Below are 71,686 nucleotides of genomic sequence, written 5' to 3'. Positions count from 1 at the left end.
TGTACAAAAGAGCTGCATATGACAGGGCTTATGAGAGTTATATATCTCCAATGCCTAGTCAAGAATACTGGAGAAAAACAGGTCATAGACCCATCCACCCACCTCTTTACCGCAGACAACCAGGGAGGCCTAGAACAAGTAGACAAAAGGAACCTGATGAGATACCAAAAAATGCAACAAAGTTGAGGAGATATGGGATTGTCATTAGTTGTAAAACTTGTGGAGGTGAAGGTCACAATTCTGCAACTTGTGGCAACAATGGACAAAGAGGCGAAAGACAAGTATGAAGATTGTGATTATTTTTGTTGAAGGTATAATTTTGGTCCTTTATTTTATATGAACTTGTTTTTTTAATTTTTTGTTCAAGGAACAAGCTACAGGCAGGGGAAGGGCAATAAGAGTTCAAGGCAGGGGAAGAGGAACAAGTATGCCAAGTGTTCCTGTCAGACAACCAGATCAAGGCAGGGGAAGGGGAACAAGTATGCCAAGTGTTCCTGTCACACAACCAGATCAAGCTGAGACTTCAATCCAAGCTAGACCTTTTAGAAGAACAAAGCTTGGGGTAAATACCATATGTACTGATTCCTTTAACTGCATCAATTAAATGTTTAAACCAAATTTTGACTTATTTGCTGATTTTGGTGATTCAAATAGGCAAGAAGAGGGGGGCAAGTGTCTGAACTAACAAGGCAGCTTGCTCAAACTGTTGCTACCTTACAGGGAAATCAAATTGGGCATGCTTCTCAACCAAACTCAGAATATGCACCTCTACCAAAAAGAACAAGGCCATGGAGAGTGTAGTTGAGATTTGCAGCTTGGTCATACGTGGTCATCGGGCTGATTTTGGTTTTTTGGAACACCAAAACATTAGGACTGCTTAATGTATTGTAATGGATGCGTTTTGGAACATTTTATTTTGTTGAATTTGTAGCTGATATGGTCCTAGGATTCTCAGACTTATTCCAATAGATTACTATTGGAACACAAATGTTTTTGTTGGATTACTGCTAGAACACATATGTTTTCCTTGGATTAGTGTTGGAACATATGTTTTGTAATGGATATATTTGCCTTCAATGGATATGTAATGGACATCTTTGTTGGATTACTGCTAGAATATGAAGTCAAAACACAACACATGCCATTACTTTCAACAAAAAGACCAAAAGTCCATCTATTACACCTCTGCCACACAACTAATACAGGGCATTTCATTTTTCTTTCATTGTCTTTGCCTTTCCTACTCCCCTTGATTTCTACTTCATATTACATCGGCAACTTCAAATATCCTTCATGTCTTTGCCTTTCCCATATATCAACCACAAAACTATCACAAACAATAAACAAGACACCCAAAACCAAGGGTTTTTTTTCAGATTCTCTGGCCGAGACTTTTTTGCATCTTCCATCATGTTTATTTTCCGTAGCAGCCCAGGTATAATTTGCTTTGACCTCTCACACATTTGTGGGTCACCCCATTCCCAAAATCTACATCTATTCTGCACATTTGTCACAACAAATTGATACATAAAAAACAGAAGAAAAAAAAACGTTGTGCATCAGTCCAAATTTCTAATCGGCAACCCAAATTTCAAATGTGCAAACCAAATTTCAACAACAAACTTACCCTCCCACAGATGGAAAACCTCCTCCCCGGATGTGCAGCAGTCCAAGATGTTTGGATTTTCGCAGTCTTCCCACAGTAGCAGACGACTGAAGGCACCATCCATGAACTACCCTCTTCACCTTGTGAATTCCACCTCTGTGACCCATGACCTCCATGACCTCTGCCAGGTAAGGACCTCCTCATCTCTTAATATTGGGTTTTCTCCTAAACCCTAAATCCCCCTTTGGTTTAGGGTACGAAAATGGAGGTTGGAAAAAATGGAGGGAAATGCATTTGGGTAAAAATCGTGCCAAAACGAAGGAATTAATAGCTGAAGCATTGGTTCAGTTCAATGGAGACGCGAAATGACACAACTAACCTCCATCTTAACGGCACAATGGATGGGAAGTGCTAGATTCTAACGTCGAGGGGAACATTGGCGGAAAAAAATAGATCGGGTCCTTACATTTCTAAAAAAAAAGGATAGGGAGCTAATTGAAACTAAGGTACAAGTTTAGGGGGTATTTCACCAGTATACCCTAAAAACCATCAAGGAAAGGCCCACTATACTTGACACTTCTAAAAAACCCAAAAGAAAATAGAGGGGTTAAAGTGGTACCATGCACCTCCCGCACCTGATTGGACTCCAAACGGTTGAAGACTCATCCAAAACCAACTCAGGGACCCCAACTCTCTCTCTCACAATTCTCTCAGCCTCTCTGTTTCTTTTGTTTCCTAACCCTAGCCGCAACATTCCTCCCTCTCATCATCTGTCTTTCTGCTCCATCTCTCGTCATCTGTGTGTCTCTCTCTGCTCTACCTATTACTTTCTTCATCTATTAGTCTCTAACTCTCGTTTTCATATCTCTGCAATTTTTTATTATAGAGAAATCTCTGTGAAAATTAGAAGAATTAACTCGACACAAAGATGGTGAACCCTGAAGCAGATCGAAACGTCGTCGGCATCATTGGTACGTGGTGCCTTCAATTTGTTCTCTTTCTCTCTGCAACAAATTCAAATACTATTGATTTGTGTTTTTTGTTCTTTGTGAATTCTTCTGACCGTAGTGGAATTTTCTATGTATAAAGGAAAGAGATAATGATTTGAATGTTTCGATTTTGGGTTTGTTTAGTTAATTTAATTTTGTGAAGGCAATGTCATCTCGTTTGGCCTTTTCCTCTCCCTAGTGTAATCGCTCTCTCTCTGTGGATCTAATGGTTTTGTTGTTCAAGTTTCTGATTGTTGAGAATTTTCTAGCACATGTGATGTTCTAAGTTTCTGAATATATTTTCTAGCACGTGAGCATTTTCTAGCAAGAAATGTAAAATCTTGCTGAAATTGGAAGCGGCTAGTATAAACCCATTTGGGGGTTTTAATGAAAGCTTTTTAGGATTAAAAAAAGGAAAAAAAGAAATACTTGTTTAGGTTCATATGTTCAGTAAAAACGATCTTAGATGTGCCATCAATATTGATTTGGGTTAGGCATGTTTAAAGGTACTAGTGGGTTTGTTATGTAACCTTTCGTCATAATGGCATTATACATGTTGCTTGTAACTCGTGAAGATGGGTCGAATATCCCTTACAGATTTTTAGAACTTTTAGCATTGTGATCCAATCTTCAGTAGATTGTTTTTACTAGCTATTTTGGTTTTGAGTTTTATGATTATCTTTTGAGTTTTAGGTTTCATTCTTGGTCTTTAATTTGGGCAAGTTTTCACTTTCTAATTTCTATTTAGATGCATTTGCAGACGAGGTGAGGATTCTATACATTAGTTTTGGACTTGGTTGCTGATGTGGTTTGAATTTGTGATTGTCTTGCTGAAGAGCTGCATTGTACTCTGCAGTCAAACACTCAGAAGCATTTCTTTGGTTTACTTCTTCTATGAGTTGGGAATGTTCGGCATCAGCTCTGTATTACTGGTATCTTTCCCCTTAAACTTAATGAAGCCATCACTTATAATCCTAATTACTACAGTCTTGCTAAAGATGGATGTAATTAGTCATGCTTTTTCCTTGGAATGAAACAAATTTCATGGTCGTTATATGACAAAATCTATAAAGCCACTGAGTAAAACAGGGTTTGCCCTTGCTTTTTATCTATTTGATAATACTTTGTGCTGACTCTAAGCTATATAAGTGACACAGAACTGCAAATTTGTAAGAGCAACAATATAAAAATTCAGATCATGAATTGGAGTTTACTTATGCATGTAATAATACTTTTTAAAAAAAATGTATCACTACTTGTTATCTGAAGGCAGCTTTTGGTTTCAACAAGAATCAATTCTCAGAGATCCTGATGATGGTGGGAATAGGTTCAATTTTCTCCTAGGTATATTCTTTTCTAGAACTTATGTTTGTCCAAATTCTTGTTACTTGCTCCCAGTTTCTTTTCGTATTTCCAAAAATGCAGACCGAGATTTTTCTCTTATCAAGTTCATTCTAGAGATAATTGAGGGCTGCATATAAGCATACATTATCTAAACTTATCTTGCTGATCTTTTTTCATTTTGAGTACATTTGAATAGATGCACACATATGTACAGAAAATTTAACAGCATAGTTAGCTTTAGTTGGTTGTAAAATTAACGAATATCCCTTGCCTAAATACACAACAAGATGTGAAGCATGCACTTAGGGAGTTTATTGTTACTAGCTTGTTATAAATTGTGGTAGATTCTCACTCTGTCTCTCTTTCTCTCTGTCTCTCTGTCTCTAAGATGCATATGCTCTTGTTTGACAGATTTATGCGATCGATAAGGTCACAAAGGCAGAATAGGCTCATCAAGGAGGCTTCGAATCCATTGATGCTGAATACGTTCAGTTTTAGATTTAAGTTTTTTGTGTATTCAGTTATTGTATATAATCATCATATTAATTGGACATGCAATTTAATTTTTTATTTAATCTATATTATATTATGGTATCAAAGAAATATTTTTAATGTGTTTTCAATATTGTCTCTTTTTAATTTGTAACAATTACTGTATATTAAATTAGTCCATCTAATTATATTATAGTGGTACAATTTCCTCTTTTTAATTTTTTTTTTAATATTGCCATTTTGTTTCTTGACGGCTAAAATCCGTCAAGAAAAGAGCTAATAAGTGTCAACAAAAAGGTACGTTGACAGTTTAAAAGCGTCAAGGTTCACTATAAGTTGACAATTTTTACAAAAACATGATGCTTTTAAGCCGTCAAAAGAATCCTTTCCTTGACGGTTAAAAGGCGTAAAGTATGTGGGTACCCCTTTCCTGACACTGGCATTCCTGATGCTTTTTGAGCCGTCAGCTAATTTCTTTAGTGACACCTTTTAGCCGTCAATAAAGGCTGTTTTTCTTGTAGTGCAAAAGAACGAAAAATCTGAGAAGAAGCCAACTCTTTGTAAAACGGAATAGACACTTACCGAGCGGAACACGATACCGCTAGGGCGACGGGGGGCGACCAAAGGCGGCTCGATTGGGGCCATGGCGGCCAACGGCGATTCTGCAAACGACGGAGGCCCAGCCAAGGCCGTCGATGGCGATTCGGCGGCAGCCACTTCAGCATGTGGCACCTCTGCGACTGCTATTTCGGTGCTCAGCACCTTTGCAGTCGCCGCCTCGATTTCTGGCGCCCCGGCCACAGCCGCCTCGTCGTCCGACGTTTCCATGGCAACAACTCCGGCATCCACCACCGTGCCCTGAAAAGAGAACCAAATCATTAGTACAGAGATACGGCATAAAGTGGGCGAAGAAGGAACAAGGGGATTCACTTACGGTCGTAGGAGGGACTTCCTCCTCGTCCTCGTCCTCCGAAAGGACAAATAGGAGCCTTTTCCTCGGTGGCTCCACGACCGCCGCCTCGGTCGTCTCCTCTACGGCCTCCGCTACCCCGCTTTCTGCTACCTCCGCCTCACGAGGAGCCTCAGTGGCCGTAATTCCTCGGCTCCTTTTGCGGCTTGAAGCTATAAAAATAAACAAAATTAAGCGTAGCTCAGAGAGGTCGAAGAAAGAGCATGGGAAGAAGAATACTTACCGACAGCAGCGCTCGGTCGAACCGGCGGAGGGGATGGCACGGTCCTGTGCGCCAAAGTCTTTCATGCCCCCACCACAGCCGTCACCCTGGAGGATAGGGTCGCGGTTGAAGTCATGCCGTTACTCCGGCCGTAGGAAGGGCCGTCATTCTGGACACGGCCGCAACCGGGGCACTCGGTCGAGAAAGCACGGCTGAGGCCTTCTTCCCTTTACCAGTCTTAGGAGGGAGGAGGTCCCTATCTGCATTCTTCAGAGCCCCCCTCACGGCCTCTTGGACGGGCCGAATAAATCTGCTGAAATAAAGTCCTCGTACCAGACCCTTCCATCTTCGTCGAACGCATTGCGATGCATCCACGGCCTCAGGGTGAGGAAGGTCATCCCCTTTTGAAGCTGGAAGGAGATCCTAGCCACGCCATGGCTCTGGGGGACATCGGCCCTCCAAGACGAGAGCCGGTTGGTGGACAGAGGGAAGAGCGGGACCGTATGAATCAGACCGAATTGCCGTGCCACGCAATGCGGCAAATAAACTTCAGCCCAGGCCTTGGACAGGCCGCAGTGAAGGTCGCGCGTGACCAGGAAGGAGCCTGAGATCTCCCTAAGATCATTCTCCGTTTCACCATCAGGAATCACGGAGAGGTCGTGCGCCAGGAACAGGGGAAACGGCCGAGCAAGGCACACACGGAACTGCGACGCAGTCCTCTCGGTCAGCCCATAGAAAAACTTGAAGCAGAAGGCCGTTGCATTGTGCTTCCTAGGGGCCCTGGCGAGGGCGTTGGCCAGCGGCTCAGTATCAGTGACCGTGGCTGCACCCCTCAGCTCTGGGAAGTAGGCCTGGAGCCAGAACTGGAAAGCCCAGAGTGGGCCACCGTGCTTCGGCTTCATCCCATCAGTAATGACGTCGTGAAGCGTACGGTAGATATGGCTGAGAAGGAATGGGCCGAGCGCTAGCCTCCCGCCCTGCGCAAGATAATCGGCTAGATGGGTGAACTCCAAGATAACTTTGTTCATCTGGGTGCAAAACCCAAACTTGCACAACCAGTACAGCAAGAATGCGGCGTGCTCAACTTCGCCGAGGGGGACGATGGCGTCATCTTCAGCGTTGTCTTCTACACCGAAGTTATTATAAAAGCTGGAGTAGTTGAGCATGTTTTTCGCCTTGCTCCTAGCTAGCCTCGCGATCGTAGGCCACGCGGCTTTGAAACTCCCTACGGCCTCAGAAGCAACTAGCGCGGCACTCACCTCCACGCCGAGAGGAGAAAGGCCGAATAGAGCGGCCATATCAAGCACGGTCGGCGTCATCATGCGGCCATATCATTGTGTTTGTGGCCGATGACCAAAAGCTGAGAGCCGCGGCCAGAAGTGACCGATCCATGACAATCGGCCGGTCGAAGAGCTTGATCAAGTGGTAGATCCCCTAAGCCCTCCATTGCTGGCCAAAGAAGTGCTCCATCCTCGGCAGCCACTTCTCTCAGTCTGGAGTCGAGGTCGGCCATTGCTGCTGCGGCCGTATGACATTCCAGTCTTGGTAATCTCCCTGATCAAAGGCGGAAAGATCCACCAAGTTGTCCTTCAAGTGGACTGCCAGCCTCTCTAGCATGGGCCCTTCCAAAGAGGGGCCGAGGAGACAAGAGTCATTGGCAGCACCGTCATCATCGGGCCAAGGCGCGATGATGTCAGGAAGAACCGAGCCTTGGATTTCTCGGAAGATGTCTTTGAAGCCAGTCTGGAAGACCTGGGACCGAGCTTCAACAGATGCAGAGGTGCTGGAGGCCATTAAGACAGATTGAAGTAGGGTGTGTTGAAGGAAAAAGTCGAAAAGAGGGTGATGAACACGAAGAACACCAGGGAGCCGAAAACTCAGAAAAAAGGGCAAAGAGTTCGTGAGTTTTCTGAGAAATGAAAAAGAAACGACTAAAGTCGTTGGTTACTAACAAGGAAATAACTGGGCAGAAAGAGATGGAGTGCTGAGATTTGGAATTCAAAAGGGTTGAAGGATTGAGAGAAGAGTTTGGCAGAGTTTGGGCGTCTAAAAATTCTGAAAGCGTAAGGAAGGAATGAAGAAGGATAGGCTTTTATATTGGCGCTCGAATACGAAACGAAAGGGCATGGCTCTCGAGAGAGACGTAACGGTCTGACAGCGCACTCTAGTGCGATGATGTGTCGAAACCCCAGAGGCCGTCGTTTCAATTGATGAGACAAAGTGACGACTCGCGTGAATCAAGGCAATAATGGCCTAAACGACGTGCTTGCGTCTTGAAGACGCCGACCGACTCGTGCATTTAAGGCACCAACTGTCAATCACTTCAAAAGGAATGCGAAGGGTCCATCCCCTAGAATCCATTCGGCCTCTACCCATGCCGCGACCGAAGAATCCGGGGATGTGGGGGCAATGTTTGTGCCTAATAAATCTCGGTTGTAAAACTGACCAAAAGGACTTCCTCTCGGCCCTCGCACCAGCCCATGAACTGAAACGTGGCAGTTCGTTAGGCATTTGCCCTCCTAAAAACAAAAGAAAAGCTGGGAAGGCAGGATCCTCTTGGCCTTGCGACCGCGGTATTATAGGCCGAGGCCGAAGGGCGTAAGAAACACGGCCGAAGATATTAAGGTTAAATCGCCACGTGGCAACAGGGTCTCACACTTCATTTAATGAAGTAACGCCTCTATTGCAGCAAACCCACTAGCCGCAAAAAAGCATTTAATGCACAGGGGTAGATGGGAAGTGACTAAAGTCAGGGTTTGGTGATGGAAATCAGAGTGGTTAGGCGCAAACATTCTCACAAATATTCTTACAACTTGAGAGGTCAGATCACCAACCACCAGACCAGGGCATTAAATGCGTTCCCACGGCCAAATGCGCAGAACCCACGATCAGGGCGGTGGCCAAGATTTACCGAGATTTATGGGGGTCACACCACCATGCTTCACGATCCCAAATGCCAATTGGACTACCCACTTGCTCTGATCAGGCTCCACCACGTAGATCTTTCAGCCTCGATTGTCCCTCCAGGACCTCTCCTATAAAAACCAAGTTCAAGCTACATTCAAAGGGTTCAAACACCAAACCAAAAGCCACCCACGGAGCAAATTATATTTTCTTGTCTTTCATTTCTTGTAATGCACTTTCAATACCCTTACTTGCTTTCCTAGGAGTAGTGATAGATTGTAAGGAAAATTCATTCATCAATATATCATACGACCCTTGATCTTCAAGGCGCCGGAGCACCATCTCTATTACTCTCTCATCCACCCCATATATCATACGACCGTCGCTTGTTGTGTAGATTTCAGCTGCACCAAAATGGATTAAGCTGCATCCTCAACTTGTGATACTCGCAAGTGCACGAGCCGTTCGGTAGTATAGCATATGTAAGTGCGAGGTCGATCCCACGAGGATTGGTGATTGAATGATTCAATTCATTTTCCCTACACAAAACAGAAATGAAAAAGAAAGGAAATAAATAAAACAAGGAAGAAATAACTCAAGCAAATAAGTTCCCAAGTTCAATTAGATTAACGGATTGATTCTAGCTAAAGTATGATTAAGCCATGGTGTTTGGTCATAACCTTGTGTTCCTAATTCCCTAATTTGATCATTTGTTGTCTAACCTAAAATTAAGCATTAGGAACCCATTAAGCATAGAAGAACAATTTAAACAACCAAGCATGTATCTAATCCCTGTTGTCGAATGTCCATACATACTCTTCCTATTCATAGTTCAATTCGAATTAAAGCATGGTGTCTACTCTTAATTCAAACCAAGATAGCTAACATGCAAGCCTAAATGGTGATCAATCATTCAAACTAGCATATTAACTTATAAGCATAATGAATAAGAACAAAAACCATAATTGAAACTTGGAAACTAATCAAACTTGAATACTTAAGAAAAAATGTACATTACAAGAAAAATAAATTACAACTAAGAAAACATTAAAGAAAGCTAGAATTGAGAACTAGAAAGCAAAACTAAGAGAATTTGAGGGAGAGAAGGGAAGGGAGCTCTAGAGAAGTGTTTGAGAGCTCCCCCCCTTGGGGTGTGTTTACAAGCTTAGAGAACTTCCCTATTTATAGGCCTAGGGGAAGTGAAAATCTGAATTCAATATGGCTAATGCATACAACACTTGTTTTATAAAATCTGAAATGGTTGATGCACTTGTATTAGAAAATCTAAATTGGGTGATGCACTTGTATTAGAAAATCTTGAATTGGTTGATGCACTTCACCAATAGATCCCACCAGCAGCCCTAGCTCATCTTCATGTCACCATGACCAAGCTTCCAACCAGAAATGATAGCTCATACCTAGCTCACCATGACCAAGCATCCAACCAGCACATGCTGAGGTCAGCATGACCAGCAACTTCAAGGGCTTACAACTTGGGCTTCTCTTAATCAAATTAGGACTTTAAGCACTCGAAATTGAAGTTCAGAATGTCTTCTTTCCAGCCATATGTTATTTGGGCCAATCCAAGGTCGGAGGAAGAAGTTAAGGCCGAAACAAATTGCTAACTCATTTTCCGCGCTGATAAGATCCATCCTGAGCATGGTTCTGTGTTTGCTAGGTAACGGACTCCAGATTTATCCAATGGGGTTTAATTTTGGATATGTTATAGTACACACCAATTGGAACAACTTTCATGAAGAATGTGGCCTCATTCAAGCTATGTAGGTTGTTGAAACAAAGCTTGCAATATGACCTACGGAACTGGACTGGCAGGGGGCTGTAGCCAAAATGAGTTTGTCTTTAAGCTCTTCATCCATTCATCCAAATTAGGCCTTAACATGCTTGAATTGCATGAATTATGCTCTCTAAACCCATCATTATTACCTAAAGCTCAATGAACTGAAAGATAAACACAAAAAGGATTAAAAGCACAAGTTTAACTCAAAAACATAACCAAATCATAAGCTAGAAGGGTACAAAATGATATACAATTATGAACCGATCATCGCTCTCTGAACAACACGCCGGAGCACCGCCTAAAACCCACCATCAACACTACCACTAAACGGCCTTGTAGCTCAGGCCGTGAACCTGACGGCCGAGATCAGTTCCTCTCTCGGCCACAATCGTTTGATTAGAAGTCGAACTCAAACAGGCGCACCACTTAACCATATACCCAAACACATCACTCTCTCAACGCACGGTAGATCGTGCTGGCACGCCCGCGCACAACCGCACCGCATCCAAAAGAAGGACGTCACGTGTCGACGCATATCCCCTCGGCCCGGAGAACCAGGCCATGAGATTTGCGAACGCCAACAATTTCTACTTCGTTATGGGTTTCTCCAAAGCAGTGCCGACTCCTCAATGTTCATTTTTCGGAACAACTCTCACATGATGGTCTTACTTCTTTATGTCAACGACATTGTTCTCACCGGCAGTAGTACTTCTTCCCTTCTGGATTTCATCCGCATCTTGGGTGCTGAATTTGATTTCAAAGATCTTGGGCAACTCAATTATTTCCTGGGTATGGAGGTGACTTATTTGTATGGTAGTGTTCATCTCACACAAAACAAATATACCATTGATTTACTCCAACGCAGCAACCTGTTGGAGTGCAAGCCGTGCTCCACCCCATGACCTCCAAAGGCTCCCTATCCCGTACCACATGTCATCCTCTCTCTAACCCCTCCATTTATAGGCAGCTGGTTGGCGCTCTGCAGTACTTAACTCTCACTCGTCCCGACATTGCCTATGCGGTTCAATTTGTGTCTCAATTTATGGGCTCTCCCACTGATCTTCACATGGAAGCTGTCAAACGCATTCTTCGATACCTCAAGGGCACTCTTGGTCATGGTTTACCTTTCCATCGGTCCCCCAATTCCACCATTCTTGTTGCCTATTCGGATGCTGACTGGGCAGGTTGCCCCGATACACGTCGCTCGACAACTAGCTATTACATGTTCTTATGGTCAAATTTAATTTCATGGAGTGCTAAGAAACAACGTACGGTCTCACGCTCTAGTGCCGAGGCAGAACACCGTGCCCTCGCCTATGCATGTGCTAACACCATTTGGATATAGTGTCTCCTTCAAGAACTACAATTCCCGCTCCGCCAGCCAGTTCTCCTCAATTGTGACAATCTTTCTGAGACATACATGGCTGCCAATCCTGTTTTCCATGCCCGCATGAAACATGTTGCTCTTGATTATCACTTTGTTCGAGAACGTGTTGCCTCCGGCAGCCACAAAGTTTCCTTCATCCCCTATGCTGCTCAACTCGCTGATGTCTTTACAAAAGGCCTTCCTACAAACCGCTTTGCCTGCCTGGTATTCAAACTTGTCTCCCCTCCGCCACCAAGTTTGCTGGAGAGTGTTAGAGACTCTTCATATTCATGACAGTTACTGCAAATTAAGGAGATTTCCGTTACAATTGTGAATACCCATAATTGCCTTGTTGTCTGTTACAGTTCGCCTATAACTCCCAAACCATTGCAGCTTGTATAAAATCCATGTAATAGTATTTATTCAGATATGAAAAGAATCTGTTTCTACAGATCAGTTTTGCATGTCTTGTTTGGCGAGAATGGAAATTAAGGAATGATGAGCTCTATGGAAAGAAGGGATGTAATTTTGTTGACCAGCTGGAGGGGACTTCAGATTACTTAGAACAATTCAAGTAACATTCAATGCGCGTCAAACCACCCCAGGTGGAGTGACACGTGCGCTGGATCAAACCATCACCACAATTCTTGCTAATGTATTGTGATGGCGCTACTGGCAAGGGAGGCAAAAGGCGAGGCCTAGGGGAGTTGGTGCGTGATTCTGAAGGAAACTTTAAATGGGGTTTTGTTTGTGGGGGGCCAGAAGGGCTTGAGGTGGTGGTGGTGGTGGCTACTGAATTGGCTGCTCTACGGATTGGTGATAAGTGTATTATTTCCTATATTTTTATACCTCTTTTATTTGGTTTTTGTAGGGAAAGTTAATTAAAAAGAGCATTATTACCTTACTTTCCATATTTTCAGCGATTTTGCGCTCTTGGAAGGATTTCCACTGAAATTGACTTTTCGAATGAATTTTAGCGCAAGGCCAATTGGAGAAGAAAGCTAAGACATTCAAGATCATTGTATCAAAGTTTCATAATTTTCTACCAAGCCAAATGCTCCAGACTTGCAAGTCAAGACAGCCTAAGTTGAAATCCCGTCAGAACTGCACTGCTGTGGAAGATTGAAGATTTGAAGACCTTTCCGATTTTTCCTAGTGGCGTGTAATATATGCTTGGAAAGCTTAGAGATAAAGCTACGTTTCTCATATTTTTCCAGATTTTTCTAGGATGTGAAACGACCCCAAAACGTGTGTGCAAGTTGGCTGACGTGTTTCCAAGTCAAAGAAGGATTCTTTCCTAATTTGTTTCCTTAATTGTTTGGAATTTTGTTTAGCTTTAGGAGAGTTTTTTTTTTCCAGACCTTTTAAGAGTAGGGTTTAGTTATTTTACAATATATAAGATCACCCTGAGGGGCTTGATACGATCATCCTCCCATATACCATACTTTTCCACCAACTTTCATACACCCAGAGAAACATCAGAGAGAGCCAAGGATTTGCTGATGCACTACTTGAGGAGCTTTCGAAGGTGTTCCTGTGGAGACTCCGAAGATCAAGTCCATCGACCAAATCGGTTTTATGACAATAATTCTCTTGTTTATATTTTCTTTTGTCATGAACTAATTTCCCTTGCTAGGGCTACGATGTAGCCTAACCATGAATACTTAATTTTTATAGTTATATTAATTCCTGATTATTATCCCATGTTGAGTATTTGTTACTGTTCTTAATGATTTAAATATCTAGCTAATATTTAATTGATGATCCAAGCGGAGACCGAGAGGAGATGTTTGGTGTTTGCTTCTTGTAACAAATACCATGACTTGAATGAGTGCCCGAGAGGGACTAACATGACTCATGCAGTTTTCTTGCAGGTTCTCATAGAACTTAATGGTCTTGATTTTCTAAATCTGTTGCTCGAGAGAGAATGAGTTGTTAATTAAGAATACTTTTGGTTGAGCCCGAGAGGGGATATCGAATGAATTAGGAGAAACCAACTGTCAACTTGGATAGTAATTAGGGTTAATTGGCTAAAAGAATTAAGTGGAATTGGTTATGGTGAAATCGGATGCTCTAGTGTCTAATCAAACTTGATTTTCCATCGTTAATTAAATTGTTATTCTTCATAATTGTTTTAGTTTACTTAAATCAATCAATCTTCTTAATCAATTGTTCAGATAAACTTTTGAATTAATCATAATTGGTAGTTAATAGGAAATTACAGTCTTCGTGGGAACGACACTCTACTTTCTATATTACTTGTGCGAATTGTGCGTTTGCAATAATTTCACAACAATTGGCTTGCGGTAGCAAGGAGGTCGACATGTCTTTTCATATCTACAGACTCACAAGAATTGGTGAATTTATTGAAGGGAGAAGGAGAGTTGTAGTGCAACTTGGGGAATCTAGTTGAGGACGTTAAATTTCTTTTGTCACAGTTGCATATTGTGGATGTTTTGTTCCAACCCCGAGTGGGCAATAAGGTGGCGCATTCTTTGGCCCAAGCAGGTATGCGGCTTCAACATCGGATGTTTTGGGAGGATATGCCACCTTTTGGGATTCTTCCATTGCTAGACAGAGATAGGGAGGGTGTGTAGTTTTGTTTTGTTTAGGGTGTGTAGTTTTGTTTTGTTTTGTTTAGGGGATGCGTTTTTTAAAGACGACGGAAAGTACATACCGGACGTCGTTTAATATGAGCCTACGACGATGTTTTATTAAATACAACAACGTTGTAAAACTTAACTACGTCGGTATATTGAAAAAAAGTGTCGTAGTAAATGATTTTCACATCACTTCTTGACAAAACCGACGTCTTAAATATTAAATAATTAGGTGGGCTTTGTGTTTCCTGGGATTCGGACATGCATAATTGACCAAAAACAGTGGAGAGAAAACCGGCGTCGTTTCAATATATCCTAAACCCTAAACCCTAAATTTTACAATAATTATAAATAAAAAAATACGCAAGTATGAGAAAAATAAACCGAAAATTGCTACATACTCCTTACAACAATGCCTTCCATATTAGTAGGCTAAAATTAGGAAATCATATATTTGTATTTATGGTTACCAATGGATCACATAAACCTTAGGGTTATATTATGAAAGTATAAACAATTTTGACTTTTGTTATCACTTGAAATTTTGAAAACTAAAATTACATTTTTCAAAGCTTGAGGGGGAAGACAATCTCTCAATGAGTGCATACTATCTGTCAGTTTATTTTTCAGATTTGTTTGGAATTTATTAAGAACATTAGGAATTAAATACAATAAACAAATCTTATTAATATTATATTTTTAAAAGCTTTAGGGAGAAGACAATCATTCAATGAGTGCATGGTAGTTGTCGGTTTATTTTTCAAATTTTTTTAAAAATTTATTATGAATATTAGTAATATAATATAATATAAAATTCATATTAATATAAAATGACACGTGTATATAAATGAAGTTGCATGCATTTACCACGACCTGGAACAAACATGAACGCTGTCCTAGTAAGTTTAGACGTCGAAAATTTAATCACGGACATTGGCGGAGCCAATTAAGGCCCACAAGGGTCACTTGACCCTTCTCAACATTTTGAAAATATTATATTTGTCTATGTTATCTAAGTTGTTTTATAGCTATACTTACTATTGACCTTTCGCACAAACGTAAATTGTCTACCATGAATATGAATATGATCCATATTTTTTTTCATGTCTTCATATGTCATTTATATGTGTGTGTCATGGATTTTATATGATTTTCTCATTCTATCTAAAATCAACTTTTGATACTCTTTCATTATTTTTGGGTTGGTAGAATTTGGGTTATACTTACTAAGATATTAAATTTGTGATATTGAAATTTAATCATTATAATGAATTCTTATATATATTTTCCTATAAAAACTAAGTTCATTGTAATTATAAAAATATTTAAAGTTGACCCTCCTTGACATAATTCTTCGCTTCGCCACTGAAAGTGATGTATCTTAATGTTGCATAATTATTTTGGATACAAGCAATATTGGAGGAGAGAGGTATGTGCTCTTAACCACTTAAGCTACAAGCTCTAAACATAAGTATTTTACTATGTAAAATAAAGTTTACTGAGAATGGTAACCATGGGAAAGGGATTCAAGAAATCCATCTAAGCTGGTGAGGTTCTTGCTCTTTAGAAATTGGGAGTACCAATGAGCAGAGAGTTTGGGTTGTCTTTTTAAATCAGGGTCGTCCAAATCCATGTAGTATAGGCCAAAGCTTGATTCATAGCCGCCCAATAGCTCAAGGGAGTCCAAGAAGGACCATATAAAATAGCCTCTGGTATTTGATCCATTCCTTCCAAAAGTAAAGATTTCAGATAGCATCCGTCAGTAATTAAGAACAAGTACTAGTTAGTTGTCAAACTATGGTACAAAACAAGAAAAAGCACTTAAGAAAAAAGCAAACAAAGATGATATCAGATAGTTAAAGACTACATAAGTGGTCAACGGTTATAGCCTAGTGAAAAAAGACCTTGACTAATGTGTGTGAGAAATCCTTCATTTCTTTGTAATTTAACCTTTCGCCTGTATAAAAATAAAATAAAATAAAATAAAGACTTCACAAGTGAAACATATCTTGCCAATTCTCACTTTGCCTATTTAAACAACAATTTGGGTCTTGACCTAATTAATTTCAATTTTGTTCATGTAATTAAAGCAAAGTAGTCTTTTCATATCGAAGGTGGCAATTAAATTTCCCTTGTATGAACACTTTCTTGGGACTCGGATAGCTAGACTTCAAATGGAGAGAATAAGATAAATCTTATGACCCTTGGGTTAAATTATAACTGGCAGAAAATAGGTATACCTTACAGCTTCAAGCAAAGCTTGGATATGTCCCTGCACATATTTTATCCTCGACCTATCCTCCAATGATGAATTGCGTGCAGTTTGTTGACCTAAAATATATAGGATGCCAATACTTTTCCATTTAGATAATGAGATAGATGAAAAGATCATATAAACATGAAAAGTTAGATTCATAATAAAGAAAAAATTCCCTATCCAAAGAAAAAAGGGAAAAATTAAAGAAACCATAAATTATTTTCAATTAGGTTTGTTCTTTAATGTCCTATTATAACATTATCATCTAACTAAATTTTGTTTGATTTTAAAAAGTTGAAACTATATGACTTCATTACAAAAAGAAGAGCGAAACTAAAAGTACCACTAAACTAAATTGCAAATTGTTCCAACACTTTATATTCAAATACATGCATTATAGCACTACTTTGATTAAATTTCAGCATTTAGATAGAGAGAGATATATACCATTTTCATGGATATATACAGGAGGATTGCCATAATTTTGCTTCATATATTCCAACAGTCTTTGCAGGCCCCAGGGAGCTATTGGATACTACATCAAACAAATGCATTAGTAATGCTTGAAATTAACCCCCATAAACAGTTAAACGACCCTAAATTAACCCCCCACATCGAAAACTTGAAAAAATAAATACAATATATAATGAATGATACCACTCCTAATAACACCAAGGTCTTCTGAAAAAACAACACACCTACTGGAATTTGTAAGTGGTTAAATTATGAACAACATCGATGTTATTAGAAGTGTGCTGATAACCCATCTCTCTAAAGTTAACAAGTTGTTATTTCAAAGTTATACCTCGAATGATGATGACTCATTACGTTTTGGAACTGCACAAATAAACTTTGTAAGTTAAATCAATAATTATATCATGTCGTAACCAAGATAAAACTTGCCCTATAGTGACCAATGCCAAAAAAGATGTAATCGATGAATCATGTAATAAAAACTAATAATTTTTTGAATATTTACTTAATCGTGGGGTAAATCTTGAAGCTAATAATTCAAAACTTCAGTTTTTTTTCTTTTTTTAACATCCGATAGATATTTACCAATATATGTTCACAAAGGCTCGGCTAATACATCCACAAAGTTATGCTACGTACCATAATGGGATTAGGCCACAACTGGACTGTTAAAGATTGGGTCACCATAGATGCGGGAGGAAGAGGAATCGTACAATTCCGACAACCGGTCATCATGTGAATAGTGTCACGCGCTGTTTTTGGCGTTTTGGCATGTTTTAATGTGGTTTCCTATTATTTTGGGGTTCTCTAGTACAATTTAATAGGGTTTTAGTTTCCTATTCCTAGTAAACTTGTAACCCAAATCCTAGGAGTTATAAATAGAATTTTAAGGCTAGGTTAATTTAAGAGAGGAGAATTCAAGAGTGAATTTTGAAGAGAGAAACATAAGATTGAATTCAAGGGTGAATTCTTGAGTGTTTACAATGGCATCAAAGGGTTTGAGTAATGGTGTGAGAGAAATTAAGACCTAGAGTTTGAGATGATAGAAAGCTAATGGGGTTCTTGTTGTAACCAAAGTTGTTCCTATTCTTCTAGTGAAATTTCTAGAAGGGATCACCAAAGAGGACATAGGCACGAGGCCGAACCTCTATAAATCTTTGTGTTCTTGTGTGTTTGCTTACTCTCTTCGTGGTGTGTGTACCTCAAAGGGTTTGTGTGTGTACTATCGCATAGTCCATCAATTACAAGGTCTTGGAGTGTTTCCGCACCACAAGTGGTATCAGAGCCGTGGTTCGTGGCAGGCTCTTATAGTTTTAAGGGTGTTTTGCAAGTGTTGATGATGGCAGCCGGCAAGAAGGCAGCGGGAGAAAACTCCCAAATGTAGACACCACAAACGGATAGCATGAAGCTCAAGGTGAAGACATTCACAAGGAAGGAGAACTTCACACTATGGCAAAGGAGAATGAAACATGACCTAGACCATAAAGGTCCAACTACTATCTTGGTAGGTGACGAGAAAAGACCGGAAACCATGACAATGAAAGAAAGGGATGTGCTCGGCGAGTTGGCTAAGGGGTCCATCAAGGTGATGGTAGACATCGCAAAGCAAACATGGAAAAAGCTCAAATGGATTTTTGAAGGAAAGTCACTATCAAACAACTGCTTCATGAATGTTCGCTCTCCTAAATGTTCGCTCTCCTAAATGTTTGTATGGAGGAGGGTGGACATCTCACGGAGCATCTTAACACCTTTAATAGGTGTATAGAGGACTTGCAGAAGGTGGACGTGGTTTATAGCAAGGAGTATGAGGCGTTGATGTTGTTGACATCGTTGCCTTCGTCCTATGAACACTTCCAGAGGAAGCTGATGATCAGCAAGAGTACTCTCAATTTTGAGTTGGTGGTGCAAGACTTGGTGCATCACGGGTTGGCTCAAAGTTCTGGAAATAGCTCTCAAGGTGCGAGTCTATTAACATAGACCGGAGAGTAGTGTCGTTCAAGCAAGCGCAAGGGTAAAAAAGGCAATGGGAGGAATCCTAAATTCAAGGACAATGAAGGGCGCTTCAAGTGTGGGTCCGCAGACCATTGGAAGCAGAATTTTCTAGTATGGAATGAGAAGCAGAACAAGATGAAGAATGCCAAAAGTTCAAGCACAGCCAATGATGAACTTTTGACAATTACATATGAGGAGTGTAACGAGGAAGTAGTAGAAAATTCTTTAGGTAAGAATTCTACTTTAGTTTGGATTTTACATTCCAGAAGCTCGTTTCATGTGTGTTCAAATAGGATGAAGTTTGACACATATGAGGAAAGGAAGGGTAGCAAGATTTTGTTGGGAGACAAAACAAGTTGTAATTTTTGGGCTTGGGAACAATGAAGATCAAGATGTAAGATGATGTTGTTAGGAGACTTAGTGAGGTAAGGCATGTACTAGCACTAAGAAGGAATCTTATTTCTCTTGGCTCTCTAGATAGAAAAGGGTATCCTTACAAGGCCAAAGAAGGGAAGCTCTTAGTCACACAAGGTTGGTTATGGTTATGAGGGGAAGATTCAACTCGGTTATGAGGGGAAAGATTTAATCTAACAACTATTATCAGCTTTGGAGGGTACAATTGTAGGTGGAGCAGTAAATTTTACTAATGAGGTGTTTTGTTCCAAGAAAAAGCGACAAAGGATCTTACGGTCAAGGAGCCTGTGTAAAGAAATGAAGCTAAAGACTAGTTGGATATGATTAATAGTTTATCACCAAGGGTGCTTGATTTCATAGGTGTAGAAATGGCGGTGTCGGAGGACAAGGTCCACAAGGGTGAAGTCAAGACAAGGGATGATAAGGAGAATGTTGTTGGGTCAGTGGCAACCAAAAAGATACTTCTTACTAAGGTGTTCATGGAAGGGACTCTAAGATGGATGGAGCTTGACACAAGGGTTGAAAAAGATGGGCATGAACAACAAACTCACAAAGGGATTCTACTTGAGGTGTAGCCTTCACCATAAGCAAGGACCGGGCCCAAAGAATCCATCAAACCGCCCCAAGGGAAGGACAAGGTAGATTCAACTACATTTCGGAGTGCTTTTGGGAGCATGAAGCAGGAAAGTTAAATGGGTGCTTGGATGAAAAGGAAAGAGCTAGTTCATAAATTCAAGAGCAAAGTTGGTGGTTGCGCGGGGATTTATAAAATAAGGGTTGGTATGCGGTTTGCATATCAAGGCATGTCAAGAATTCAAGGTTCCAAGAAGGCTAGGAGAAAGAAGTTCGACATGGGGGATCTCTCTTCTACACAAGAGGTCTGGGTTGCCAAAGTTTAGCTTGGGTAGAGCACCTTCTCACCTGAGGTGCATTAAGGCAAGAGGTTTGTTGCGATGGTGGAGCTCTTGGGAATTACTAGACTAGTTTCTAAGAGATTGAAAAGGTTATAGGGGTCAACCATTGTTCATGGTTGTTTGATGGTTCGCCAAGGTGGAGATTGTTGAAGATTGGCTCACCATATATGTGGGAGGAAGAGGACACCCAAGGCGCTGCAAGGATGGAGCAGCAAGGAAAGAGAGGAAGAAGTCATAAGGAAGCAACAATGCAAGCGACTAGTCCCCGTTGGCCACGCAATCGATCAGTTTTGGCCGAGAGCTTGAAGTCAATTTTTTACTCCTTAGCGACTAGTCATCCAATCCCAACGACCGATCATCACGGGAATAGTGACACACATTGTTTTGGCATTTTGACGTGTTTTGACATGGTATCCTAATATTTTGGGGTTTTCTAGCCTAATTTAATAAGGTTTTATTTTCTTATAAACTTGTAACCTATGTCCTATAAGTTATAAATAGTTGTTGGGGCTAGGTTAATTTAAGAGAGGAGAATTCAAGAGTGAATTTTCAAGAGATAAACACAAGATTGAATTCAAGGGTGAATTCTTGAGTGTTTACAAAGGGCATCAAAGGGTTTGAGCAACAGTGTGAGAGAAATGAAAACCTAGGGTTTGAGAGGGTAGAGAGCTAAGGGGAAGTTCATGTTATAACCAAAGTTGTTCCTATTCTTCTAATGAAGTTTCTCGAGGGGATCACCAAAGGGGACATAGGCACGGGGCCGAACCTCAATAAATCTTTGTGTTCTTGTGTGTTTGCTTACACTCTTCGTAGTGTGTGTGTGTGTGTTTTATTCTCAAGGTGTTTGTGTGTATGCTGTCGCATAGTCCATCAACAAAGTCTTGGAGTGTTTCCGCACAATATCGACGTTGAACTCTTGAATATATTTTTTTTTATTATGAACCAGCTGGGGAAAGAACCCCAAACAAAGAACTCTTGAATTCCTTCAAACATAGAACTTCGACATGTTATCTATTGTTGTTAATTAGCACGACATATTGGTACTAGAGATTGGTTTGTTTTAGGGATTGGCCACATTGTGATTATGAATTTAAAAGCCATTAGAGGTAAATTAATCATTTTGGATCTTTTTTGTTTCATACAATCATCTTGTACTGGTTCGTGAACATTTGAGGCAAGAATTGTTGTTGGAATGATGGGCTAAAAGAAATTGAATCCAGATACATGTTGATATATAAATATACGTATAGCAAAAACTTACGTGTCGTCCTGACTGCTGAGTCAGCAATATAGTCTCTGTTTGTACTATTTAAGCTGATGGAGTTGTCCTTGGCATGTACGACGGTATAATAATTAAATCCAATGAAGTCAAACGAACCCTTGACACTTTGAGACTCAAGCCTAGTGAAGAAAGGAATTCTAGAGCCTGCATTTTTTTTCATTACATCAGGGTAATCTCCAAACACCAAAGGATTCAAATACCTGCAACATAAAATAGATACAATGAGTTTGCAGTTAAGACAAGAAAATAATAATTGATATATATATATACTTTGTTCGATCGGTTTCACATAGTAGCTTGATCATCCAAACCATCTATTTTTTATGTTCCATTTTTATGTTCCATTGAACGATCAGCTGTACTAATAGTCCACCAAATTGGGCCGGAAAATGACTACAAAAGAGAACAGAGAGGTTGCAATTTTATGCCACTTTCAAACTTACCAACCAATATAGAAGTCGAGGCCTCTTTGGGCTGCTAGTTCATCTTCAATGGTTTTTTTTTGAGGAAAAAACCAAAAGGCAAAAAGGTTGATTCCTATAAACCCACGTTGTTTATCCTGCATTCCAAAAGTATGATGTTACATGGAACAATCTTTGTTGTATTAGGTTGGGTTTCTTTTAACTTCTTTATCATGGTTTATAACGGTCTGTATTGTATGTTTGAGCTTATAATCGTTTATGCATTTCCACATAGTATATGTACATTATAAGGAGAGGCATCAAATATTGCAGAGTTTTCTCTTTTTCTACTTCCCATTTGCTCTCAATTTCTTAGTTCCTCAACCTATCTCTAACTATTTTCTTAGTTAAAATGCTTTATGTTCTTGAATTAAAACTCGAAGACCTAAGTCACAAGTGAAAAGTTAGTAGCTATGACACTAATTAATCTGTCCTATTTCTTGATTCAAAGACGTAAGGACACCATTGCAAGAACAACAGTGCTTGAAGCATTTAACATGAATTTGTTTTCTCTTGCAATTACCTGGTAGTTTTTCTTGTACAATCTAGCAGCCGATGCATGAGATAACAAGATATTATGCGTTGCCAAGTATGGTTCTGTTGAGGAGTTACCCCTAGAGCAGTTGAGACCAAATGGAATTGAACATCGTTGTGGTGGAAGAAATCCAGCATCATAACCCCCAAGTACAAAAACATTAGGTTCATTCATAGTAGTCCAATGCAAAACTCTATCCCCGAAATTTTTGAAGCACACATCTGCATACGCAGTGAAGTCTTTTCTACAACCACAAAATTGTTCCATCATGATCTTTTCCCTTTTCCTCTTGATGTATTGAAATTACGCAAAAAAAAAATAAAATAAAATAAAATAAAATAAAGTGGGCGAAGAAACCATACACAATCTTTCGGCTAACCCATCCTCCATACTCGTCATCAAGTGCCTGTGGGAGATCACTATGGTGTAGAGTAACATGTGGTTGGATTCCTGCTTGAAAAATAAAGCACTCAGACATAAAATTACATAATTTTTAGATTGGTGAAAGTGGTACACGTTTCTTAAGGCATGTTTACTTTATCAGGAATGGGTATTGGAATTACTCAAATTCATGTCTTCCCCAGCATTTACTAACACAGAAGCAATCCAAAATTATATGGGTTGCATGCTAAACTCGCGAATATCCTCAAAAATAGTAATTGGATCAGCTACCTAGTTGATCTAATTCCAATTCCTCAATTTAGTTCCATGATTCATAACTTCCTCCATTCCTAAGTAAACATGCCCTAAGAGTATAACCACTCCCCAAATTCGAAGGAAAATATGTAATGTAGTATCATAAGGTAGATAGTAACCATGGCTGATTAGTTGATCAATAAGATTGTTGTAATATTGTAGACCCTTTGGATTGACAGGTCCTTTTCCATCTGAAATAAAGAAATTGGATATTTGAGTGCGTGAAAACTTAAGCCTTGTTTGTTTAATATGAGTAACAATTGGAAGCTCATGCATACTTGGGATAAGTCTTGACCATGAGATGGAAAATCTATATGCCTCTAATCCAGTATCTGCCATTAGTTGAACATCTTCCTGCAACAGTTTGAATGAACATTGAATATCAAATAGCATCAACATGTTCCTAATTAGCTATTTAGGCAATAAATCGTGTGATTACGTAATTGTACGGAACATATAGTATGTTATATTGCCTCCCAAATACTATAAAAACCTCTCGAATACTAGCTAGTCTTGATATAGCATGAAACCTCTGAACTAAAAGAAAAGATTGTTAGCAATAACTAGATTGAATTTTGCAAAATATATACCTTATATTTGTGATACGCGTCACATGCTACATCTCCAGTAGCTCCATGAAAATGACCTGAAAATTTGAGTTAAGCTATGAACTAACAAGGATCATGACACGCGCAAGTTATCATGTTACTTTGAACATGTTTGATTACTTGATTATATTATTAATATGGATTAAGTTTATTTAATCCGCTTGATTAAATAGTGGTTACTTTGAACGATTATATTGATAAATATACAGTAGGAATGGGTAACAAGGTACCAAAATAACCCACATTGAAAACACTAGAAAGGGTACTTGGGAGGAAACCAGTACTTATAAGCTCACACTACTAATTAACAATTTAGAAGTGGTTGGACATTGAGCTCAGATTTTTTCAGATGAAGTCTACAGAGGATGGATCTTTTTTATTCTCGGAATAGTTATGTATTAGAGAATCACAAAGAAAAACATGGTTGTTTCGCTAATTGTGAGGGCAAAAGATTTTGATTTCCCTCTATATTGTTGTCAAAATGATTTCAGCCTCAGTTGTCCTTGGCCAGTGAGAGCGGACCTTCTTTTTTCTTCCTCAGTACAAGCGATAATCTAAACTACAGAAGGAGGGGGGTTTCTCGTACACACAATCAAGATGCTATTGGGGTTCGAACCTAGCAACTCAAGGTATTTTTTCCTATAAACAATAAGGATCAATAAACGATAAGAATACTGGCATAATACATACCCAAGAACCTCCAATGCTTAAGTTAGGTACGTATATGGTGTGTAAAGGTAATTTCACAGAGTAAATTTAGGGTCCATCTTTGCATGTCACTTTGTGGATAAGGACGGAAATATTGTTATTAAAAAAAAAACCAATACCTAATTAAGTAACCATAACTTTACTCTAGAGTATGTGATAAAACCGTAATTTACAATAATAATGTGACACATGACACTGTCATGTATGTTTTTACTAATTACATAGTCTATCCCAAAAAATGAAAAATGAAAAAAAAAAAAATCAACAACAAAAACGAAAGTATGCCAATAGAATATGTGAATTACTATTTTGTACCTGCTCATTTGTGTTTATGAATTACTTTTTCTACATACGGTTTTGAATCTATTTCGATCAGGTTTCGGGCATGAGTTTTTTTCATACGGTTTTGAATTTACTTCTTCGTACTTTTTCTTCATGCCGATCACTTTTTTTGTTGTGTATTTATGACGGACATGAATTTTAACATTGAATCTAGTAGAAGAAAGCAGCTAAGACTTTTCTTGCTTTAAGAATACCAATCACTACAACAATATCTATGGCTGCCTATTAATAATAATATTGATTGGTATCCAAATCAATATGATTTAAAAATCAATATCTAAGAAAATGATTTACTAACGTAGTGGTTTGGAGTAATTTTTCCATTGGGTAAGGTTCTGGGTTTGAGTTTTAGTATCTGTATAGTGTACGTGTGTGAATTTAGTAATTATCACCCCTCTCAGTAGGAAAAATCTTTAATAAATAATAAATATATAAAAAATCAATATCTGTGACTGCATCCTTCATTGACTTTTTCGAACTGAATTGAGACGTTGGATGTATAACATTTTTAAAACTAAATAATTCTTGGAAAAATTTAATATAACTAATCAAAAAGTCTAATTTATTCATGAAGAGGTTAAAAAAATTTCATAAAAATAAAAACTAAAAAACAAATACAAAATAAAAGCATAAAAACTAGCATTGCTACAATCTAACCTGACCTCGCCAACCAAAAAACAAAAATGAAAAAAGAGCGAAAAAAGAAGAAGAAGAATTTGATATGAAAGTGGTGGGAAGCTCTGCTGCAGATTGTTTGGCTAATTGGAGTCTGAATATGGATCTGGGGGTTTGTTTTTTTTATGATGCTCCAGTTTGGATTAGCTCTGTTCTTATTGATGACTTGTTGGGGGCTGTGAAGCCTCGGATGATTAGTGTTGGCTAGTTGGTTTTGTTTCTGGGGTTTTTCCCCCTTCTTCATCAAAAAAAAAAAAAAAAGTGGTGGGAAGCTAACCAGCATGCGCAAATGTGTCCAAGATGCTCGGGGTCCTGCCATCTTCGGCTGCAGCACCTTCCACCTTTTTTCATGTAGATTTTTTAATCAACCCAGGTAATAATACGAATGAAAAGAAATTAGAGAGAAAAAGAAAAATGAAAAGAAATTGAGAAAACCTGATAAGCAGAGGAGGAAGCACCAAACACAAAGGCCGGTGCCGATGGGAAGTCATCTCTGCAAAAGTTATCAGTGCTTGAAGAAACACTTTTTATGGTAAGAAGAAAACATAGCAGAAGTGAAACTCTCAACATTAATTATGTAGAAGACGAAAGCACGGCAAGAGTTGGAGATTCTGGTTTCTGAACTTATAAAAAGCAAAACTTTGAATGAAAATTGAGTGGTTACCCTTAGTTATCCTTACTTTAGTTTACCCTAAAGGTCTACGTCAAAATGCTACAAGACTCCAAATTACTTTGGAAGGTGTTGTGTGTTGAATTGAAGACCATTTCATTTGTCGAGTGCGAAAGCTTGTCAAAACAGCCGAAAACTTGTCAAATTAATTAAAATAAAAAACAAGTAATTAATTGATAAAGGTTGTGCAAAGCCCCACTGCGAACCAATGAAGGTTGGTCAGACTGGAAGGGGCTCTGGTCGCCTAAGCAAGTGGTCTCGAGTTCGAGCCTATGTGGATGCAGAAAACTTTCTTGGGAGAGGTCCCCGCATATGCGCCTGACAGTACCTCGGAGGATTAGGCTTGGGCCATGCCCGGGGATACCTTGGGAAACCAAAAAAAAAGCCCCACTGCGATGATTGGCTTGAAGTGGAAAGCCTTTGCTTTCTCTTAAACTTCACAATTGAGCATTTCGTTTGTCGATATTAGGTGACACAAATTGAACCTCAAGGTAAAAAGTCACTTTTCGTTCATGTAGTTTGTAGCCTACACTCCAACACTTAGATAATATGTTTCTTAATATCTTCTGACCTTTGCATTTCTGCATTTCTAAATAGACTGCATGGGTTTTGCAAAAGGAAAATCATCAAACATACGGGACTGAGAACACTACCACTTATCTCTTAATTTTATTTCTTATAAGAAAAATCACGACGGTTTATATGGAAAACCGTCGTCACAATTGGGGTCGTATAAATATAAACAACCAAGATATTTTCGTAAATTAAGGCAACGACCTTTAAAACAAACAACGTCGGTTATGGATAAAATGACGACGTGAAAACATGAAATACCACTTCTTCCAAAGTAAACTTTTGTCGTGTATTGCCCAGAGAACCACGTCATTTTCGGAATACCAAAGAAGTCGTTGACTTTTAATTAACCAGGATGATCTACTAAAACAAGGTAACATTGAATTTGAATAATGACGTCGGTTTTTTTTACTAAGGGTTGTTGAATGTAAGCATACAACGACGGTTTAGATAAAGAAGCGCCGTCATAATATATAATATCAAGTCATTAAAAGTAAACTTCTGTTGTGTAAAACTTAAATAACCACGTCGGTTTCGGAATTCCAAAAGTCTTTTCGCTTTATTAATAACCACGTCGATTCCTACTAGTTTTGCATCGATATAACTACATACTAGGGCGGTTTTTAATAAAACCGTCGTGTTATTGAACTCTGGGAAAATATATAAACTTTTTCATCACCTGACCTAAAGTCTTACGTTCTCTCTCACCGATAAAATATCTCAGTTCCCCTCTCAGTTCCCAAAAGCAGCTTCGTAATCATCATCGTCTGAATCTCGTCATCGTCATCGTCTTCGTCCGCAAATCACCAAAGTTAACGTCGGAAGGAAACTTTCTTTGTACGCCAAAGGTTTTTTCTCATTCTCTTTTCATTTTTTTCAATTTCATTTGAAGAGGGTTTTGAAAGAACGAGTCTGGAAACAAGACTCCGTCAAAATGACAAAATAACCACGTCGATTTCGAAATTCCAAAAGTTGTTTGGCTTTATTAATAACCGCGTCGGTTCCTACTAGTTTTGCATCGTTATAACTACATACTAGGGCGGTTTTTAATAAAACCGTCGTGTTATTGAACTCTAGGAAAATATATAAACTTTTTCATCACCTGACCTAAAGTTCTACGTTCTCTCTCACCGATAAAATATCTCAGTTTCCCTCTCAGTTCCCAAAAGCAGCTTCGTAATCATCATCGTTTGAATCTTGTCATCGTTATCGTCTTCGTACGCAAATCACCAAAGTTAACGTCGGAAGGAAACTTTCTTTGCACGCCAAAGGTTTTTTTTCTCAATCTCTTTTCATTTTTTTCAATTTCATTTGAAGAGGGTTTTGAAAGAACAAGTCTAGAAACAAGACTCCGTCAAAATGACGAAATTTTTCACTGGTTTGATAAAATTCATTGGTCCATTACCCTCACGAGCTTGAAGATGACAATTCTGTCTTGTTTGTGACGTTAGAATCGACAAACCACGACAGTAGTTAAATCCGACCTAATGCAACTGCACGACGGTGGTTAATAACCATCATGGTATGACAATTAATACGTCGAAAACAAGATAAAATCATCGTCTCTTTGGAGAAAGAACTCCACCTTTTTCCTGTATCACAACGATGGTTGTCTTTTGTTTTGGACGTGTTAATATGTAATCCACATCGGTTTTTAGACTTAATAACCGACGTGGGGTAACAATTAATACGACATGAACAACATAAAACCATTGTCCTATTGTCATACCATGTTTGGTGAGAAATGTTAATAAGACGTCGGTGTTTTCTTGATAATGTCTTGGTATTGTTTGTACAATGGCGGTGTTGTTTTACAACCGTCGTCCTAAATTCAATATCATCGTTGTATTTTTTCGACGTCTTTTATTTAATTTTACGTCGATCTGTTTAATTAACCGTCGTTGTTTCTCTTGCAGGTAAATTAAAAATGGTTTCGAAATCTCAAAGCAAGGAGGCCCAAGTTTCAAAGTCTCCAATGGATGAAGCCAAATCAGTTCAAAGCAAACCTGCGAAGAGGATGAGATTTTCTTCAACCTCTGATAAAGACCCAAGCTCAACCACATTTGTTGAGGAGCCAAAATTGACTCGCGGTATCAACACAATGAGCTGTGTTGTGAAGAGGAAAATTCAGAAGATTAAGCATGTGGTTGAGTTCAATAAAAGGGGCAGACCACATGGCAAGGTTGCTATTGAGATGCAGTCTTACATTGGTGTTTTGGCACGCACTAGAGTCCCTCTTGTGGACAAGAAATGAACTCAATTGCCCAAGGACTTGAAGGAGCAGATTTGGGAAGCTGTTCAATGGCTTTTGTTACTGGGGAAGGGTGCAAGAAGATGGTCCTGTCGTCTGCCACCAAAAAATGGAAGGATTTCAAGTATACCTTAACTAGCCAGTATATCCTTATGATAGGATTTTTAGTCTCTGCGCAAACAGGGTTAAAATCATTGAAAATACTTGCAAGAATACAAGGTAATTGTAATATAAATGCTCATGCAAGGTCGTTGTCCCCAAAGATTGTTTGACTAATTTGTAATTAAACTAACACTTAATTAATAATTAAAATAGATTTTATCAAAGATCTGAAATTTATGAATTTGAAAAGATTAAATTAACAATAAAAGAAATCTTAAAGTTGGGAAATAATAACAGTAAATAAGAAAAACGTTTTTTTTAAATTAACAATTTAGAGAAAACTAGGGTTTAGCCATCACCGTCACAATCCTATGCAATTCTATCAATCACTTATGAATTTCCACATATATGCTTTGAAGGTTAGGTTTTCCTAATGCATATTTTCCTTGTGATGTTGAAGCGAAAACATATATCTAACATGCAATCCGTCTGTGATGTTCAAATCAAATATAAACATGCAAGACTCATTAAGCTTTGTGAAAACCCTTTGAAAAACCATGCAACCCTTAAGAGCGTGATGTTCACCTTAAGTGAACTTACAACTACTAATCACAAGAAGCCCTCCTCAATTTCAGGGTGATGTTCCAACATAAATTGCATCAAATTACTTTTCTAAATATCCTAATGGTGATCAGTCATTAAAATAGACAGATAGTTTTAAACGCATTGATTAATAATTCAAAGCAAACATGCATCCATTCATAAGCAAATTAATAAAATTACATATTCATGCTAAGGCTTATGGCCTCGCCCTAGCAAAAGGGAAATTAGCTACGCATATTCATAACTAAAATCCAAGAAAGTATCATCATAATGAATAAGAATGAAAACACCTTAAGGTAGAAAATCTTCAAGAACCCTAGCAAAAGTCGCGTTAAAAAGCCAAAAGAGCCCCCCAAATTTGCTGTGAAAAATAACTTAAATACCTCCTAAAACCCAGCTGCCCAATCCCCACAAGGAAACTAGGTTAAAATAAAATAATACTAGGATATAAAATCCAAATTGGATTAGGAGAATCTGCCCACAATCTGCCTAGCCACGTTTTGGCTGCAAATCTCCTCCAAATCCAGCTCAAGATAGCTTGTTTTAAAGATAAAAACGTTCTGAACACTTCTCCAGAAGGTCACGAACCCATCTGAGGTCATCTTGGGCTCCTAAAATGCAACAAAGGCCCAAAACGTCACTATTTCAGCGCTGCGCACTGCTCCTTTGTTTTATTGCCAGAAAATAACTGTTTAGTAGAAAAATCTGAAATTTTGATATGATCAAGCTAAGTGACTCACGAACATCCTCCAACTGGAAATACTCCAAAATTCGTCCATTTGATTATGTTTTGCTCCAGTGGAAGTCGAAAGTCCTATATTGGAAATATAATCAAAATTCTTCCAAAATATTAACCAAAATATACTAAGAATAAGGTTAACTATATAATATAAAATATGCCCATCACCTTCCATTCTCAAATGACAAGGAGAAGTTAAAAGAACCCCCTGAGCTTTATAAGTTCATAGAGAAATCGTAATGGGATGCCTTTGTAGCTTCAAGGTTATCCCCAGATTTTGAGGCTGTGCATTCTGGGCAGAAACAGAGAAGGGAAAAATGCAAGTACAACCATAGGTTGTCTAGAAAAGGGTATGTTGGTTTGGAGAACCAATTGGAAGAAACCATGCCCGGTGAAGAAATCGATCGATCTCTGCTATGGAAGAAGGCAAGATAAGATAAAAAGGGAAACTTCCCTGATCCAAAGGTTGCAGAGAAGGCAAAATTAATAGTAAGTCTCACTAACTCTGTTCTAAATTTGAAACACGGAGGGTTTTATTTTTGTATAGACATCTCATGTTTAAATAACCATCGTTATAACTTAAACACCATGACGGTCTCTATTTAATGTCATTTCAAAGATAATAGCACGTCGGTTTTTGCACAAATTAGACGTCTAGGTTGAATTACTACGACGGCTTATATTCCTGAGACAGTTGTCTTTTTTTAAAGTTTTAGAACTACCTTCATTTACTCACGCACACACTCTCCCTCTCTCTATCTATTTCTCTGAAATTTGTGGTGCACAATTTCTGGAAAATAATGCATATTTTTGTTAAGTTTTTTCACCTCTGCATTAAAATTTACGACGGTTTTATCTCATATAGATGTTAGAATTGATATACAACGACGGTATGTTACTACTGCCGTTTGAAATTATGTACTACGTCGGTTGTTTAAACAGTCCATCGTCTTAATTGAAATACTACGACGGTACAGGTTTTTGATTTATTTCTATTTATTTGTTTATTGCTTTTGAATATACGACGGTTTTTTTCTACCGACGTTGGAATTGTTACACAACGACGGTATTGTAATACCGACGTGTGAAATCAACACTACGTCTGTTTTTTTTTTTTTTTTTTTAAATCGTCGTTGTAACTTAATTATTACGTCGGTTGATTTATATGTTTTACCATCTGTTCAATGTCTGACATTCTCTCTCTCTCTCTCTCTCTCTCTCTCTCTTTTAGGATGATTTGCAAAAAAAGGTCTCCAAGGGAACTCTGACTGTATCCGGGAGCAATGATATTTTGACTCTAGCTTTGGGAACCCCCGAGCATGGTGGGAGAGTCAGAGGAGTTGAAGCTGGTGTTTCCCCAACTCAATTCTTCAATTTGCCGAGACAATAGAGAGTAAAATTTGCTGACAAATTGAAGGAAAGTCTTATGGAGGCAGTCAGAGAAGCGACATTGAGGATGGAGGCTAGGTCAAGGGAAAATGTTTGGGAAGCAGTCAGAGCAGAGAGGGAAATTATGTTGGCACAATTCCGTCAACTAATTCCTAATTTTGATCCCAACATGCTGAAAACACCAATTACCCCAATTCCCCCAATTCATGTACAGCCTCAAGAACTAAGCCCCAAAAATCCAATGTCTGATAAGGCAAGCTGTTCTGGAGCCACTAATGCCAAACCCCTAGTTTTGGGGAAAGAAGATCCAAAGCTTGATGCTGATACTGTTGAAAAACAAGAAGATGAAACGATAAAATCTTTGATATTTTCTTTTTCTGCTTTTTAAATTTTAAATAGACGTTGCTCTTTTAAATATCTGATGTTACAATTTAAATATCCGATGTTATATATATACCGACGTCTGAAAACCATAATACGTCTGTTTCTTCCAAGAACCGTCGTTGTGAGTGAAATACCACGACGCTTTTACTTGTTTTGCATTATATTATGCCTTGAAAATAACGACGGTCTTTTTTTGCCGTCGTCTCATTCTTTTATAAAGCATTCACTGCATTTTAATTAGACGACCTTTCTATAGTGTAGCGATGTTAGAACATTTACACAACAACGGTTATGTCTTTACTGTCGTCTATTACCTTTACTCCGTCAGCATGTTCTAGAAACCGTCGTTTATATTATATACCACGTCAGTTTGGTTGGTTTAGTTAGAGTTGTTTATTTTACTTGATATACAAACTAACTTATATTTCTTTATTTATTTCTTGTGATAGGATCTCTCAAAGCTAGACATGCCACCTCCTCTGTTAGCCCTATGCCAATTTGTCCAGACGAAGTTGCAGCCTGCTAACGAGACTGTTAGTGTTCACATTCCACGGGAAGTGTTTGGCACTGAGCATGATACCTTCCTCCTTGTGTGAAGATATTTTGCAGTTTGGTTCCATGGTTGAGATTGGAGCCATAGTGATTGCAGTGTACATGAGGTAGTTCTAGAAATCCTATATATATATATATATATATATATATATATATATATATATATTATTTATCTTTATTTTAAATTAAAATCTCATTTAATTGAATTTCATATATTTAGGTACCTATTTGACTATTTAAAAATGGCAAATATGGTAAACCTTGTTGGGCTTGTCGACCCTGGACAAGTCAGCTCCCAATTTGGATCTCTATCTCACCGAACAAAACAATTGTTAGACAACATGAAAAAAGCAGATAGGGATCAATTTTTCTTGGTCCCTTATAATCCAGGGTTAGTCCCCTTAACTATTTAAAGTATTTTCCTTGTAATATTTTTCTTTGTACTATTTAACCTATATGGATCATTATTTGTAGGGATCATTGGGTGTTGATAATTGTGAGACCAGCTAAAGAGACTGCCTATCATATGAATTCACTACCAAACCGCTCTGTTGACGATGACATGAAAAATATAGTGAATACGTAAGTTGATTTATTCCAATCTAAGATTTTATTTTTATTTTTATATGGGCATTTGAATTATACGACTATTTTTTTTAATATGGACGTTATAATGAAAATACAACGGCGTTTGTGTTTTTCATTTAAGAACGTTTAAATTTTTACTGTTCAACTTTCATTTACAAACAACTTTTGGTTATATGATGTTTTTCCTCGTTACTGACGTTAGAATGTTACATAACGACGGTAGTTTCATACCGCCGTATGAAATAAACTACTACGTCATGTTTTTTAAAACTCTGTCGTCTTCACTGTTTTACCATGACGGTTAATGTTTTTCATTTAGATTTTTCATTTTTTCAATAACACTTTTTGTTTTCTTGAATCAGTTCAATCAGAGCTTATAACTCTCATATAGGCAAACACTCACGGAAAGTAGGAGCCATATGGAAAAATCTACAAGGCACTCCTTAACAACCAACAAGTGTAGAGTGTGGCTATTACATGATGCGTTTCATGAGATATATAATTCATGATCCAGCCCTAGCATTTGAGAAGAAAGTAAAAGGCAAAATTTAAGATATAATTTCTTTATTTAACTACAACGACTTTTTCTTTTAAAACCGTCATTTTTATCCTTCTAACACATCGGGTTTTTCGTTTATTTTGCAATTTGAAAAGAAAAAAGTACCAGTGGAGTATACACAACAAGATATTGACGAACTCAGGCTGGAGTGGGCAGAATTCGTAAACAAACAATTACAGAATGATAAGTGATGTAATTTATTATAACAATGTTTAGGTATATTTTAATTTAATAACAATGTAAATAAATTTTTTTCATCAATTGAGCAATAATCAAAGAAAATTAAAATTTTTTTTGAACTTTTTTTTGTTTTGGATATTCATGTCTTAAAATGAATTACAATGAGAGTAAATCATGAAAAATAAATCTACTTTCCAAAAACCGACGTCTCATTCACATTTACACATCCCACATGTATAAACAATCACTGTCTTTCTATACCGGGAAATAAAACATCAACAGCAATTCGTAAAAACACCATGTAAAATGTAAAACAGGACGGTTTATGTACATATATGAGTTATGAGAAAATCCACTTTATTATATATATGTGTACCGATATACTACGTCTGTTAGTACAAACATATCGACGTCTTAAAGACATACAATGGCGGTTAGCTTACAAAATTTGACGTTGTATAGGTAAACAACGGCGGTAACTACTTTAGAAAACATGTTGTAAATACAATCCACGTCGGTGATACAAAACAAGATGACATTGTAACTTAATAATCCACGTCGGTGATTCAAAACAAGATGCCGTGGTAACAAAATAACGTTGTTTTGTGTCCTTGTCGATGTCTAAAATCATCTAGGATGACTTTTTCTGTTGTTTAACGTCGTTGAAAAGGGATCCAACGTCGGTTATGTCGTTGTCATTTCATTTTAATATGACTTTTATATTTTATTTTATTCCTAATATTCATAATAAATTTCAAACTAATTCCAAAAAATAAACTAACAACTACCATGCACTCATTGAAATCTTGTCTCTCCCCTAAAGCTCTTAAAAAATGTAATTTTACAAAAAAAATTTATTGTCTTTAATTACTAATATTCATAATATAATCAAAAAAATCCACAAAAAAAAAAAAACCCGAAAATTTTTATGCACTCATTGAGACAATATCTTGCCCATAAATGCCTGAAAAATTTAATTTTAGTTTTCAAAATTACAAGTGATAACAAAAAGTCAAAAAAATTTAGAGACAAAGCACGATAGTCCTTATACTTTTCTTAACATAACCCTAAGGTTTATGTGATCCATTGGTGCCATAAATTCAAAATTATGAAATCCAAATTTTAGCCTACCTTTATAGAAGGCATTGTTGTAAGGAGTCCGTAGCAATTTTCGATTCATTTTTCTCATACTTGTGTATTTTTTATAGATTATTATAAATAAACCCAATCCTAGACATGTATTTATAAAAAAACCCACGCACTATTTAAACATAGAAACACACCCAAAAGCAACCCCAAAATCAACAATTGTATATTTTTTGGGTGTGTTTATAAATGGGTCTTGTGTGTGTGTAATGATGGGTTTTGGGTCTGTTTATAAAGTGTTTTGGGTGTTGGGTTTTTTTATAATTTCAACCCCCATTTTGGGTGTTTTAGTGAAACTCCCTATTTTTTATGAATAATTATTGTAAAATTTAGGGTTTAGGGTTTAGGGTTTAGGGTTTATTGAAACAACGCCGGTTTTCTCTCTTTGTTTTTCTTTAATTACACGCGTTCGAATCCCAGGAAACCCAAACCCCATCTTATTATTTAATAATTAAGACGTTGGTTTCTTAAACGGCGACGTAAAAATAATTTACTACGACGTTTCCTTAAAATGAAGATGTAGTTTCAGTTTACAACATCGGTTATGTATGTAAATCGTCGTCATAAGTTGAAATTAAACGTCGATATCTATGTATTTACCGTCGTCTTTGAAAAACGCGGTACTTTGAAATTTTTGACCACGATCTAAAATATTCAGAATTTCCCTTTAACCCTAAAGTATTTCGTTCTCTCTCTTCAACATAAATTTGTCTTAAAGTTTTCGCTCTCTCTCAAAGCATTGGGTATATTCTCCGAGCTCTCTCTCAAGCATTTGTTATATTCTCTCAGCTCTCTCTTAATATCCATGCATGGCTTCTTAAAACCATAAATGTTTTCGTTAGTTTTGGTAGCTTTGGTTTCTTAATATATGTTCTGGGAGCTATGGGTTCTCAATTAGGAGCTACATTTGGGTTCTGTTATGTTTTGGTGTTTGCATTTTTGTAATAATTACTCTCTGTTTGGGTTCTTTTATGTTTGTTTGGCCATGGGATCTTGGAAAAGGAATGGGGATGGGACTTGGGTTTTTTGTAAACCCCGACGACGGTTGATGGATCAAATCATCGTCTAAATTTTTATTATATGTCGGTTGTTCATTTACTCCCGTCGTCTGATTTTTAGTTTGCATTTGGTAAACCTAAAGACGACTGTTTCTCCATTAACCGTCGTCTTTGGCTACCAGAACCCAGAATTGTGTACTTTAAAAAGCAATGCAAATTTCTGGGTTTGGGTAGCTTAAAGACGACGGTAACTAGATATGTCGTCGTCTGAATTTCTATTTTACAACAATTATTTTGAAAAAACCGTCGTCTGATTCTCGTGTTATTTTTTATTTTCAATTTTTTCTCTGCTATTTGAATATAGTAATGTTTCATTGCTGGTCTTTTCACTTTATTATATATATGATTTTATAGTGTGTGAGATGGATAAGTCATGGATGCATGCAGATAGAAGATCAAAGGCATATGAGTTAGGGGTGGAACGATTTTTGAATTTTGCTGTAGAAAATCTTGGAAATACAACTCATATTCGTTGTCCATATGTTAAATGTGGGAATATTCGATTTTTTGGGGTTGGAATTATAAGGGAACACGTATACTTTAATGGAATTTACCAAAGCTATAAGATATGGACATGGCACGGAGAACCTTGGGAATGGACTACTAATGCTAGTAGAAATGTGGAAAAAGATTAGCAAAGTGTGTTCAGTTTTGTTTCTGAAGAATTAGGGATGGATGATAACGATTTAGGTGATATTGGATCTGATCCTTATGAGTTTGCTAATGTGATTGGGGATGGAGATCAACCCTTTTACCCTGGTTGCAGTAAGTACACGAAGTTGTCAGCTTTGGTGAAGTTATATAATTTGAAAGCAAAACATAGGATGAGTGATATTTGTTTTACAGAATTAATGATACTTCAAGGAGATTTACTTCCAGAAGGAAATACACTACATTCCTCTATGTACGAGGCAAAAAAGACTTTGTCTGCTTTAGGGATGAGTTATGAGAAAATCCACGCATGTCCCAATGACTGCATTTTGTATAGGAAGGAGTATGAAGATTCAACTAATTGTCCTACTTGTGGTATCTCAAGGTGGAAGGAAAGCAAAGATGGGTTCTTGAAAGAGGGTGTGCCAGCGAAGGTGGTGTGATATTTTCCTCCAATTCCAAGGTTTTAAAAGGTTGTTTCAATCCCATAAGACAACTAAGAGTTTGACTTGGCATGCTGCAAGAAAATCAGTTGACAATCATATGTCTCATCCAACGGATTCCCCGTCTTGGAAACTTGTTGATGATAAATAGCCCGAGTTTGGTAAAGAGCTGAGAAACTTGACATTGACTCTCTCATCTGATGGATTCAATCCTCACAGTTCTTTAAGTAGCAGATACAGTTGTTGGCCAGTTATCTTAGTTACATATAATCTCCCACCATGGCTATGCATGAAGCGGAAGTTCATGATGTTGACCTTGTTGATTTTCGGTCCCAAACAACCTGGAAATCATACAGATGTCTACTTAGAGCCTTTGATTGATGATTTAAAATCTCTGTGGGATGAGATTAGAGGAGTGTATGATGTACACATAGGAGAATACTTTACACTCAGAGGTATATTACTGTGGACAATTAATGATTTTCCTGTCTATGGGAACTTATCTGGTTGTGTCGTTAAAGGATATAAAGCTTGTCCAATATGCCGCGATCATACACCTAGTCATAGGTTGAAAACTGGCCACAAAATTTGTTACATTGGGCATAGAAAATGGTTACCAATCAATCATCCATATAGGTGGCAACATGCAGCTTTTAATGGGAAACCTGAATATGGCACGCCTCCCGAGCCATTAACCGAAGAAGAAGTGCTGCATATGGTTGAAGATATTAATTACATATGGGGCTCGAAAAATGGGGGAAGTGTTGGTGAGAATGATGGTGACAGAGTTTGTTGGAAGAAGAAATCAAAATTATTTGATCTCAAGTATTGGAAATACCTCCTTGTGAGGCATGCCCTAGATGTTATGCACATTGAGAAGAATGTTTGCGATAGTATCATTGGTACATTGCTGGAGATCCCTGGAAAAAATAAAGATGGGATTGCTGCTCAGTTAGATTTATTGAACATGGGGGTCAAAATTGATTTGCAACCCGAGTATGGAGAAAGATGTACTCGCTTGCCTCCAGGGCCTTGGAATTTGTCAAGAGCAGAGAAGAGAGCGGTTTGCAATTCTTTCTATGGTATGAAGGTCCCTGAAGGTTATTCTTCAAATATAAAAAATCTTGTATCTTTAAAAGATTCAAGACTTCTTTGCCTTAAATCTCATGATTGTCATACCTTGATGCAACAATTGCTCCATGTGGCAATTCGTTTTGTTTTGGAGAAGCCTGCAAGGTATGCAATAACAAGATTGTGCTTCTTTTTCAATGCTATATGTGCAAAGACAACAGATGTTTCCAAGCTAGATAAGTTGGAAGAAGATGTAGTAATTACTTTGTGTTTGCTTGAGAAGTACTTTCCCCCTTCCTTCTTTGATATCATGGTTCTTCTAGTAGTACATCATGTCAAAGAAGTTCGTCTATGTGGGCCAGTATATTTTAGATGGATGTATCCATTTGAAAGATATATGAAAGTGCTAAAGGGGTATGTTTAGAATCGTACTCGTCCCGAAGGTTGCATTGCTGAGTGGTATATAGCTGAAGAAGCTGTAGAGTTTTGTATCGAGCAGTTATCTTATGTTAGTACAGTTGGAGTGCCTTCAAGCCAGAAGATGGGAGTTTCAAAGCCATTATCAGGTTGCACAGAGAGCTTAGTTGATCTGGACTTGTTGAACCATGCACATCTATATGTCTTGGAGAATACGGAGGAAGTCCTAGCTTATATTGAGTACGTATGAGTTTAATTTTTCATATGTAGCCATTTTAAATATTATTATTCATTATGTTTATCTTATATACAATGGACCGTAATGCTTGATTTGTTCATGTCAATTGTAGGGAACATATGATCCACATCAAGACCACTTATCCAAAATTTAGAAAGAGAACAAAGTGGCTACAAGATAAGCACAATAGCACTTTCATTCAATGGCTACGCTTTAAGGTATATATGTTATTGAATGACATATTGAACTTTTAATTTTCTTTCTTTCTATAAGTTAGATTCAATTAAGATATATTATTAATTTGCAGATTCAAAGCGAACTTAATGGAGAAGATAATAATGGCGTATCAGAAAATTTGATGTGGCTAGCAGCTGGTCCAAGCATGGCAGTGCCATCATATAGGAGCTATCTTATTAATGGTGTTAAATTTAACACCAAGGCACAAGATGATGTGTGAACTGTCCAAAATACTGGAGTTTATTTACTTGCACATACTATGCAAGTTGCTAGTGCCAAGGATAAAAACCCTATTGTCTCCAATATAGGTTTTTATGGGGTTATTCAAGAAATTTGGGACCTTGACTACCAAAAGTTTAGAATCTTAGTCTTGAGGAGTGATTGGATAGATAACACTTTGGGCCTTGTAGTCGACGAACTTGGATTTACCCTTGTAGATCTGAGTAAAATTGGACATAGGAACGACCAATTTGTTATGGCTTCTCAAGTCAAACAAGTATTTTACGTTGACGACCCAATGCATCGTGGTTGGTCGGTAGTGTTATCAATGCCTAATAGAGAATATAATGATGTTATTGGTGATGATGTGCTAGGTGATATTAGAATTGAGTGTGAGCCATTTACTAGAGGGATACTAAATGTTGACACATTTGATGACCTAGTGGGTGAGTTTGGAAGTGAGAATATTAGAGATGGGTGTGAAGATATATGTTTTGATTGATTGTTGTAATGTATGACATTAGTTATGCAGTTAATTGTATGACATTAATTAATAGCTCTGTATACTATTTTAATCTGATCACATTTTCATTATGCAGGTTTTGGGCACGACAAATCAAAATTTTAAAATACTGGCTTGAAGGTGGGAAATACGACGATCCAGTTCAAAAACTGGAAAAACAGACGTCTAAAATAAAACCAACGTCGTATTTTTACAAACGTCGTGGAAAGAAAATGCAAAAGACCGTAAAGAAATAAAAACCGCCATCTGAAAAGGAAAACACGTCGATTTATTAAAATAAATCATAGCGGGTGTAATAAACATCAACGACGGCCTACAAAACAATGCACGACGCATATTTCAATATAATCCACGACCTTTATTTTACAGAAACTGACGTTCAAATTATAATCCACGTCGTTTCTTTTCCTATCCACGACTTCAATATTATTTTTAACATCGGCCTTTAAAAAAAAGTAGTCGTGGATGGTATTTTTTACGGCGGTATTGAGTAAAATTGTGTCATTTTAAAATATTCAGACGTCTGCTTTTAGAAAAAGCGACGTCTAACACTGTCGAAGAGCCTTCTTTATGCAATTTACATGACGAATCTCGTAAGAGATGGACGTGAAATACGGTTAACAAGGCGTTTTTCTATCCAATACGACTTGGATAATTATATAAGCGATGTTTTTTTCACCTGTATGTCATGGTTAATGCATTTTACGTCAGTGCTTGTGTGATTAATGACATGTAATATGATTTAAACGGTTGTTCTTTTGTATATACGTCATTTTTTAAAAGTTATACGTCAGTTTGTTTATTTAGTTAACGTAGTATATGTTAACCACGACAGTTTCTAGTTTATACAAATCTTTATTCCTTCAATTAGGGACATGGATAATTATCTGTACGGCGGTTCCTTTGTGAATATTGACATTTAATATTCTTTAAACATCTGTTCTTTCGTGTTTGCGTCATCTTTCATTAGTTACACGTCGATTTGTTTATTTATTCAACGTGGTATAAGTTAACCGCGACGGTTTCTAAGTATTTCTTCAATTAGGGACGTGAATAATTATCTCTATGTCCGTGCTTGTGTGATTATTGACATGTAAAATGCTTTAAAAGTCCGCTCTATTGTGTATGCGTCGTCTTTTATAAGTTAGACGGTGGTTTGTTTATTTATTTAACGTAGTATACGTTAACCACGACGGTTTCTAGGTTATACAAGTCGTATTCCTTCAATTAGGGACGTGGATAATTAGGTTTACGTCGGTTTTTGTTTTGTTCTTGACATATAACACTCTTTAGACGTCTAAGTTCTAATAAAACCGTTGTCTAATATTGTACAAGGTTTCATTTTACAATATAAATATAGTAATTAGACATCTGTTTGTTATATTTTTCGACGTTGAATGGCTTAATGACGTCGGTTATTATCCGTCGTTGTTTTATATATCAAAAGATGGCGGTCGATTTCATGACGGTTTGAAAATCTTCTAGATGACGGTGGATTCCCATTGTCTATTTCGATTTTTGTAGTAGTGATACTTATAATTTATGTTGAAAGTTGGAGAAATGAATGGTTTTGTTCTTCATTTGCGTACATGAGCTTTATGTGAGTTTTGAAGGAAAGATTAAAAGTGTTTTATAAGCTTGTTTGTTTTTATATATAAGTTATGCAAGTAAAATATAAATTGTTTTATGGATTTGAGGAAATGTTTTGAGTAGCCTATTTGTGTGCAAGTATGAACTGCTTTGAGATTTTGTGAATATTATTGAGCATATCACTAATATGAGAACTTGGATTGATTTGCAAATTACATTGAAAAATAACAATTGATAAATATATACCAGTGAAATATAAAAAGTGAAAGAACTACGTGTGGCTTGATCCCTTGGTAAGGGTACATAGGCAACCTAGAGCTACCAGGTGCAGCCACAGAATCAAGTGTTGAAAATTTTCTCAGTTAGGTCATATTGGCAATTGATAACGTATTCGCGCTGTTCTAAGAGTTGAAACCGGATTTAGTTGGCTGATTGATTTTTGTGGTATAATGAGGCCTGAGGCTATTCAGATTTATTTTTCTAACGATTGGGAATTGATTTTCAACTTTAATTGCATATTTTTACAAGTGGAATTTTTTTGGGAAATGTCCGTTTTTCAGGGGAGACTCGGCCGGTTTTTTGGTAGAAGTTAAACCCTTAGGGGTCGTTTGGTACGACGGACTGTTATTGACTGGACTAAATTCTGGGATTGTCTTAGATTAGCTCGGATTGGACTAAGCTGGATTAAATACCGACCTATGTTTGGTGCTGCGTCGGACTAGGAAGCTGGATTGTAAAAATAGTGAAGACCTATGTTTGGTGTTGTATCGGATTAAAAAATAATTATTTTAATATTTAATTTTAATTAAGGATTTTGGACCTAAAAATAAATAAAAAGTAAATAAATAAAATTCTAATATTTTTTAAAGGCTAAAAGTATCTTATCTTTTTTTATTAATTTTCTTTTCTCCTTGTTTCTTTCTTCTTCCTCGTGTCTTTTCTTCTTCCTCTTCTTTCCTGACCCATTTCTTTTTTCATTCTTTCTTCCTCTTTTCTTCTTCCCAGGCCGTTTCTTGTTTCTTGTTTCTTTCTATCTTTCTTTCTTTCTTCCTCTTCTTCCTTTTCTCTTTTCTTCTTCCTTCCCTCCTTTTTACTCTCTCTTTATGCTGCCACAGATCCAATTGAATCAACCTGTCTCTCTCTGGTTCCATTAATTAATGATTGTGGTGGTTCGACTGGGTGGTGATGGTGGTTGACCTGGGTATGTGATGGTTGGTTATGGCTGGTTTGATTGACTGATTGGGTGATGATGATGATTCGATTGGGTCTGTTGTAGCTCGTTGTGGGTTTGATGGTGGTGGTCTGACAGAGGAAAGCAGAGCAAAACGGAAGAGGAGAACCAGAGAGGAGAGACAGAGCAGTGTTGAAGAGAAAAGAGAAGAGTAGAGCAACATTGGATAATGGCAGACTCGATCGTCCAAAACAACGACTTCGTTATTTAGCGGCACCTCCACGGAGCTCTCTATTTTGTGCGAACGAACGAAGCGTTTTTCGGTTGCCCGGATTGTATAGTCTCATTTAACTTAAAGAAGCGCTGCACCAAACGTGGGTTAAGGGTGTTGTTTAAGCCAGTCCAATCCAGTCCAATCCAAGGAGGTGTACCAAACAGACCCTTAAGGGTGTTTTTGTTTTGTGGTTGAGGGTAAGAGGGATAGTTTGGACAATTGTGCCTAACACTTGCCAAGTGTTGGACATGCACAGGGTTCGACACATATTCCAAAGTGGAATTTGGGTCGGGTCCTGTCAACATGGGTTTTTTTAATACCCATTTCTACATGAAACCTAATTGGACCCAACTTATACTCTTAACCGTCAAAGCATATCTAATGATGTAGATAGAAGTTCGCACCAATTGTTTGCAAAAAGACGTTCTCACTAGAGCCTAGCCCTTCTTCATATTGTAATGTAAAGTGGTATGAAGGTGGACCGAAGCCCAACAAAATATATGTGGTTCTAGGGATAACTAGCAGACTTTGTATCAGTGTTTTAATTGGTTTACAAGGCTAAAAGGGTTTCTAGTTCTATTAGAATTGGGATTCACTGTTCTATTGCAATAAGGATACCTTAAGGAGTTTCTTGATGGGCAAGACTCCTTGAGTGATGCATATAAATAGAAGAGCTCCCTCTAAGAGCCGAGACACACAACTCATCAAGATATTCACCCCATCTAGAATATTGAGCTAAGGTAGTCGGTTATCTTAGAGAAGATCTCTCTCACTCAAGTGTTCATTCCAATGGTAGAACAAGGTTAGTGTTCAAGTTTAATAGCTTATAATGTTTACATGTGGTATCAGAGCATAGGTTATTTTATCTTCTACCTATCCAATTTGTTGCAGCAACAAGAACTTGAAAACTGAAGGTCGTTTTAAGTTTTTCAAGACTAAAGGAACTTGTCATAGCAATAGTTAAGGTTAACACCTCGCTGTGACAAGACGAAACTGATCAATTAGTTTGTAGAGTTCTAGCAGTGTTCTGAGCAAGCCAAAGCAACTCAGACATTGCAAGATCTGTACACTCAAAGGTTTATGATCAGACTTGTGCTGCAAATAAAGGCATTATGAATGACCCTCTGTCCAAAGATGTGGGTGATTCATAATGCAATTATTTACAGCAGAACAACATGGGAGATGAAACGCATAGGCTAACAATTAAGGTTTTTTTCTTCTGTCCAAAGATGTAGAAATTTTCTTGTACAAGAAGCCTGCGTGATTTTCATGTCTCAGTGTTGATAAACATGTTTTGTTTTCTCTGTCAAAAGGTGAGAATCAACCATGTTTTAAAGATTTTGGGGTTTTCAGTTTTTAAACATATATACAATGTATTTTTCAGTTAATCACAACTCGATTGAAGCTCTCATTGGCTCTAACTACATCAAATGGCGAGAAGATGTAGAAATTGCTCTAGGTCTGCTGGACTATGAGATGGTCATTGAAGAAGAAGCTCCTGCAGAACCTGTTGCAAATGCATTTGCTGAAGCAAAAGCAAAATATGCCAAATGGGTTAAGGCAAACAAAATGGCTATTCTAATCATGAGAAGGTCAATTTCACCATCTGTCAGGGGAAGCATTACACCATCTGATAATGCCAAGAAGTTTATTGATTCTATTGGGGAGAAGTTTCAGGAATCGAAAAAGGCTGAGATTGGAACTCTAATGGGACAGTTCATTGATGCAAAATACAATGGGGAAAGTTGTCTGAGAACACACATACTGAACATGCTGGAAATTTGGAACAAAGTGAAGGCACTCAAAGTCAATGTGGATGAAACTATGATGGTGCATTTTGCTATAAACTCTCTGCCTAGTACTTTCAAGCATCTTAGAAGCACATATGTAGCTCAAAAGGAGAAATGGACAGTAATTGACCTCATAAGCATCTGTGTGCAGGAAGAACAAAATATGAAGAAAGATAAGGCTGAAGAAAAGATTAATATGGTTCAAAACAGCTTCAAAAGGGATTTTGGAAAAGGCAAGTTTGCTGGAAAGAAAAACAATGAAGAAAAGGAAACTAAGGGACTAAAACCAAAAGGGATCAAGTGTTATTTTTGCAAGAAGTTTGGACACTTGAAGAGGAATTGTGATAGGTGCAAGCGTTGGTTGGATAAGCAAAAGGCTAAAGGTAAGATTGATCAAGTACATGTTTGTTTTTGAGTCTAATGCAATTGAGATTTCTTCAGATTCATGGTCGTTAGATGGTGGTGCATCAGTTCATGTGGCTAATTCTTTGTAGGGATTCAAAACAAAGAGGCTGCCAACCAAGGCTGAGATGAAGGTGTTTGTGGGAAATGGAGAAAGAGTCAAGGTGGAGTACATTGGATTAGCTAAGATCGAGTTGGAGTCTGGTTTTATTTTGGAGTTAGTAGATGTAGTTTATATTCCTTCTATGAAAAGGAATCTTATTTTAGTTAGTAAGCTTGTAAAATCAAACTTACAATTTGAGTTTGATGAGTCTGGAGTCTCCATTTTCAGAAATAAAGTTATGATTGGCAATGGTTTTCTAGATGATGGCATGTTTCGTTTGAATTGCAAGAAACCAAATACAAGCAATACTAATCTTAGCATCAATGTGATAAGCACTAAAAGAAAAGCAGATAAAGAAGAATCGTATGTACTTTGGCACAAGAGACTAGGACATGTCTCAAATGAAAGAATGAACCTGCTAAACGAAGAAAATCTGTTGCCACCATTTAACCACCATGACAAAGACAACGTTTGCATTGAATGTGTTAAAGGGAAGTTGACTAATTTAAGGAAGAAAGGTGCTACAAGAAGTGAGAAAGGTGCTACAAGAAGTCAAACTGCTAGAAATTATACATACAGACATATGTGGTCCTTTTCCCACTCAAACGCATGATGGTTTTAAGTATTTTATAACCTTCATAGATTACTTCTCAAGATATGGTTATGTATACTTAATATCTGAAAAATCCAATGCATTAGACATGTTTAAAGTTTACAAAGCAGAAGTAGAAAACCAACTGGATTCGAAAATAAAAGTGGTAAGGTCAGACAGAGGAGGTGAGTTTTATGGCAGATTTGATGAGAAAGGAAGAAATCCTGGACCTTTTGCCAAGTTTTTGCAAGAAGAAGGAATTGTGGCTCAATATACTAATCCAGGTACACCACAACAAAATGGAGTAGCAGAGAGACGAAATAGAACATTGATTGAACTGATAAGAAGCTTAATGTGTTGTTCTAAGCTCCCAAAATTTCTCTGGGGAGAGGCCTTGAAAACAGTGAACTATTTGCTGAATAGAATTCCTACAAAAAGTGTGAACAAAATCCCTTATGAGATATGGTGCAATAGAAAACCAAGTCTCTCACATCTCAAAATTTGGGGAAGCAAGGCAAAAGCAAAGTTCTATAATGCATAAAAAAAGACACTAGATTCCAAGACAGTTAGTTGCTACTTCGTGGGATATCCAGATAGAACAAAAAGGTATAGGTTTTACTGTCCCTACAATACCACAAGGTTTATGGAAACACAAAGAGCAATTTTCATTGAGGATGAAAGTGAACAAGGCACTGATGAAAATTTTGATTTTGATGAATTTTGGAAGGTGAGGAATTTACAGGAAAAGAAAATCTGATAAGAGAAACAACAGTCTTGCCCTTCACTGATTCGAGTGACAAACAAGTCTCACCAGTTCATGATGAAAGAAATTTAGAGGAAAATCAAATAACTAAAGATCAACAAATTGCAGCATAAAATATGCAGTTAGATCAACAAGAACAGCAGCCTCACAACTCATAATTGAGAAGGTCAAAAAGAACTAAGAGACCTACTCTATCAAATGATTATTATGTCTACCTGCAAAAGTCAGAACATGATATCAACACCACAGAAGACCTTGTGTCTTTTAAACAGGCTATGCAAAGTGAAAAATGTGAAAAATGGATAGAAGCAATGGAGTCTGAGCTTCAGTCAATGAGTAAAAATGGTGTATGGAATCTTGTAGCATTGCCTCAAGGATGTAAACCAATAGGATGCAAATGGGTTTATAAGACCAAAGGAAACTCAAAGGGACAAATAGACAGATATAAGGCACGTTTGGTCGCAAAGGGATTCACACAACAAGAAGGAGTGGATTACAATGAAACATTCTCACCTGTTTCAACTAAAGATTCTTTAAGGGTGATAATGGCATTAGTGGCACATTTTGATTTGCATCTTCATCAAATGGACGTTAAGACTGCATTTTTGAATGGAAACCTTATTGAAGAAATCTATATGAAGCGACTAGATGGTTTCATTCAAAAAGAGGAAGAAGATTTGGTTTGCAGGTTACATAAATCAATATATGGATTAAAACAAGCTTCAAGGCAGTGGTATTTGAAGTTTGATGAAGTTGTGAAGTCTCAAGGTTTCATTGATAATCCCTTAGATGAATGCATTTATCTCAAATTTCATGTAAGACATTATATTTTCATGCTCCTTTATGTTGATGATATTCTCTTAGCAAGCAGCAATCTATCATTATTACATGACACTAAGAGAATGTTGTCAAACTATTTTGAGATGAGTGATTTAGGTGAAGCACATTATGTATTGGAGATTGAAATAAGTAGAGACAAAGAAAGGGGATTACGTGGTCTATCACAGACAGGATATATAGAAAGGATACTCAAAAGATTCAATATGGAGAACTACACAGGTTGTGATGTTCCATTCTCAAAAGGTGATAAATTGAGTTGTGAACAATCTCCTAAAACTGAGCAAGAGAAGTTGGAAATGCAGGAAAATCCCTACGCTTCACTTGTAGGAAGCTTGATGTATGCACAAGTTTGTACTGACGTCTGAAATATTAAACATGGCACATCTTTATTGAAAACCGACGTAACAATTCCTAACCACGACTCTTGTGGTTACCACAGACGTTGAAAATGATTTTGACGGCGTGAACAGGAAAATAAATGTCGTGGATTACTTCTTGAACGGCGGTTAGTGTAAAATATCGGTCGTGGTTAAGTTATTTAGTATGTCCCAAGAATCCAATTCGTCGACGTTGTTACTTTTTTATTTACCACGCCGGTTTTTGTATAGGCCTTGACGTGGTTGGCCTTTTAAAAGTTGCTTTTATAACCCTCTTAGACGTGTGTATTCTCTGAGACATCAATTGTTTTAGCCTAACCAATGTGCAAAAGAGTTGTCACGATAGGTAATGGAACTGAATTGCCTTTATTTCCCACTTTTGACGACGGTCATTATTAATCGGTGGAAGTAGTGTTATACTTAAATTCTTCGGTTGGAGCACTGTTTCGTCGTGTTATTCTTAAGTCTACGACGTGAATTATTTTCATGACCGTCGTTGTTGGTAATAATTATTAGCCACATTTAAATTAATTTTAATTAACTGATGTGTTTTCTTTTTCAAATGGCGGTTTTTATTTCTTTACGGTCTTTTGCATTGGCGTTCCACGTCGTTTGTAAAAATATGACGTTGGTTATATTTTAGACGTCTATTTTTGCGATTGTTTTAACTTGACTGTCATATTTTCACCTTTAACCCGGTATTTTTAATTTTTGATTTGTCATGCCCAAAGCCTGCATAATGAAAATGTGATCAAAATTAAAATGATATACAGAGCTATTAATTAATGTCATACAATTAACTACATAACTAATATCATACATTACAACAATCGATCAATCCATATATCTTCACACTCATCTCCAATATTTTCACTCCCAAACTCACCCACTAGGTCATCAAATGTGTCAACATTGGGTATCCCTCTAGTAAATGGCTCACACTCAATTCTAATATCACCTAGCACATCATCACCAACATCATTATATTCTCTATTAGGCATTGATAACACTATCGACCAACCACGATGCATTGGGTCGTCAACAAAAAATATTTGTTTGACTTGAGAAGCCATAACAAATTGGTCATTCCTATGTCCAATTTTACTCAGATCTACAATGGTAAATCCAAGTTCGTCGACTACAAGACCCAAAGTGTTATCTATCCAATCACACCTCAAGACTGGGATTCTAAACTTTTGGTAGTCAAGGTCCCAAATTTCTTGAATGACCCCATAAAAACCCATATTTGAGACAATAGGGTTTTTATCCTTGGCACTAGCAACTTGCATAGTATGTGCAAGTAAATAAACTCCACTATTTTGGACAGTTCGCACATCATCTTGGACCAGCTGCTAGCCACCTCAAATTTTGTGAGACGCTATTATTGTCTTCCCCATTAAGTTCACTTTGAACTTGCAAATTAATCATATATCTTAATTCAATCTAACATAGAAAGAAGAAAATTAAAAGTCCAATATGTTATTCAATAACATATACCTTAAAGTGTATCCATTGAATGAAAGAGCTATTGTGCTTATCTTGTAGCCACTTTGTTCTCTTTCTAAATTTTGGATAAGTGGTCTTGATGTGGATCATATGTTCCCTACATTGACACAAAAAAATCAAGCATTACAGTCCCATGTATATAAGATAAACATAGGAAATAATTTAAAATGGCTACTTAAAGAATAAAACTCATACTCGATATAAGGTAGGACTTCATCCGTATTCTCCAAGACATATAGATGTGCCTGGTTCAACAGGTCCTGATCAACTAAGTTCACTGTGCAACTTGATAATGGCTTTGAAACTCCCATCTTCTGGCTTGATGCAACTGCAACTGTACTAACATTAGATAAATGCTCGGTGCAAAACTCTTCAGCTTCTTCAACTATATACCGCTCAGCAATACAACCTTCGAGACAAGTACGGTTCGAACATACCCCTTTACCACTTTCATATATCTTTCAAATTTATACATCCATCTAAAATAAACTAGTCCACATAGACAAACTTCTATGACAAAATGTACTACTAGATGAACCATGATATCAAAGAATGAAGGGGGAAAGTATTTCTCAAGCAAACACAAAGTAACTACTACATCTTCTTCCAACTTATCTAGCTTGGAAACATCTACCATCTTTGCACATATAGCATTGAAGAATAAGCACAATCGAGTTATTGCATAACTTGCAGGCTTCTCCAAAACAGAACGAATTGCCATAGGGAGCAATTGTTGCATCAAGGTATGACAATCATGAGATTTAAAGCCAAGAAGTCTTGAATTTTTTAAAGATACAAGATTTTTTATATTTGAAGAATAACCTTCAGGGACCTTCATACCATAGAAAGAATTGCAAACCGCTCTCTTCTCTGCTCTTGATAAATTCCAAGGCCCTAGAGGCAAGTGAGTACGTCTTTCTCCATACTCGGGTTGCAAATCAGTTTTGACCCCCATGTTCAATAAATCTAACTGAGCAGCAATCCCAACTTTATTTTTTCCAAGGATCTCCAGCAATGTACCAATGATCCTATCGCAAACATTCTTCTCAATGTGCATAACATCTAGGACATGCCTCACAGGGAGGTATTTCCAATACTCAAGATTGAAGAAATTTGATTTCTTCTTCCAACAAACTCTGTCACCATAATTCTCACCAACACTTCCCCCATTTTTCGAGCCCCATTTGTAATTAGTACCTTCAACCATCTACAACACTTCTTCTCCAGTTAATGGCTCGGGAGGCGTGCCATATTCAGGTTTCCCATTAAAAGCTGCACAATGCCTCCGATATGGATGATATGTTGGCAACCATTTTCTATGCCCAATGTAACAAATTTTGTGGCCATTTTTCAACTTATGACTAGGTGTATCATCGCCGCATATTGGACAAGATTTATATCCTTTAACGACACAACCAGATAAGTTCCCATAGGCAGGAAAATCATTAATTGTCCACAGTAATACACCTCTGAGTGTAAAGTATTCTCTTATGTGTGCATCATACACTTCTCTAATCTCATCCCACAAAGATTTTAAATAATCAATCAAAGGCTCCAAGTAGACGTCTATATCATTTCCTGGTTGTTTAGGACCGAAAATTAATAAGGTCAACATCATGAACTTTAGTTTCATGCATAGCCATGGTGGGAGATTATATGTAACTAAGATAACTGGGCAACAACTGTATCTGCTACTTAAAGAACTGTGTGGATTGAATCCATTAGACGAGAGAGCCAATCTCAAGTCTCTTGACTCTTTACCAAACTCGGGCCATTTATCATCAACAAGTTTCCAAGACGGGGAATCCGCTGGATGAGACATATGACCATCAACTGATTTTGTATTAGCATGCCAAGTCAAACTCTTAGCTGTCTTACGTGATTGAAACATCCTTTTAAACCTTGGAATAGGTGAAAAATACCACACCACCTTCGCTGGCACACCCTCTTTCAAGATTGAATCTTTTCCTTCCTTCCTTCCACCTTGAGATACCACAAGTAGGACAATTAATTGATTCTTCATAATCCTTTCTATACAAGATGCAGTCAATGGGGCTTGCGTGGATTTTCTCATAACTCATCCCCGAAGCAGACAATGTCTTTTTTGCCTCATACATAGAGGAATGTATTGTATTTCCTTCTGGAAGCAAATCTTCTTTAAGTATCAATAATTCTGTAAAACGCACATCACTCAATCCATGTTTTGCTTTCAAATTATATAACTTCACGAAAGTCGACAACTTCGTGTACTTACTGCAACCAGGGTACAAGGGTTGATCTCCATCCCCAATCACAATGGCAAACTCATAAGGATCTAATCCAATATTGCCTAAATCATTATCATCCATCCCTAATTCTTCATAAACAAAACTGAACCTACTTTGCTCATCTTCTTCCACATTTCTACTAGCATTAGTAGTCCATTCATAAGGTTCTCCGTGCCATGTCCAAATCTTATAGCTTTGGTCAATTCCATTAAAGTATAAGTGGCCCCTTAAAATTCCAACCCCAAACAATCGAATATTCCCACATTTAACACATGGACAATGAATATGAGTTGTATTTCCAAGATTTTCTACAGCAAAATTCAAAAATTCTTCCACCCCTAACTCATATGCCTTCGATCTTCTATCCGCATGCATCCATAACTTATTCATCTCCCACACTATACAATCATATATATAATAAAGTGAAAAGACCAGCAATGACAAACCACTATATTCACATAGTAGAGAATAATTTGATATATATATATATAACAAAACAATAATCAAATGATGGTTTTTACAAAACAATCGACGTGTTATAGCGATAGACGTGTTTACCGTCGTCTTTAGGCTACATAAACCCAGAAATTTGTATTGCTTTTTGAAGAACAATATTCTGGGTTCAGTAGTCTAAAGACGACGGTTATTGGAGATACCGTCGTCTTTAGGCTACTGAACCCAGAAATTTGTATTGCTTTTGATGAACAAGTTCTGGTTTAGGTAGCTTGAAGACGACAGTTAGTGTAGAAACAGTCGTCTTTAGGCTACCAAATACAAAATTCAGACGACGGAACTAAATGTACAACCAACATATAAAGAAAATTTAGACGTCGGTTTGGTCCATCTACCGTCTTCGTAAGTTACAAAAACCCACAGCATAATTCTCCCATTCCCAATCACTTTCCAAGAACCATGGCCAACCAAACATATAAGAACCCATAACAGAGAGTTATTATGACAAGCACCAAAACATATATTAAGAACCCATAGCTCCCAATTAAGAACCCATAGCTCCCAAAACATATATCAAGAACCCATAGCTCCTAATTAAGAACACATAGCTCCCAAAACCAATGAAAACATTTATTGATTTAAGAAGCCATAACGCAATATCATTAAATAAAGAGATTGGGGTTAGTACTTACATGTAGAAGACTTTAAGTTCAGAATTTGAGTTGAAGAGAGAATATAACCAATGCCTTGAGAGAGATCTCAACCAATGCTTTGAGAGAGAGAACGAAAACTTTAAGATTAGAATTTGAGTTGAAGAGAGAGAACAAAATATTTTAGGGTTTAGGGGAATTCTGAACATTTTAAATCGCGGTCAAAAACTTCAAAAGACTGCGTTTTTTAAAGACGACGGAAAGTACATACCGGATGTCGTTTAATATGAGCCTACGACGATGTTTTATTAAATACAACGACGTTGTAAAACTTAACTACGTCGGTATATTGAAAAAAAGTGTCGTAGTAAATGATTTTCACGTCACTTCTTGACAAAACCGACATCTTAAATATTAAATAATTAGGTGGGCTTTGTGTTTCCTGGGATTCGGACATGCATAATTGACCAAAAACAGTGGAGAGAAAACCGGCGTCGTTTCAATATACCCTAAACCCTAAACCCTAAATTTTACAATAATTATAAATAAAAAATACGCAAGTATGAGAAAAATAAACCAAAAATTACTACAGACTCCTTACAACAATGCTTTCCATATTAGTAGGCTAAAATTAGGAAATCATATATTTGTATTTATGGTTACCAATGGATCACATAAACCTTAGGGTTATATTATGAAAGTGTAAACAATTTTGACTTTTGTTATCACTAGAAATTTTGAAAACTAAAATTACATTTTTCAAAGCTTTAGGGGGAAAACAATCTCTCAATGAGTGCATACTATCTGTCAGTTTATTTTTCAGATTTTTTTGGAATTTATTAAGAACATTAGGAATTAAATACAATAAACAAATCTTATTAATATTATATTTTTAAAAGCTTTAGGGGGAAGACAATCATTCAATGAGTGCATGGTAGTTGTTGGTTTATTTTTTAAATTTAAAAAAAATTTATTATGAATATTAGTAATATAATATAATATAAAATTCATATTAATATAAAATGACACGTGTATATAAATGAAGTTGCATGCATTTACCACGACCTGGAACAAACATGAACGCTGTCCTAGGAAGTTTAGACATCGAAAATTTAATCACGGACATTGGGGGAGCCAATTAAGGCCCACAAGGGTCACTTGACCCTTCTCAACATTTTGAAAATATTATATTTGTCTATGTTATCTAAGTTGTGTTATAGCTAGACCTTTCGCACAAACGTAAATTGTCTACCATGAATATGAATATGATCCATATTTGTTTTCATGTCTTCATATGTCATTTATATGTGTGTGTCATGGATTTTATATGATTTTCTCATTCTATCTAAAATCAACTTTAGATACTCTTTCATTATTTTTGGGTTGGTAGAATTTGGGTTATCCTTACTAAGATATTAAATTTGTGATATTGAAATTTAATCATTATAATGAATTCTTATATATTTTTTCCTATAAAAACTAAGTTCATTGTAATTATAAAACTATTAAAAGTTGACCCTCCTTGACATAATTCTTGACTTCGCCACTGAAAGTGATGTATCTTAATGTTGCATAATTATTTTGGATACAAGCAATATTGGAGGAGAGGGGTATGTGCTCTTAACCACTTAAGCTACAAGCTCTAAACATAAGTATTTTACTATGTAAAATAAAGTTTACTGAGAATGGTAACCATGGGAAAGGGATTCAAGAAATCCATCTAAGCTGGTGAGGTTCTTGCTCTTTAGAAATTGGGAGTACCAATGAGCAGAGAGTTTGGGTTGTCTTTTTAAATCAGGGTCGTCCAAATCCATGTAGTATAGGCCAAAGCTTGATTCATAGCCGCCCAATAGCTCAAGGGAGTCCAAGAAGGACCATATAAAATAGCCTCTGGCATTTGATCCATTCCTTCCAAAAAGATTTCATATAGCATCCGTCAGTAATTAAGAACAAGTACTAGTTAGTTGTCGAACTATGGTGTAAAACAAGAAAACCACTTAAGCAAAAAGCAAATAAAGATGATATCAGATAGTTAAAGACTTCATAAGTGGTCAACGGTTATAGCCTAGTGAAAAAAGACCTTGACTAATGTGTGTGAGAAATCCTTCATTTCCTTGTAATTTAGACTATCGCCTGTATAAAAATAAAATAAAATAAAATACAGACTTCACATGTGAAACATATCTTACCAATTCTCACTTTGCCTATTTAAACAACAATTTGGGTCTTGACCTAATTAATTTCAATTTTGTTCATGTAATTAATTATTAGTAACAAAATCAGTCATTTCTTTGGCTTCAATTGTCATTTCTTGTTAAAGCAAAGTAGTCTTTTCATATCGAGGGTGGCAATTAAATTTCCCTTGTATGAACACTTTCTTGGGACTCGGATAGCTAGACTTCAAATGGAGAGAATAAGATAAATCTTATGACCCTTGGGTTAAATTATAACTGGCAGAAAATAGGTATACCTTACAGCTTCAAGCAAAGCTTGGATATGTCCCTGCACATATTTTATCCTCGACCTATCCTCCAATGATGAATTGCGTGCAGTTTGTTGACCTAAAATATATAGGATGCCAATATTTTTCCATTTAGATAATGAGATAGATGAAAAGAACAAAAACATGAAAAGTTAGATTCATAATAAAGAAAAAATTCCCTATCCAAAGAAAAAAGGGAAAAATTAAAGAAACCATAAATTATTTTCAATTAGGTTTGTTCTTTAATTTCCTATTATAACATTAACATCTAACTAAATTTTGTTTGATTTTAAAAAGTTGAAACTATATGACTTTATTACAAAAAGAAGGGCGAAACTAAAAGTACCACTAAACTAAATTGCAAATTGTTCCAGCACTTTATATTCAAATACATGCATTATAGCACTATGATTAAATTTCAGCATTTAGATAGAGAGAGATATATACCATTTTCATGGATATATACAGGAGGATTGCCATAATTTTGCTTCATATATTCCAACAGCCTTTGCAGGCCCCAGGGAGCTATTGGATACTACATCAAACAAATGCATTAGTAATGCTTGAAATTAACCCCATAAATGGTTAAACGACCCTAAATTAACCCCATATCAAAAACATGAAAAAATAAATACAATATATAATGAATGATACCACTCCTAATAACACCGAGGTTTTTTGATAAAACAACACACCTACTGGAATTTGTAATTGGTTAAATTGTGAACAACTTCGATGTTACTAGAAGTGGGCTGATAACCCATCTCTCTAAAGTTAACAAGTTGTTATTTCAAAGTTTTACCTCGAATGATGATGACTCATTACGTTTCGGAACTGCACAAATAAACTTTGTAAGTTAAATCAATAATTATATCATGTCTTAACCAAGATAAAACTTGCCCTATAGTGACCAATGCGCACACCAAAGCAGTGCAACAAAGATGTAATCGATGAATCATGTAATAAAAACTAATAATTTTTTGAATATTTACTTAATCGTGGGGTAAATCTTGAAGCTAATAATTCAAAACTTCAGTTTTTTTTCTTTTTTAAACATCCGATAGATATTTACCAATATATTTTCACAAAGGCTCGGCTAATACATCCACAAAGTTAGGCTACGTACCATAATGGGATTAGGCCACAACTGGACTGTTAAATATTGGGTCACCATAGATGCGGGAGGAAGAGGAATCGTACAATCCCGACAACCGGTCATCATGTGAATAGTCTCACGTGCTGTTTTTGGCGTTTTGGCATGTTTTGATGTGGTTTCCTATTATTTTGGGGTTCTCTAGTACAATTTAATAGGGTTTTAGTTTCCTATTCCTAGTAAATTTGTAACCCAAAGGCTAGGTTAATTTAAGAGATGAGAATTCAAGAGTGAATTTTGAAGAGAGAAACATAAGATTGAATTCAATGGTGAATTCTTGATTGTTTACAATGGCATCAAAGGGTTTGAGTAAGGGTGTGAGAGAAATTAAGACCTAGAGTTTGAGGTGATAGAAAGCTAATGGGGTTCTTGTTGTAACCAAAGTTGTTCCTATTCTTCTAGTGAAATTTATGGAAGGGATCACCAAAGAGGACATAGGCACGAGGCCGAACCTCTATAAATCTTTGTGTTCTTGTGTGTTTGCTTACTCTCTTCGTGGTTGTGTACCTCAAAGGGTTTGTGTGTGTACTATCGCATAGTCCATCAACGACAAGGTCTTGGAGTGTTTCCGCACCACAAGTGGTATTAGAGCCGTGGTTCGTGGCAGGCTCTTATAGTTTTAAGGGTGTTTTGCAAGTGTTGATGATGGCAGCTGACAAGAAGGCAGCGGGAGAAAACTCCCAAATGTAGACACCACAAACGGATAGCATGAAGCTCAAGGTGAAGACATTCACAAGGAAGGAGAACTTCACACTATGGCAAAGGAGAATGAAACATGACCTAGACCATGAAGGTCCAACTGCTATCTTGGCAGGTGACAAGACAAGATCGGAAACCATGACAATGAAAGAAAGGGATGTGCTCGGCGAGTTGGCCAAGGGGTCCATCAAGGTGATGGAAGACATCGCAAAGCAAACACGGAAAAAGCTCAAATGGATTTTTGAAGGAAAGTCACTATCAAACAACTGCTTCATGAATCAAGCTCTCCTAAATATTCGTATGGAGGAGGGTGGAAATCTCACGGAGCATCTTAACACCTTTAATAGGTGTATTGAGGACTTGTAGAAGGTGGATGTGGTTTATAGCAAGGAGTATGAGGCGTTGATGTTGTTGACATCGTTGCCTTCATCCTATGAACACTTCCAGAGGAAGCTGATGATCAGCAAGAGTACTCTCAATTTTGAATTGGTGGTGCAAGACTTGGGGCATCATGGGTTGGCTCAAAGTTCTGGAGATAGCTCTCAAGGTGCGGGTCTATTAACATAGACCGGAGAGTAGTGTCGTTCAAGCAAGCAAAAGGGTAAAAAAGGCAATGGGAGGAATCCTAAATTCAAGGACAATGAAGGGCGCTTCAAATGTGGGTCTGCGGATCATTGGAAGTAGAATTTTCTAGTATGGAATGAGAAGCAGAACAAGATGAAGAATGCCAAAAGTTCAAGCACAGCCAATGATGAACTTTTGACGGTTACATATGAGGAGTGTAACGGGGAAGTAGTGGAAAATTCTTCGGGTAAGAATTCTATTTTAGTTTGGATTTTACATTCCAGAAGCTCGTTTCATGTGTGTTCAAATAGGATGAAGTTTGACACATATGAGGAAAGGAAGGGTAGCAAGATTTTGTTGGGAGACAAAACAAGTTGTGATTTTTGGGTGTGGGAACAATGAAGATCAAGATGTAAGATGATGTTGTTAGGAGCCGTAGCATGAACAACAAACTCACAAAGGGGTTCTACTTGAGGTGTAGCCTTCACCACAAGCAAGGTCTGGGCCCAAACAATCGATCAAACTGCCCCAAGGGAAGGACAAGGTAGATTCAACTACATTTCGGAGTGCTTTTGGGAGCATGAAGCAGGAAAGTTAAATGGGTGCTTGGATGAAAAGGAAAGAGCTAGTTCATAAATTCAAGAGCAAAGTTGGTGGTTGCGTGGGGATTTATAGAACAAGGGTTGGTATGCGGTTTGCATATCAAGGCAAGTCAAGAATTCAAGGTTCTAAGAAGGCAAGGAGAAAGAAGTTCGACATGGGGGATCTCTCTTCTACACAAGATGTCTGAGTTGCCAAAGTTTAGCTTGGGTAGAGCACCTTCTCACCTGAGGTGCATTAAGGCAAGACATTTGTTGCCATGGTGGAGCTCTTGGGAATTACTAGAACAGTTTCTAAGAGGTTGAAAAGGTTATAGGGGTCAACCATTGTTCATGGCTGTTTGATGGTTCGCCAAAGTGGAGATTGTTGAAGATTGGCTCACCATATATGTGGGAGGAAGAGGACACCCAAGGCGCTGCAGGATGGAGCAGCAAGGAAAGAGAGGAAGAAGTCGTAAGGAAGCAACAATGCAAGCGACTAATCCGCATTGGCCAGGCAATCAGTCAATTTTGGCCGAGAGCTTGAAGTCAATTTTTTACTCCTTAGCGACTAGTCGTCCAATCCCAACGACCGATCATCACGGGAATAGTGACACACACTATTTTGGCATTTTGACGTGTTTTGACATGGTTTCCTATTATTTTGGGGTTTTCTAGCCTAATTTAATAAGGTTTTATTTTCCTATAAACTTGTAACCTAAGTCCTATAAGTTATAAATAGTTTTTGGGGCTAGGTTAATTTAAGAGAGGAGAATTGAAGAGTGAATTTTTAAGAGATAAACACAAGACTGAATTCAAGGGTGAATTCTTGAGTGTTTACAAGGGCATCAAAGGGTTTGAGCAACGGTGTGAGAGAAATGAAAACCTAGGGTTTGAGAGGGTAGAGAGCTAAGGGGAATTTCATGTTGTAACCAAAATTGTTCCTATTCTTCTAATGAAGTTTCCCGAGGGGATCACCAAAGAGGACATAGGCACGGGGCCGAACCTCGATAAATCTTTGTGTTCTTGTGTGTTTGCTTACACTCTTCGTAGTGTGTGTGTGTGTTTTATTCTCAAGGTGTTTGTGTGTATGCTGTCGCATAGTCCATCAACAACAAGGTCTTGGAGTGTTTCCGCACAATATCGACATTGAACTCTTGAATATATATTTTTTTTGTTATGAACCAGCTGGGGAAAGAACCCCAAACAAAGAACTCTTGCATTCCTTCAAACATAGAACTTCGACATGTTATCTATTGTTGTTAATTAGCACGACATATTGGTACTGGATATTGGTTTGTTTTAGAGATTGGCCACATTGTGATTATGAATTTAAAAGTCATTAGAGGTAAATTAATCATTTTGGATCTTTTTTGTTTCATACAATCATCTTGTACTGGTTCGTGAACATTTGATGCAAGAATTGTTATTGGAATGAAAGATCTTCTGAATGATGGGCTAAAAGAAATTGAATCCACATACATGTAGCAAAAACTTGATTAAATTTTTAAGGCTCAATATAGTCTGAAATATAAATATACGTATAGCAAAAACTTACGTGTCATCTTGACTGCTGAGTCAGCATGATAGTCTCTGTTTGTACTCTTTAAGCTGATGGAGTTGTCCTTGGCATGTACGACGGTATAATAATTAAATCCTATGAAGTCAAACGAACCCTTGACACTTTGAGACTCAAGCCTAGTGAAGAAAGGAATTCTAGAGCCTGCATTTTTTTTTATTACATCAGGGTAATCTCCAAACACCAAAGGATTCAAATACCTGCAACATAAAATAGATACAATGAGTTTGCAGTTAAGACAAGTAAATAATAATTGATATATATATTTTGTTGGACCGGTTTCACATAGTAGCTTGATCATCCAAACCATCTATTTTTTATGTTCCATTGAACGATCACCATGTACTAATAATCCACCAAATTGGGCCGGAAAATGACTACAAAAGAGAGAACAGAGAGGTTGCAATTTTATGCCACTTTCAAACTTACCAACCAATATAGAAGTCGAGGCCTCTTTGGGTTGCTAGTTCATCTTCAATGGTTTTTGTTTGAGGAAAAAACCAAAAGGCAAAAAGGTTGATTCCTATAAACCCACGTTGTTTATCCTGCATTCCAAAAGTATTGATGTTACATGGAATAATCTTCGTTGTATTAGGTTGGGTTTCTTTTAACTTCTTTATCATAGTTTATAATGGTCTGTATTGTATGTTCGAGCTTATAATCGTTTATACATTTCCACATAGTATATGTACATTAGAAGGAGCATCAAATATTGCACAGTTTTCTCATTTGCTCTCAATTTCTTATTTCGTCAACCTATCTCTAACTATTTTCTTAGTTAAAACGCATTATGTTCTCGAATTAAAACTCGAAAAGTTAATAGCTATGACACTTATTAATCTGTCCTATTTCTTGATTCAAGGACGTAAGGACACCATTGCAAGAACAACAGTGCTTGAACCATTTAACATGAATTTGTTTTCTCTTGCAATTACCTGGTAGTTTTTCTTGTACAATCTAGCAGCCGATGCATGAGATAACAAGATATTGTGCGTTGCCAAGTATGGTTCTGTTGAGGAGTTACCCCTAGAGCAGTTGAGACCAAATGGAATTGAACATCGTTGTGGTGGAAGATATCCACCATCATAACCCGCAAGTACAAAAACATTAGGTTCATTCATAGTAGTCCAATGCAAAACTCTATCCCCGAAATTTTTGAAGCACACATCTGCATACGCTGTGAAGTCTTTTCTGCAACCACAAAATTGTTCCATCATGATCTTTCCCCTTTTTCTCTTGATGTATTGAAATTACAGAAAAATAATAAAATAAAATAAAGTGGGGGAAGAAACCATACACAATCTTTCGGCTAACCCATCCTCCATACTCGTCATCAAGTGCCTGTGGGAGATCACTATGGTGTAGAGTAACATGTGGTTGGATTCCTGCTTGAAAAATAAAGCACTCAGACATAAAATTACATAATTTTTAGATTGGTGGAAGTGGTACATGTTTCTTAAGGCATGTTTACTTTATCAGGAATGGGTATTGGAATTACTCAAATTCATGTTGTCCCCAGCATTTACTAACACAGAAGCAATCCAAAATTATGTGGGTTGCATGCTAAACTCACGAATATCCTCAAAAATAGTAATCGGATCAGCTACCTAGTTGATCTGATTCCAATTCCTCAATTTAATTCCATGATTCATGACTTCCTCCATTCCTAAGTAAACATGCCCTAAGAGTATAACCACTCCCCAAATTCGAAGGAAAATATATAATGTAGTATCATAAGGTAGATAGTAACCATGGCTGATTAGTTGATCAATAAGATTGTTGTAATATTGTAGACCCTTTGGATTGACAGGTCCTTTTCCATCTGAAATAAAGAAATTGGATATTTGAGTGCGTGAAAACTTAAGCCTTGTTTGTTTAATATGAGTAACAATTGGAAGCTCATGCATACTTGGGATAAGTCTTGACCATGAGATGGAAAATCTATATGCCTCTAATCCAGTATCTGCCATTAGTTGAACATCTTCCTGCAACAGTTTGAATGAACATTGAATATCAAATAGCATCAACATGTTCCTAATTAGCTATTTAGGCAATAAATCGTGTGATTACGTAATTGTACGGAACATATAGTATGTTATATTGCCTCCCAAATACTATAAAAACCTCTCGAATACTAGCTAGTCTTGATATAGCATGAAACCTCTGAACTAAAAGAAAAGATTGTTAGCAATAACTAGATTGAATTTTGCAAAATATATACCTTATATTTGTGATACGCGTCACATGCTACATCTCCAGTAGCTCCATGAAAATGACCTGAAAATTTGAGTTAAGCTATGAACTAACAAGGATCATGACACGCGCAAGTTATCATGTTACTTTGAACATGTTTGATTACTTGATTATATTATTAATATGGATTAAGTTTATTTAATCCGCTTGATTAAATAGTGGTTACTTTGAACGATTATATTGATAAATATACAGTAGGAATGGGTAACAAGGTACCAAAATAACCCACATTGAAAACACTAGAAAGGGTACTTGGGAGGAAACCAGTACTTATAAGCTCACACTACTAATTAACAATTTAGAAGTGGTTGGACATTGAGCTCAGATTTTTTCAGATGAAGTCTACAGAGGATGGATCTTTTTTATTCTCGGAATAGTTATGTATTAGAGAATCACAAAGAAAAACATGGTTGTTTCGCTAATTGTGAGGGCAAAAGATTTTGAATTCCCTCTATATTGTTGTCAAAATGATTTCAGCCTCAGTTGTCCTTGGCCAGTGAGAGCGGACCTTTTTTTTTTCTTCCTCAGTACAAGCGATAATCTAAACTACAGAAGGAGGAGGGTTTCTCATATACACAATCAAGATGCTATGGGGGTTCGAACCTAGCAACTCAATGTATTTTTTCCTATAAACGATAAGGATCAATAAAACAATAAGAATACCGGCATAATACATACCCAAGAACCTCCAATGCTTAAGTTAGGTACGTATAGGGTGTGTAAAGGTAATTTCACAGAGTAGATTTAGGGTCCGTCTTTGCATGTCACCTTGTGGATAAGGAGGGAAATATTGTTATAAAAAAAAAATTAAAAAAAAAAAACAACCAATACCTAATTAAGTAACCATAACTTTACTATGGAGTATGTGATAAAACCGTAATTTACAATAATAATGTGACACATGACACTGTCATGTATGTTTTTATTAATTACATAGTTTGTCCCAAAAAAAGAAAGATGAAAAAAAAAAATCAACAACAAAAACGAAAGTATGCCAATAGAATATGTGAATTACTATTTTGTACCTGATCACTTGTGTTTATGAATTACTTTTTCTTCATACGGTTTTGAATCTATTTTGATCAGGTTTCGGGCATGAGTTTTTTTCATACGGTTTTGAATCTATTTCTTCGTACTTTTTCTTCATGCCGATAACTTTTTTTGTTGTGTATTTATGACTGCCGACTGACATTGTTTGGACGGACATGAATTTAAACGTCACAGATGACAGTGGTTTTGGGGTCGTGGGCCCCTTCCATTGTAACATTGAATATAATAGAAGAAAGCAACTAAGACTTTTCTTGCTTTAAGAATACCAATCACTACAACAATATCTATGGCTGCCTACTAAGAGCATCCACAGTGGGGTGTAAAGCCATTTTTACATCCCTTTTACACCTCCAGGAGGTATAAATACGTTTTTTGCTCTAATAGGGGGGGTGTATTTTCGGGGGTGTAAAACCACTTTTCTCCATTTTTCCTCTCCTTTTTACAACTGGGTCCCACCTGCAAGAGATGTAAAAAAAAGATGTACAATTGCATCTAAATATACATCTCAAGGTGGTGATGTAATTATACATTCATATACACCCCCCATTGCTGGTGATTCCGATCACAACGGGTGTATATTTAACATACACTCCCTTATACACCACCACATTGTTGATGCTCTAATAATAACATTGATTGGTATCCAAATCAATATCTAAGTAAAAGATTTACTAGTGTAATGGTTTGGAGTAATTGCTCCATTAAGTAAGGTTTTGGGTTCGAGTTTTAGCATTTGTATAGTGTGTGTGTTTGAATTTAATAATTATCACCCGTCTCAATAGAAAAAATATTTAATAAATAAAAAAAATCAATATCTATGACTGCATCCTTCATTGACTTTTTCGAATTGAATTGAGATTGTTGGATATATAACATTTTTAAAACTAATTAATTCTTGGAAAAATTTAATCTAACTAATCAAAAACTCTAATTTATTCATGAAGAGGTTAAAAAAATTTCATAAAAAAAAAAACTAAAAAAAAAATACAAAATAAAAGCATAAAAACTAGTATTGCTACAATCTAAACTGACCTCGCCAACCAACAAACAAAAATGAAAAAAGAGCGAAAAAAGAAGAAGAAGAATTTGATATGAAAGTGGTGGGAAGCTAACCAGCATGCGCAAATGTGTCCAAGATGCTCGGGGTCCTGCCATCTTCGGCTGCAGCACCTTCCACCTTTTTTCATGTAGATTTTTTAATCAACCCAGGTAAATAATACGAATGAAAAGAAATTAGAGAGAAAAAGAAAAATGAAAAGAAATTAAGAAAACCTGATAAGCAGAGGAGGAAGCACCAAACACAAAGGCCGGTGCCGATGGGAAGTCATCTCTGCAAAAGTTATCAGTGCTTGAAGAAACACTTTTTATGGTAAGAAGAAAACATAGCAGAAGTGAAACTCTCAACATTAATTATGTAGAAGACGAAAGCACGGCAAGAGTTGGAGATTCTGGTTTCTGAACTTATAAAAAGCAAAACTTTGAATGAAAATTGAGTGGTTACCCTTAGTTATCCTTACTTTAGTTTACCCTAAAGGTCTACGTCAAAATGCTACAAGTCTCCAAATTACTTTAGAAGGTGTTGTGTGTTGAATTGAAGACTTTTTCATTTGTCGAGTGCGGAAACTTGTCAAAACAGCCGAAAACTTGTCAAATTAATTAAAATAAAAAACAAGTAATTAATTGATAAGGTTGTGCAAAGCCCCACTGCGATGATTGGCTTGAAGTGAATAGCTTTTTCTCAGTGGCGTAGCAAGAAATTCTCTCAAGGAGAGTCAATATTATTAGCTTGAGAAAACTGTGAATATTAACATAATATATTTGTTATCTTCCAAAATTATAACCCGCATCGCACAATAAATTATAAATAAATAATTTGACATGAATCAAATCATAATACATTGCTCAAAAGAGAACTGAATAGCTAGTATTGAGAGATTTACTTGACTGATGGCCGATTCAATAACAAAAATTGTAAGAGAACTCAATAAATAAAAGAATAAAAAGATTAAAGTTAAAAAGGAAATATGGAGTAAAGATAAATATAGGAAAAACTATAGAAGTAAAGAATAACAATTAACTAGAGTTATAAAGTTAGAAGGGTCACCTATAAGAAACCCAAGAAAATCAAATATAACACATAACAAATGCATTTGTTGCATAAATTGGAGGAGGGTCAGCTGACCCTTGTGGGCCTTAGTTGGCTCCACCATTGCTTTCTCCTAAACTTCACAATTGAGCATTTTGTTTGTCGATATTACGTGACACAAGTTGAACCTCAAGGTAGAAAGTCACTTTTCGTTCATGTAGTTTGACAAAATTTTCACTTTCATTTTTTTGGTGTCAATTCTGATAATTTGACTCTTATAAGGACACATTCATATTTTCATCCAATTTCTTGAATGAATAAACACAGTTCTTTTACGTGGAGGGGTATTTTAGATGGAATTTTGGATGGAAATTTGGATGTATCCTTCAATTGCGATAGAATCAAACTATTGAGGTTAAAATGACAAAATTAAGACTATAACAACCAAAATAGAAAAACATGCAAACTAGGGGTTTTAAAGGGTGGCGGCATAGGGGCATTATTTTTGCTATTATGTGTTAATGTGTGAAATACTTACATGGTTGTGTTGGTTTTAAAATACTAAGTATGAATATGAATTTTTCATGATTTTAGGATTTATGTATGATTTTTTGAAATTTAAAAAAGATATGAAATATTCACTGTGTTCTTGAGTTGTTCATCATTGGTTTTGATTTATCCAAGAGATCTTGTGTATTTGATTCTTTAGGTGTCTTTTGGTGTGATTGATATGTGTTAGTCAAAAACATGTTATGACACATCCCACCAAAGTTGTGGAAAATTCTACCATTTGTTCGCTTTGTCTCTTTTATCTTTGAAATAAGCCAATGAGAATGAAGATACTTTGTGGCCACACACACGGTCCATGCAGTCCCACCCCAGGAGAGGACCCATTTCGGGGTCTTCTTGTAATTACCGAACTTTTGGGGTAGTTTTGCAATTTCCGAATGAAAAGAAATTAGAGAGAAAAAGAAAAATGAAAAGAAATTGAGAAAACTTGATAAGCAGAGGAGGAGGCGCCAAACACAAAGGCCGGTGCCGGTGGGAAGTCATCTCTGCAAAAGTTATCAGTGCTTGAAGAAACACTTTTTATAGTAAGAAGAAAACACAGCAGAAGTGAAACTCTCAACATTAATTATGTATAAGACGAAAGCACAGCAAGAGTTGAAGATTCTGGTTTCTGAACTTATATAAAGCAAAACTTTTTATGAAAATTGAGTGGTTACCCTTTAGTTATCCTTACTTTAGCTTACCCTAAAGGTCTACGTCAAAATGCTACAAGACTCCAAATTACTTTAGAAGGTGTTGCGTGTTGAATTGAAGACTTTTTCATTTGTCGAGTGCGGAAACTTGTCAAAACAGCCGAAAACTCTTGTCAAATTAATTAAAATAAAAAACAAGTAATTAATTGATAAAGATTGTGCAAAGCCCCACTGCGATGATTGGCTTGAAGTGGAAAGCCTTTGCTTTCTCTTAAACTTCACAATTGAGCATTTCGTTTGTCGATATTATATGACACAAATTGAACCTCAAGGTAAAAAGTCACTTTCGTTCATGTAGTTTCGTGTATTGCCCAGAGAATCACGTCATTTTCGGAATACCAAAGAAGTTGTTGACTTTTAATTAACCAGGATGATCTACTAAAACAAGGTAACGCTGAATTTGAATAACGATGTCGGTTTTTTTTTTACTAAGGGTCGTTGAATGTAAGCATACAACAACTGTTTAGATAAAGAAGCGCCATCATAATATATAATATCAGGTCATTAAAAGTAAACTTAGGTCTTGTAAAACTTAAATAACCACATCAGTTTGGGAATTCCAAAAAGTTGTTTGGCTTTATTAATAACCACGTCGGTTCCTACTAGTTTTGCATCATTATAACAACATACTATGACGGTTTTTAATAAAACCGTCGTGTTATTGAACTCTGGGAAAATATATAAACTTTTTCATCACCTGACCTAAAGTTTTACGTTCTCTCTCACCGATAAAATATCTCAATTTCCCTCTCAGTTCCCAAAAGCAGCTTCGTAATCATCATCGTCTGAATCTCATCATCATCATCGTCTTCGTCCGCAAATCACCAAAGTTAACGTCGGAAGGAAACTTTTTTTGTATGCCAATGGTTTTTTCTCAATCTCTTTTCATGTTTTTCAATTTCATTTGAAGAGGGTTTTGAAAGAACGAGTCTGGAAACAAGACTCCGTCAAAATGACGAAATAACCACGTCGGTTTCAAAATTCCAAAAGTCGTTTGGCTTTATTAATAACCACGTCGGTTCCTACTAGTTTTGCATTGTTATAACTACATACTATGTCGGTTTTTAATAAAACCGTCGTGTTATTGAACTCTGGGAAAATATATAAACTTTTTCATCACCTGACCTAAAGTTCTACGATCTCTCTCACCGATAAAATATCTCAGTTTCCCTCTCAGTTCCCAAAAGCAGCTTCGTAATCATCATCGTTTGAATCTCGTCATCGTCATTGTCTTCGTCTGCAAATCACCAAAGTTAACGTCGGAAGGAAACTTTCTTTGCACGCCAAAGGTTTTTTTTTCTCAATCTCTCTTCATTTTTTTTCAATTTCATTTGAAGAGGGTTTTGAAAGAACAAGTCTAGAAACAAGACTCCGTCAAAATAACGAAATCTTTCACTGGTTTGATAAAATTCATTGGTCCATTACCCTCACGAGCCTGAAGACGACAGTTCTATCTTGTTTGTGACGTTAAAATCGACACACCACGACGGTAGTTAAATCCGACCTAATGCAACTGCACGGCGATGGTTAATAACCGTCATGGTGTGACAATTAATACGTCGAAAACAAGATAAAACCATCGTCTCTTGGGAGAAAGAACTCCACCTTTTTCCTGTATCACGACGACGGTTGTCTTTTATTTTGGACGTGTTAATGTGTAATCCACATCGGTTTTTAGACTTAATAACCGACGTGGTGTAACAATTAATACGACATGAACGACATAAAACCGTCGTCCTATTGTCATACCATGTTTGGTGAGAAATGTTAATAAGACGTTGGTGTTTTCTTGATAACGTCGTGGTATTGTTTGTACAACGGCGGTGTTGTTTTACCACCGTCATCCTAAATTCAATATCATGGTTGTATTTTTTTGACGTCTTTTATTTAATTTTACGTCGATCTGTTTAATTAACCGTCGTTGTTTCTCTTGCAGGTAAATTATAAATGGTTTCAAAATCTCAAAGCAAGGAGGCCCAAGTTTCAAAGTCTCCAATGGATGAAGCCAAATCAGCTCAAAGCAAACCCACAAAGAGGATGAGATTTTCTTCAACCTCTGATAAAGACTCGAGCTTAACCACATTTGTTGAGGAGCCAAAATCGACTCGCGGTATCAACACAATGAGCTGTGTTGTGAAGAGGAAAATTCAGAAGATTAAGCCTGTGGTTGAGTTCAATAAAAGGGGCAGACCACATGGCAAGGCTGCTGTTGAGATGCAGTCTTACATTGGTGTTTTGGCACGCACTAGAGTCCCTCTTGTGGACAAGAAATGAACTCAATTGCCCAAGGACTTGAAGGAGCAGATTTGGGAAGCTGTTCAATGGCTTTTGTTACTGGGGAAGGGTGCAAGAAGATGGTCCTGTCGTCTGCCGCCAAAAAATGGAAGGATTTCAAGTATACCTTAACTAGCCAGTATATCCTTATGATAGGATTTTTAGTATCTGCGCAAACAGGGTTAAAATCATTGAAAATACTTGCAAGAATACAAGGTAATTGTAGTATAAATGCTCATGCAAGGTCGTTGTCCCCAAAGATTGTTTGACTAATTTGTAATTAAACTAACTCTTAATTAATAATTAAAATAGATTTTATCAAAGATCTGAAATTTATGAATTTGAAAAGATTAAATTAACAATAAAAGAAATCTTAACAGCATGGTGGGAGCAATGATATTTTGACTCTAGCTTTGGGAACCTCCGAGCATGGTGGGAGAGTCAGAGGAGTTCGAGCTCGCATTTCCCTAACTCAATTCTTCAATTTGCCGAGACAGTAGAGAGTAAAATTTGCTGACAAATTGAAGGAAAGTCTTATGGAGGCAGTCAGAGAAGAGACATTGAGGATGGAGGATAGGTCAAGGGAAAATGTTTTGGAAGCAATTAGAGCAGAGAGGGAAATTATGTTGGCACAATTCCATCAACTAATTCCTAATTTTGATCCCAACATGTTGAAAACACCAATTACCCCAATTACCCCAATTCATGTACAGCCTCAAGAACAAAGCCCCAAAAATCCAATGTCTGACAAGGCAAGCTGCTCTGGAGCCACTAATGCCAGACCCCTAGTTTTGGGGGAAGAAGATCCAAAGCTTGATGCTGATACTGCTGAAAAACAGGAAGATGAAATGATAAAATCTTTGATATTTTCTTTTTTTGCTTTTTAAATTTTAAATAGACGTTGCTCTTTTAAATATCCGATGTTAGAATTTTTAAAAAAATGATGTTATATATATACCGATGTATGAAAACCATAATACATCTGTTTGTTCCAAGAACCGTCGTCGTGACTGAAATACCACGACGCTTTTACTTGTTTTGCATTATATTATGCCTTGAAAATAACGACGGTATTTTTTTGCCGTCGTCTCATTCTTTTATAAACCGTCGTCTATTTCATTAAAGCGTTCACTACATTTTAATTAGACGACCTTTCTATAGTGTAGCGATGTTAGAACATTTACACAACGACGGTTATGTCTTTACTGTCGTCTATAACCTTTACTCCGTCAGTATGTTCGAGAAACCGTCGTTTATATTATATACCACGTCAGTTTGGTTGGTTTAGTTAGAGTCGTTTATTTTACTTGATATACAAACTAACTTATATTTCTTTGTTTATTTCTTGTGACAGGATCTCTCAAAGCTAGACATGCCACCTCCTCTATTAGCCCTATGCCAATTTGTCCAGACGAAGTTGCAGCCTGCTAACGAGACTGTTAGTGTTCACATTCCAGGGGAAGTGTTTGGCATTGAGCATGATACCTTCCTCATGTGTGAAGATATTTTGCAGTTTGGTTCCACGGTTGAGATTAGAGCCACAGTGATTGCAGTGTACATGAGGTAGTTCTAGGAATCCTATATATTTTTTTTTATCTTTATTTTAAATTAAAATCTCATTTAATTGAATTTCATATATTTAGGTTCCTATTTGACTATATAAAAATGGCAAATATGGTAAACCTTGTTGGGCTTGTCGACCCTGGATAAGTCAGCTCCCAATCTGGATCTCTATCTCACCGAACAAAACAATTGTTAGACTGCATGAAAAAAGCAGATGGGGATCAATTTTTCTTGGTCCCTTATAATCCAGGGTTAGTCCCCTTAACTATTTAAAGTATTTTCCTTGTAATGTTTTTTCTTTGTACTATTTAACCTATATGGATCATTATTTGTAGGGGTCATTGGGTGTTGATAATTGTGAGACCAGCTAAGGAGACTGCCTATCATATGAATTCACTGCCAAACCGCTCTGTTGACGATGACATGAAAAATATAGTGAATACGTAAGTTGATTTATTCCAATCTAAGATTTTATTTTTATTTTTATATGGCCATTTGAATTATACGACTATCTTTTTTTAATATCGACATTATAATGAAAATACAACAGCAGTAATTTATTACCGACGTTTGAAAAATTTACTACGTCAGTATTTTCTCTAAACGTTCGTCTTAATTGAAATACCACGTCATTTGTGTTTTTCATTTAAGAACGTTTAAATTTTTTCTGTTCAACTTTCATTTACAAACAACTTTTGGTTATATGATGTTTTTCCTCGTTACCGACGTTAGAATGTTACATAACGACGGTAGTTTCATACCGCCGTAAGAAATAAACTACTACGTCACGTTTTTTAAAACTCTGTCGTCTTCACTGTTTTACCACGACGGTTAATGTTTTTTATTTAGATTTTTTGTTTTTTCATTAACACTTTTTGTTTTCTTGAATCAGTTCAATCAAAGCTTATAACTCTCATGTAGGCAAACACTCACGGAAAGTAGGAGCCGTATGGAAAAATCTACAAGGCACTCCTTAACAACCAACAAGTGTAGAGTGTGGCTATTACGTGATGCGTTTCATGAGAGATATAATTCATGATCCAGCCCTAGCATTTGAGAAGAAGGTAAAAGGCAAAATTTAAGATATAATTTCTTTATTTAACTACAACGACTTTTTCTTTTAAATCGGTCGTTTTTATCCTT

The 71,686-nt window shown here is 37.0% G+C and overlaps 4 protein-coding genes, 1 long non-coding RNA gene and 3 pseudogenes across 9 annotated transcripts in view; 5 read left to right on the top strand and 3 right to left on the bottom strand.

Moving 5' to 3' along the window:
- The window catches only part of LOC148293890 (uncharacterized), a 3,394-nt pseudogene extending 2,313 nt beyond the window's left edge, over positions 1-1,081 (top strand). Inside the window, exons 1-3 of the transcript XR_015836242.1 lie at positions 1-281; positions 368-562; positions 655-1,081. The exon at positions 1-281 is cut by the window's left edge and continues 2,313 nt beyond it. The product of XR_015836242.1 is annotated as an uncharacterized LOC148293890 (transcript). The remainder of the gene's footprint in view (positions 282-367; positions 563-654) is intronic.
- Positions 1,082-2,242: 1,161 nt separating this feature from the next.
- On the top strand, positions 2,243-4,562 carry LOC110746993 (uncharacterized). 4 transcript variants are annotated; one of them, XR_015836248.1, is made up of 4 exons: positions 2,243-2,577; positions 3,344-3,360; positions 3,452-3,939; positions 4,351-4,562. It is a non-coding gene; the product is annotated as an uncharacterized LOC110746993 (long non-coding RNA). The 4 variants fall into 4 exon arrangements; XR_015836249.1 differs by lacking the exon at positions 3,344-3,360 and having other exon boundaries at positions 2,244-2,577; positions 3,452-3,527; positions 3,865-3,939; XR_015836247.1 differs by lacking the exon at positions 3,344-3,360 and having other exon boundaries at positions 3,432-3,939.
- Positions 4,563-11,203: 6,641 nt separating this feature from the next.
- On the top strand, positions 11,204-11,965 carry LOC148293889 (secreted RxLR effector protein 161 pseudogene; annotated as a pseudogene).
- A 3,647-nt stretch (positions 11,966-15,612) lies between these two features.
- On the bottom strand, positions 15,613-26,325 carry LOC110763831 (beta-glucosidase 11-like). The gene is made up of 13 exons (XM_088255282.1): positions 26,065-26,325; positions 25,907-25,970; positions 23,887-23,942; positions 23,575-23,650; positions 23,416-23,487; positions 22,963-23,050; positions 22,589-22,844; positions 22,048-22,163; positions 21,584-21,804; positions 17,334-17,365; positions 16,976-17,063; positions 16,512-16,602; positions 15,613-15,998 (listed from the first exon to the last, which is right to left on the bottom strand). The coding sequence occupies exons 1-13, from the start codon at positions 26,197-26,199 to the stop codon at positions 15,767-15,769; spliced, it is 1,527 nt and encodes a 508-aa protein (XP_088111408.1). The 5' UTR covers positions 26,200-26,325; the 3' UTR covers positions 15,613-15,766.
- Positions 26,326-44,628: 18,303 nt separating this feature from the next.
- LOC148293888 (uncharacterized) lies at positions 44,629-45,576 on the top strand. The gene is made up of 2 exons (XM_088254403.1): positions 44,629-45,430; positions 45,542-45,576. Exons 1-2 carry the CDS (start codon positions 44,629-44,631, stop codon positions 45,574-45,576), a joined length of 837 nt encoding a protein of 278 aa, XP_088110529.1.
- A 1-nt stretch (position 45,577) lies between these two features.
- Positions 45,578-48,112, top strand: LOC148293887 (uncharacterized). The gene is made up of 4 exons (XM_088254634.1): positions 45,578-46,091; positions 46,195-46,428; positions 46,738-46,871; positions 47,180-48,112. The coding sequence occupies exons 1-4, from the start codon at positions 45,578-45,580 to the stop codon at positions 48,110-48,112; spliced, it is 1,815 nt and encodes a 604-aa protein (XP_088110760.1).
- Positions 48,113-49,603: 1,491 nt separating this feature from the next.
- LOC148293886 (uncharacterized) lies at positions 49,604-50,468 on the bottom strand (annotated as a pseudogene).
- A 4,020-nt stretch (positions 50,469-54,488) lies between these two features.
- Positions 54,489-64,888, bottom strand: LOC110763833 (beta-glucosidase 11). The gene is made up of 13 exons (XM_021966716.2): positions 64,631-64,888; positions 64,472-64,535; positions 62,277-62,332; positions 61,965-62,040; positions 61,806-61,877; positions 61,353-61,440; positions 60,991-61,246; positions 60,485-60,600; positions 60,035-60,255; positions 56,285-56,316; positions 55,930-56,017; positions 55,471-55,561; positions 54,489-54,908 (listed from the first exon to the last, which is right to left on the bottom strand). Exons 1-13 carry the CDS (start codon positions 64,763-64,765, stop codon positions 54,677-54,679), a joined length of 1,527 nt encoding a protein of 508 aa, XP_021822408.2. The 5' UTR covers positions 64,766-64,888; the 3' UTR covers positions 54,489-54,676.
- Between the last annotated feature and the right edge of the window lie 6,798 nt (positions 64,889-71,686).

This window comes from Prunus avium, chromosome 6 (genome assembly GCF_965620075.1).
Source record: "Prunus avium chromosome 6, drPruAviu1.hap1.1, whole genome shotgun sequence".
Lineage (NCBI taxonomy): Eukaryota > Viridiplantae > Streptophyta > Magnoliopsida > Rosales > Rosaceae > Prunus > Prunus avium.
Note: the sequence above shows the minus strand (reverse complement) of the source record. Positions and strands in the feature narration are given on the sequence as shown.

Bases quoted from the DNA above. Each gene is read 5' to 3' on its own strand.
- LOC110763831 (XM_088255282.1), bottom strand. From the start codon at position 26,199: ATGTTGAGAGTTTCACTTCTGCTATGTTTTCTTCTTACCATAAAAAGT. The intron at 21,805-22,047 runs GTAAGTTTGAAA...TTTATGTTGCAG, and splicing joins CTCGACTTCTATATTGGTTG to GTATTTGAATCCTTTGGTGT. The intron at 15,999-16,511 runs GTATACCTATTT...TACTTTTGGAAG, and splicing joins GCTTTGCTTGAAGCTGTAAG to GAATGGATCAAATACCAGAG.
- LOC148293888 (XM_088254403.1), top strand. From the start codon at position 44,629: ATGTATTTTTCAGTTAATCACAACTCGATTGAAGCTCTCATTGGCTCT. The intron at 45,431-45,541 runs GTAAGATTGATC...AATTCTTTGTAG, and splicing joins GGATAAGCAAAAGGCTAAAG to GGATTCAAAACAAAGAGGCT.
- LOC148293887 (XM_088254634.1), top strand. From the start codon at position 45,578: ATGAAGGTGTTTGTGGGAAATGGAGAAAGAGTCAAGGTGGAGTACATT. The intron at 46,092-46,194 runs GTGCTACAAGAA...TAACCTTCATAG, and splicing joins TGCTACAAGAAGTGAGAAAG to ATTACTTCTCAAGATATGGT. The intron at 46,429-46,737 runs GTACACCACAAC...TGGGATATCCAG, and splicing joins GGCTCAATATACTAATCCAG to ATAGAACAAAAAGGTATAGG.
- LOC110763833 (XM_021966716.2), bottom strand. From the start codon at position 64,765: ATGTTGAGAGTTTCACTTCTGCTATGTTTTCTTCTTACCATAAAAAGT. The intron at 56,018-56,284 runs GTAAAACTTTGA...TGTTTGATGTAG, and splicing joins ATGAGTCATCATCATTCGAG to TATCCAATAGCTCCCTGGGG. The intron at 54,909-55,470 runs GTATACCTATTT...TCTTTTTGGAAG, and splicing joins GCTTTGCTTGAAGCTGTAAG to GAATGGATCAAATGCCAGAG.